Source organism: Vigna angularis, chromosome 6 (genome assembly GCF_016808095.1).
Source record: "Vigna angularis cultivar LongXiaoDou No.4 chromosome 6, ASM1680809v1, whole genome shotgun sequence".
Classification (NCBI taxonomy): domain Eukaryota; kingdom Viridiplantae; phylum Streptophyta; class Magnoliopsida; order Fabales; family Fabaceae; genus Vigna; species Vigna angularis.
This window is the reverse complement of record NC_068975.1, coordinates 29,570,914-29,624,195: the sequence shown is the minus strand read 5'-3', so window position 1 is coordinate 29,624,195 and position 53,282 is coordinate 29,570,914. Positions and strand designations below refer to the sequence as shown.

The following is a 53,282-nucleotide window of genomic DNA, read 5'->3' as shown; positions in this document are numbered from 1 at the left end:
GGGATAATTTTGTTTTATACCAATGATTGTGATTTTCTGAAAAAATATTAAATTTATTTGATATCAATGTTGGGGCTATTATTATATTACATTTTTTTTTGTCAAAGTAAAAAAATTAAAAATGAACTCTTTCTGAATAAGAAAAACTCATCCTGTAAAAATCCGTTTTAAAAAAAAAACATAGATGGAATGAACATACAAAAAGAGAATGAACAATGGACTTAAGTTTAAAGTTTATTTATTATGATGTTTTTTTAATATTTTATTTTCAAAATAAATTATAAAAATTATATTTTGATAATTCTATTACGAAAATAATGTTTCGAAATTTCTAAAATTCTGAAATATCACTTTAAAAATTATGGAGATGAAATTAAAAATTATAGGGGTACAGAAATAAAAAGTCTCTGAAGGTATAATTGAAGAGTAATTTAGGCCCAATTTGGAAGCCCAAATATAAAAGATGTCACAAGTGAAAAACGCTGGCCCAATAACCCCAACGGCTAGTAATTATAAAACGGCTACTTTCTTTTACAAATTTTTCTTTCACCTTTCTTTTCTCGTTTCATTTTCCTTTCACTTTCTATCGTTGAAGCACTCATTGCTGGTGTGCTTTTCCCACTCTGTTAAATTGGTTCTCTTTCTCTCTTTCGCCTTCACACCCTTCAACTAGAAGGAAGAAGAAGAAGAAGTGGGGTTCTCTTCTGTTGAAGAATTCAGTTTTAGTCATCTGGTTAAGAAAGTTCTTGTCGCCATGCTGTTTGAAAGAGGCTCGCCGGCGAGGTGCTTCATGACACCGCCGCCGCAGCCGCCGTCTCCATGGAAGACCATACGTTCACGCTCTCCCAGTGTGCCATTTTCAGAGAGAAAGAAATCACCAAGCTCTTTGAATAAAAATGATCTTTTTCATATAATTCACAAGGTCCCTTCCGGGGACTCACCTTATGTTAAAGCCAAGCAAGTTCAGGTAACTTTTTTTTTCTTCTTTTTGTTGTTGTTGAATTTGGATGGTTTTCCTTATTGGGGCACGTGCTGTTCTTGCTTGTTCCTTCACTTCTTGGTCTTGAGGTTATTTTCGCGGGAAAGAAAGTTTTTGTGACATTTATTTTCTTTTGTTCTTTGGTGTTTCTTTTTTTGTTAAAGAATGTGATAGCATCTGATGGTCTAAGTAATTAAGACCCTCAGTGTTTTGCCATTAGAGAATTCAGGGGGTGGGCGTGAATGACAACTTGAATTGTTAAGGGATTCATTGGTTTGTTTTGTTTCCTTCATTAGTCTTGTTAAGGGATCTGAGAACTTGACTGTTAATATGATTTTTCTTTTACAGTTAGTAGATAAGGATCCGGGAAGAGCAATTTCCTTGTTTTGGGCTGCCATCAATGCTGGAGATCGTGTTGAAAGTGCCTTGAAGGACATGGCCTTGGTAATGAAGCAATTGAATAGGTCCGATGAGGCAATTGAAGCCATCAAATCTTTCCGTCATCTTTGTCCTTCGGAATCTCAGGATTCTCTTGACAACATTTTGGTTGAACTGTTTAAGGTAAAAGCTGGTGGATCCTGTTTTGTTTGTTGCTGTTTTTTGTGTCGTTAACTGAATTAAGCTTTAAACCGCCTGTGTCTGATGTTACAATCTTGCATAGTGGGGTAAGACCGTTGTTGTTGCATGTATGTTGCTATACATAACATAGTGGGATAAGAAGCTTACTGTTGTTGACTTAGGGATTGGATGTATGTTGGTACACCTTTATTACTGGAATAAGGCAATTGTTGTCGTATGTATATTGAAACACCTCAACTAGTGGAGTATGACTGTTGTAAGTTTTTATATATGTTGGTACACCTCAACACATAGTGAGACAAGACTAAAATTGTTCTATGGTATGTTGTTGAAACAGAGGTCAGGCAGGGTTGATGAGGAGATCGCCATGCTTCATCACAAGTTGAAGCTAATTGAAGATGGCATAACCTTTGTGGGAAGGACTACAAAACAAGCAAGGTCTCAAGGGAAGAAGATTCAAATAACTGCTGAGCAAGAGATATCAAGGTTTTTCTTTTACATGCGTGCTGTTTTTTCATTTTGCATTAAGTTTATGGACCTTGCACCTTTACTTGACTTTGAATTTCTCTGTATTCATGCAGAATACTGGGCAACTTGGCCTGGGCTTACTTGCAAAAAGAAGACTATAAAACTGCTGAAGAACATTACCGGTGAGCCTTTAAGATGCAATAAAAAATGGAATTTATGTTTTATCTCTTTTACTTTGAAGAGAAAAGTAACAGTTCCTTGTTTGTCTTCACAGGAAAGCATTGTCTTTTGAGGTTGATAGGAACAAACAGTGCAATTTGGCAATATGTTTGATGCATATGAACAAGATCAAAGAAGCAAAGTTTCTACTCCAGGCAGTACGCACCGCTACAAAAAATAGAAAGATGGACGAGTCCTTTGCTAAATCATTTGAACGCGCTTCTCAGATGCTAATTGAGATAGAGACGACATCATCATCATCTGATAATGCACCATTTTCAATGACGAGTTTGCCTCAGTGCTCTTCACAAGGCTTTGAGAACTCAACTAGGAAGAGCTCTGATAGAGTTAAGAGTAGGACAGAAAACCAGTCTGACACATCTGAGGGGGATGTATCTCATGCCAGGAGGAGATTGTACCAATCCCCTGATCCTGGTAGAAGAGACCTGAATCTGTATGTTCCTTGCACAAAGCCAAAAAGATGTTCATGGGGCTTCAACAATGGATATCGAAGGGAAGCTTGGGGAGATGTCCATTCAGATTCTAAATCTTCATTTGGGACTCCTCCCAAAGATAAGCATGTCACGAGGATGCTGAACGCAAGAGAAAATGGTTTGTCTTCACCTGCCAGTGAAAAATGGAGGGCAAGTACACTGGAAGGTCCTGCTCTACTAAAGCATGAAGATACAACAGTAACAAGTTCTGATTTGTTACACACTTTGAATACAGAAGCAGCAGTGGAGTTTACTGACCAGGAGAAATCTTCTGCAGGAGACAGTGGCCATAGATATATCATGTCAGAATCACATGCCATGGTTGAGAATGATATCGATGACTTTGCTTCCGGAAATGGAAAACCATATGAGAAGAAGAGTTGGGCAGACATAGTAGAAGAAGAACAAAACGAAGAGAATGACTTCTTCAGTGGATACATCAATTTTGATGGTGAGGACGGTGCAGAAGTGTTTAATGATGAAAATGAAGACTCCAACATAATCTATCAAAGTCCTTGGCCACATAATCAGCCTGAATGGTCAAGCAAAAAGCTTGAATCTTTGGAACAGAAAGATGAATACTATGCATCTGGGAGTGCCATTTTGTCAAGGAATCCAACAGCAAGGCGTTCTCTGTGTTTCAACCCGGAACTGAGTTCAGAATCAGCATCAAAATCACCAAAAAAAGTTTCAGACTTGGAAATTCGGGACTCATTGGGTGGGGAGAAGAAGCTAACTAGGAGAAGCAGGTTACAGGTGTTTCAGGATATTACTCTTCTCCCTGAAACCCCACGATTAGTCTAAGATTTATTTGTCTCTACACAAGTATCCTCATGGATGGGGAAGGATCACATTGTTGGCTTAAATAAGGATCGTATGGATGGAGAATGATCACACTGGTAAGAGTTATTGGTTTAATTACAGGATCATGGATCACAATTATTGAAAGAAGTTATCCATTAAGGTAGCTTATTCTTTCATTCAAACTCATTTTTTATTTGTAATAAGTTCTGTAGATCCATGTTCATCTACCAGAATTCGGTAAAATAGTTGCCTCCGGTTGTATTGAAACTGGAAGAGTGCCAATATTTCTGGTACACTCACAGATTGTTCTTCAATTTACTAGTTTCATTACTGACATTATGCACTGCTCCTTCTACAATGAATAGAAAAAAAAAATGTGCTTCTCTTTGTTCCTATATTAGGATTTGCAACTTATTTTCATGTTTACAAAAAGTGTACAAGTTTCTCTAGTGGTGTTGAGACTGAAAGAATGGCTACTTCTGGTACCAATTTTCTCACAATCAATGAAAGAAAACTAGTATGCATTGATCTTTCTACGGGCAATCTCTGAAAAATCACTTTTTTTGCCTTTTATAATTTTGGTAGAGGTGTCAAACGAATTAAATTAACTCTAGAAATTTTCTAATCTGAGTGACACACCATAAATTGATAGATTAAGTGAATTAACTTGTTTACGCAAGTTTTATTCTCTGAACTTTGTTCATGTATTGATCAAAATCCTATTGACTTAACCTATCTATTTATACCAATACAATAAAGATGTTCACCAATTTAAGAATTTAAGAGATTAGAAGGTGATAATATAAGATTAGTAAGTGAGTTAAATTAACAATGTCACTTAAAAGTCATGTCAGTAAATTTAAAAAAAAAAAAAACTTAACGACAAATACTCAATTTAAAAATATAAATTTATTAAATACTTAATACATCACAAAATTTTATTTTCCAACTTTATGCCATAGTTAAAACATAATTATTGCAATCAATCAAAATATTTGTGTGTGGAGATCATGTCCAATTTTTACATTTGGGTAACAAATTAGAGTTCTTATTCTTTTAAGTGAAAGTTTAATTTTGATATGTTTTTTCCTGTAAAATACTTACGGTGTAAAAAACATTACAAATCATTCCACCATCATATTGAAAATTATATTTAAAGTGTTTTTTCATTAATTAATAGTATAATTTTTCACATTAGCAATATATTAAAATTAAACCCTTATTAGAATGGCTATTATAACATTAAATGTTTTGATTATACATCAATCTACAGGTGAATAACAGAATAACTGTTTATACTATCAGTATATTGTAATTAAATTAAAAAAAACTTTAACACATTCTTTGACTCTCATATAAAATAAAATTAACACAATCTTTTTTTATTTTTCTAAACTTTCCAAGTGATGACAAATACTTAAGTTTCTGTAATCAATACTTGAAAAATCAACAATAAACTCGTAGCCTTATATCGAAGCGAAGCGGCAAGCGAACTTAGCAGAGTGGTACTCTCAGTCAGTCCAACTCCGACCGACCACAGAAGCATTTCAACAACGTTGTCTACACCACCATGGAATCTGCGCTTACAGCTTCTAACTGGAACCGCTCTTTGATTCGAATCCAAAACACTAGACAACGCTTCCGTGCCACGCGCCCCACTGTAATACGGTGTTCTATCAACTCGTATCGTTTGTCCAAACTCACTCCCTCCGAGCTTCAGAGCCTCAAGAGCCGACCCCGCATCGATTTCTCTTCAATTTTCAGTGTGGTGAGTAATGGGCTTTTCTCTTTCCCTTTCCTTTCAGATGGGTCACGCTCAAAATTTTTCCTTTTCTTGCCCCTTTTCAGGTTAACCCCATTGTCGATGATGTTCACAAAAGGGGGGACGTTGCAGTTAAAGAGTTCGACTCTTCTTCTTTGAATGCCATCTATGATCATGATATTCTTTGTGTGTAGTTTCTTACCTTCTTTGCTTATGTAACTTCACCTTTGTGTTTTGTAGGTATACTTCAAAGTTTGACAAAGTTGAACTTGAAAAGATTGTTGAGATTGTCTCGGATCTCCCTGACCCCGTGGTATGTTTGTTTCAATATCCATACCTTGTCAAGGCATGTTTGAATTGAAAAAGAAGTTTTTGTTTTCATTATTTTGCTTTTCCTTTCAATTATAAAAATGTCGCCTTATTGTATTTCTTGTATTCAACTGTTTGTATATGAAATGGTGGAAACACTGTCAACCAATTAGAAATTCTCATGCATGATAAGTTTATTGCGTTTTTGTAAAAACAACTTTAGAACTCTACCTAGATTGGTTGACATTATAAAAATCTCTCTGTGCATAGGAATTGATCTTTAACTATTTTAAATACAAATTTTTGAAAAGAAATGAACTAAGTAAAAATAAAAACCCTCTAAATGCATATAAATTGGTCTTAACTATTTCTTAGTGTTTTGGTTGAAGATGTGCCTCTTATTACTATCCACTTTCTGTTTCGGTGATGTTGGTTTGGGTTCAACTATTATAATGGTTGTTTTGTGCCTTTTCTTTTTCAGCTCGATCCTCCTATTAAGGAAGCTTTTGACGTTGCCTACAACAATATTTATGCATTTCATTCTGCTCAGAAGTCACCTGAGAAAAGTGTTGAAAACATGAAAGTATGTCTATGCTCTTGCTTATAGGCTGGCTAGGTTGGGTGGACGACCAGGGGCTTAATGATTTAAGGCTGCATTGACACTTAGCATAATTAAACTTATTCTTGTGTGTTATTGAGTCAAAATAAGAAATATTTGGTGGTAGGATCTAGTTAATGTAGCTAAGTCTTGCAGCATTATCTAGGAATGGTTAAATAATACTAGTACTGGAAAGATAGAATGGATATAGGATATTTTTCAGTTGTGATTATGTACTTTTTCTGTCCTTTGTAAGTCTCTATCTTTTTATTTTTTTTAAATTGTTTTTATGTCACGTCATGTCATTTGATTATTATGCCTACATGTTTATTTGTTCTCGAGTTCTTCTTATTACCCAATTTATGTGAATCTTGAGTTTTCTGAAAATCCCAGGGGGTCCAATGCAAAAGAGTTGCAAGAAGTATTAACTCCGTGGGTCTTTATGTTCCAGGGGGAACTGCTGTATTACCTTCAACAGCTTTGATGCTTGCAGTTGTACGTTTAATAATATTTCAGTACCTCTTATGTCTTTCAATATTATATAATTTTTTTTATTGTGTACTTGATTTATCTTGCCCGATTTAGCTGATGGTTAATTATTTTGTATACCAGCCTGCACAAATTGCAGGATGTAAAACTATTGTTCTTGCAAATCCTCCAACTCGGGATGGCACTACATGCAAGGTGTTTATCTATTTTGTATGGAAGTTGTAGTTATGATGTTCTTCTTGTTCTGACCAGTGTTTTTCTGCAGGAGGTATTGTATTGTGCAAAGAAGGCCGGGGTAACTCACATTCTCAAAGCTGGAGGAGCACAGGTTCGAAGCATGATAGTATATAAGATAGCATTTATCTGGTTTTGTAATCTGAATCTACTATCGTTATATTTATCTTTATTCTATATGTTTGTATCATTCTTCATAAATTAAACATGATTCATATGCCATTTCTCTTCATTGTAGGCCATATCTGCTATGGCTTGGGGAACAGAAACTTGTCCAAAGGTGGCTAGCCTCTCCTTTAACCCATCTTTGTCGTTTGCTTCTCCATGATAGTTAATGGATTCAACTTTATTTCCTACTATTTGTTTTCTCTGTAATATCAAACTTATCATATCACCCCTTCGTATTTGTTTGATAATTTTAATTTTAATTATGAATGTGGTGAAATTTGCAGGTTGAAAAGATTTTTGGCCCTGGAAACCAATATGTCACTGCTGCAAAAATGATACTTCAAGTAACCATAGTTTTATTATATTACAATATATGATCTATTTTCTCTATTAGATTTCGTTTGTTGAATCTTAAATCTTCTTCATCTCTTTACCTTTTGAAAGTCTTCTGCAGAACAGTGAAGCCATGATTTCCATTGACATGCCGGCTGGTCCATCTGAAGTTTTGGTCATTGCAGACGAGCATGCTGTTCCATCTCATGTAGCAGCTGATTTGCTTTCGCAGGTTCAATAAGTTTTAATAATACCTCCTATTTGTTTTACTTGCAAAACATTATTCACCAATTCACATTCATTATGAAAATTTGTAATCTTTCTTTGTCATCAGCTTAGAAACAAAAGTCATGTTCTAAAGTAATTTTTACGTTATTCTAAAAGGTTTTATTTCTAGTTTCTACATAATGATAGTTTTCCAAAATTCAATATAGAGTGAATTCATAATACGTGTAACATAGGAAATAATAATTAATTGAAGATTAATCACCATATCTGGAAAACAACCAAATTTATAAACTATGGAGATGGGGTATAGAAGCATTTGTTTGTTTGTTTGTTTGTTAAAAATCTGATTATGATTTAGGGCAGTCTTAGTCGCCATTGAAGGTGCAATGAATACATCACACTGGAGTAAACATATTGAACACTTTTCTTCAGTTAAGGTTCATTCTGCAAAAACTTAAAATCGTACATAAACCTTAAACAAGACCCCAAACCTGCTAAAAATCCAGCTCTGATCATAAACAGTATATAAAAAATCAATACGATGTTCAAAGTCTCAAACATGCATGCTTCTCCATCATCCTGCCAAGCTATGACTTGAGGTTGATAAATCATCCCTTGTCGTCTGCATGCATTCTTTTTAGATGATTCGTAACATTTTTAGCTTCTTGTATACTGCCGATGTATATGGTTCTAATTAGAATTTTCAGGCTGAGCATGGTCCAGACAGTCAAGTGGTTCTTGTGATTACTGGAGATGGTGTGGATCTGAATGCAATACAGGAGGAACTCAGCAAGCAGTGCCAGAGTCTTCCTAGAGGCGAGTTTGCCTCTAAAGCTCTGAGCCACAGTTTTATTGTGCATGCACGTGATATGCTTGAGGTCAGTCCTGTTATCTTTTTTTTTTTTTACCTATTAAAAGCAGAGTGACTTGATCAGGATTAGTAAGTATCAAGGTAGAGAGGGAGGAGAACAATTTCTTTTGAATAACTAGGCCAGGCTGTTAGCTTTATGTGCCTTTATTTACAAATTGCACAGCCAGTGTGATTATGCATAATATTGGTTATACTTTTGTCGAGGAGCAATATAAGCCAGTCAAATTATCTTATAAACCCTACAGTGGTTTCCAAACATTTTTAAGAGAAAATCAAAAAGAGAAGAACAAGTAAGATAGGTCCACCCTAAAAATACAAAATAGCTTATGATGCACCTCTTTAAATGTTACGACGATCTCTTGATAGGTCATAACTTTCTCTGAATATATCTTTATTTATTTTTCAATCAACTAATAATTTATATTTATGTTCCGAATCTCCTCTCGGGTTATGTCTCAATTCACCTAACATTATTGTTAAGTTCCAAAAGTAAAAGTTATTTTAGCATCTTTCAGGCTATCAATTTCTCAAACTTATATGCACCCGAGCATCTAATTATCAACGTGAAGGATGCAGAGAAGTGGGAGAGTTTTATTGAGAATGCAGGTACTGCTACCTTTTGTTGCTTCTTTTTTTTATTATTGAGGGATGATGAGCTTTTATTCCTTGTCAAAGATACTTGTGTCTGTAATCTCTTAGAGGATCAAATTCCTTTTTGTTTTTTGCCACCTCTGTAGGTTCTGTGTTTTTAGGGCCTTGGACTCCTGAGAGTGTTGGTGATTATGCAAGCGGCACAAACCATGTCCTTCCTACTTATGGGTATGCGAGGATGTATGGTGGTGTGTCATTGGACTCCTTCATGAAGTACATAACTGTGCAGTCTCTCACAGAGGAGGGTCTAAGAAATCTTGGGCCATATGTAGCTACCATGGCTGAAGTTGAAGGCCTTGAAGCCCACAAGCGAGCAGTTACCTTGAGACTTCAGGACATAGAAGCCAAGAAGGTTTCAAGATGAGATAATGCTTCAATCCATTGTTCTCTTTATCTCTTGTAAGCTACCAACTTAGTTTTTGCAAAGTCTAGGGCAATTTGCATGATGAGATTACCTAGATTTAGGTGGTATTAATAGCTAGAGGTTATCATTTCAAGTTTATGTAACTAATGTTGGATTTATATTACAAATACGACTGCCTAATTAGGTGATCTTAGCTTTTTATCAATCAATAAATGAATCCTATGCATTTGCTGGACCATTATTTTCCTTGATAAGCTTGCTCAACTGTAACTGTTCTCCATGGAGTCCATGGCCAATAAAGTATTAGTTTCATGACTAAAGGGGCTTGAGAAAACTTGTAGAGAGAGAAACCTCGATGTCAAGAGTGAAGTGAAATCTTGTAAGACTAAGGAAAATATTTTCTTAATGAGTGTCTTTAACACATGTTAAAACATCTGTTACCATTTATTAGATTTTTCTATTACATAGAACTTAAAATTTGTACGATTTTAATCTGACTAATCTAATTAGTGTGTTACTAATGATTAGCAGAATAGGAACTATAAATTATTTGTTAGAAACGAAATTATATTATATTAAGATAGAAGTGTAATTTTATATATGGTTTTTAAGCAATTAAAAACATTTAATATGGTGGATAAAAGGTTATTGGTACAATCATTGTTAATATCCTTTTAATTAAATCATTTTTTATTTTGACATCCTTCAAGTAACATGTTAAAATACTTGCTCGATAAGTATTTCTTTGTGAAAAAAGGGGCTTTCTACTTATGAGAGTTCATTTTCAATTGTATGAATATTTTGTGGGACTTCAGTGATAGATTGTGTTCATTGGGCATGCAATCCTTATGCAGCAGATGTGAACCCTAAAAAGCAGCAAGGTCTTTGAGCAAATTTATGAATTTCTGTTTAAAAACATTTGTACAATGCAATCCTCTATTGATGGGTATTGGATGGGATGTTCCTAGTTGAGTTCGGCCGAAAATGGGTGTTTTAATTTCTTTTGAATGATTAGTGCGAGGGTGATAGGTTTCTTCTCAAGAAACCTTCACAAACAGTCACAAAATACACCAAACACACTATCAACTGATTAATAACCTCCTCTTTTTATTAACAATAATCCAGAATGTAGTATAATAGAGACAAAGAGAGTCTAACCTCCCCCACAGGATAATAATTCCTGTTAGAATTCACAATTAATAAAAAACTCCCCAAAACGTTTATTCTAAAACTATTTATATGAAGGTATTTCCCGCCCTTCCTAACTGCCAATGCAGTTAGGCTATTCAGGTTTCTTACGTCTTTCGTATACTTTCAACCTCCTAACATTGCCTTCCTCTTTTTCAGCAACCTTGTCCTCAAGGTTGAAGTCAGGATATTGATCTTGGATGGTGATCCTGTCTTCCCAGGTTGCACCCTCTTTTCCTCCTTCGTGCCACTCCACCAAAACTTGCTTTAACAGCTCATCTCCTTGCTGCACTTGCCTGCTGTCCAGAATCCTCACAGGCCAGTATGTTGGGCCTTCTCCCTGCACTTTAGAAGGTAAGTCCTTCTCCACCGTCTTGTCGCCTATTGCCTTTTTCAGTTGGGATACATGAAATACTGAGTGGATCCTAGCAGATTCTGGCAATCTGAGTCTAAAAGCCACTGCTCCCACTTGTTGCACCACTTGAAACGGCCCAAAATACCGGGCTGACAGCTTTGGATGCAGTCTCACTGGCATGGAAGACTGCCTATGAGGCCTGATCTTAAGACAAACCCAATCATCCACCTTAATATCCGTTGACCTCCTCTTTTTATTCGCCTGCTGTGTCATCAACTCTTGGGCTCGAGTTAAATGAAACTTTAACTGCTTAAGTGCTTCATCCCTTGTTCTTAGCTCCTGAGCCACCGCCTCCACGGGTGTTTCTCCTGGTATAAATCTACTCAAAGATGGGGGAGCCCTGCCATAAACGGTTTCAAAACGGGTGCATCTGGTTGCTCCTTGCTAACTGGTGTTATACTAGTACTCGGCCCAAGGCAGCATTGCATTCCAGCTTCTTGGTTGTTCAGAGCAGAAACAACGTAAATAACCCTCCACAATTCGATTTAAAACTTCTGTTTGACTATCTGTTTCAGGGTGATAAGTTGTACTCATCCTGAGTTGGGTGCCCTGCATCTTAAACAACTCCTTCCAGAACAAGCTGAGGAATAAGGGGTCCCTATCACTGACAATCAAAACTGGAATCCCATGCAACCTCACTATCTCTTTAACGAACACCTCTGCCACTGTCCGCACTGAATAAGGGTGTTTGAGTGACAAAAAAGGAGCATACTTACTCAAGCGATCAACCACCACCAATATTGTATCATAACCTTGTGATTTTGGCAGCTTCACAATAAAATCCATACTCACCTCTTGCCAAATCGCGTGAGGTATAGGTAAGGGCTGTAACAACCCTTGAGGAGAAGCTGCCAAGTACTTGTGTTGTTGGCACACCAAACATCCAGCAACAAAGTCAGTAACGAACTTCTTCATTCCCACCCAATACAAAGATTGGGCCACCTTCCTGTAAGTTCTATAGACCCCTGAATGGCCTCCTGTGCTGGTCACATGAAACTCAGCCAACAATTTGGGAATCCACACAGATTGGGCGGATATTAGCATTCTTCCTTTGTAATGCAACCTGTCATGCTCCAACGTATAAGCCGTGTGCAAATTTGGGTCCTTTTAGACTTCAGATATCACTTTTCTCAACCCTTCATCCTGCTCCACCTCCTTGAGGACTTCTTGAAAGTCCTGCCAATACGGTCTAGCATTCATGTGCAGCCAATACGGTCTAGCAATCATCTGCAATTCCTTTTCTTCCACACCTCTTTCTCCTCTTTTGGACAGGGCATCAGCCACCCTGTTAGTGCTTCCCACCTTATACACAATGTCAAAATCATAGCCCATCAGTTTTGTCATCCAATTTTGTTGATTTTGAGTTGTTATTCTTTGCTCCAGCAAATATTTTAGGCTCCGCTGGTCAGTATGTACAATGAACTTCTATCCTAACAGGTATGGCCTCCAATGTTGAATAGCCATTACCAAAGCCATTAACTCTTTTTCATAGATCGATTTGCTTAGAGACCTGTCCGATAGAGCCTTGCTGAAGAAGGCTATTGGTTTTTTTTCTCTGAGTCAACACTGCTCCCACTCCTCCCCCAGAAGCATCACATTCTATATGAAAGGGTTGGCTAAAATCTGGCAATGTCAGCACAGGTGCAGATGTAACAGCTTCCTTCAATCTTGCCATTGCAGCCGTAGCTTGATTAGACCATACAAAGTTACCCTTCTTCAACAACTCTGTTAATGGTTTCACAATTTTCCCATACCCCTATACAAAACGTCTGTAGTAGCCGGTTAAGCCAAGAAATCCCCTCAAAGCTTTTAGGTTCTTCGGTTCTTCCCACTCCAAGACAGCCTTAATTTTCTCTGGGTCCATCTCGACCCCTTCTTCTGAACTTTGATGCCCCAAGTATCTAATCTATCTTCTCCCGAATTCACAGTTCTTTTTATTGTCCACCCGTTCATTCTGTTGTAACATGTGCAGCATCAAACTCACTTGCTCCAGGTGGTCTTCCCAAGTAGAGATGTACACCAGAATATCGTCAAAGAAAACCAAAACAAACCTCCTTAGATATGGCTGTAGTAAACTATTCATGACACTTTGAAACGTTGAGGGTGCGTTGGTGAGGCCAAAGGGCATCACTAAAAATGCGTAGTGGCCCTGATGTGTTCGAAACGCTGTTTTACACACATCCTCCTCTCCCATCCTAATTTGATGGTATCCCGCTTTTAAATCTATTTTTGAGAAATAGGTAGCCCCTCTCAACTCATCCAGGAGCTCTTCTATCACTGGAATGGGAAACTTGTCTAGTATCGTTGCTCTGTTCAAGGCCCGGTAGTCCACACAAAAGCGCCAGTTGCCATCTTTCTTCTTTACTAAAATAACGGGACTTGAATATGGGCTAATGCTTGGTCAAATTATACCTGCTTTCAACATATCAGCAACCTGTTTCTCGATTTCCTCCTTCAAGAAGTGCGGATATCGATAAGGTCGAACGTTTACAGGAGCTTCTCCTTCTTTAAGGGTGATGCAGTGCACCATATTTCTTTTTGGCGGTAGGCCACCCTTTTCTTGAAAAACACGGAAATTTGAGTCCAAAATTTTCTCCATCTCTGCCTGTTGTTTCTCAAACATCCCCAGACATACTACTGTATCCTCTTTCTTTTCCACGTGACCCAAGTCCCACACCAGGGTCTAGGATTCCACCTCTGTAATTTTTAATAAAGACTTGGGCCCCACCACACGTCTAGCCAAAGTCGGATCTCCTTTAATAATCACCTTCTCACTGCCCTGTTTATACACCATAGTCATCTCCCCCCAGTTAAGCATACTTCTCCTAACTTTGCCAACCATTCCACCCTTAATATGACATCCACACCTCCCAACTCAAACAAATGGAACCTCTCTTCCACGTCGGTCCCAGCTAACGTAATCATCACCTTCTCGCAGTACCCCCATGTTCTCTTTCGGTGCCATCACCCAGACTTACTTGATAGGGGGGTGTATCCTTTATCGGCAGCTTCAACTCCTCCGCTAGTGCTCGACTAATAAAGTTGTGGCTGACGCCACTATCGATGAGTACTAGTACGCTTCTTTCTCCAATCCTCCCTACTAATTTCATCATTTTGGGTTGCGTATCCCCTCCGTCGAGCACGCTGACAATTCCATGGGTTTCTGGTCAGCATCGGCTACTTCTACATTATCATCTTCTTCCTCATCCTCCGCCAGGAGCACCACCCGTAAACTCTTATCTGGACAATGGTGTCCAGGGGCAAACGGACCCCCACAACGAAAACACCGTCCCTCCTCTTTTCTCTTCAAGAACTCCGGATAGGGAAGGTTTCTCACCAATCTCCCCCTGTTATCACTTCCCCCGACATTGCTAGATCTCGCGTTGCCATTCGTCGTGACACCCTCTCTTCTCACTGAACCGACACTCTCCATTCCTCTTGGGCGATTCATGCTGGGTCTCGGAATTTCGTTACGCGATACCACCCCCATTGCTCGTGGCCCCGATTGACTACTGTTGAACGCATTCCAACTTCCTCCTCTGGCTCTGCGTGCAGCGTCCTCGACATCCCTCGCGATTCTCATCGCCACCATTAATTCTTGAGGATCGTGGATACGGACCTGTCCCTTAATGTCCTCACGCAGAACGACGAGGAAATACCCCAACATCTGCTCCTCCGAAACACCTCGTACTTGCCCCACCAGAATCTCAAATTCTCGGACATAATCCTCCACAGTCTCCTCCTGTCGCAGCGTTGCCAGTCGTTCAAACACAGTTCCCCTATATCCGCCTCCAAAACGGCCGATCATGGCTGTTTTCAGGCCCTCCCACGAATGATTGATGGCCTTCTCTCTCCAGAACTTGAACTAATAACTCGCGCTACCCTCCATGCTTATGTAAGCGAGATCCACCTTCTCTTCTTCCGCCACTTTCTGAATATCAAAGAACCGTTTTGCCCGATTGATCCAACTGAGAGGTTATACGCCTTTGTACATGGGTAAGTCCACCTTCCTCCAATTACTTTGTACCTCCGGTTGATCGCCGTTCCTTCTACCTCCATTTTCCTCCTCGCGCCTCCGCTGATTCCCATTTACAAATGCTTGACTTCCATCCGACTGGCCGTCGTTGTTATTCGTCTGAGCCTCCATCATCCTCATTAGTTGTTGCAAATCCCTTCGTACGGCGGCGGACTCCGCCTTCATCCCTCCATCGTAATCTCTAGTGCCTCCAGTCTTCCTTCAGTGCATACCTCCATTTCTGGATTTCGCGCTCAATTTGGGATCCGGCAGGTCGAACCAAATTGATAGGTTTCTTCCCAAGAAACCTTCACAAACAGTCACAGAATACACCAAACACATACTATCAACTGATTAATAACCTCCTCCTTTTATTAACAATAACCCAGAATGTAGTATAACAGAGACAAAGAGAGCCTAACCTCCCCACAGGATAACAAATTAATAAAAAACTTCCCAAACGTTTATTCTAAAACTATTTATATGAAGATATTTCCCGTCCTTCCTAACTGTCTTGGCAGTTAGGATATTGAGGTTTCTTACGTCTCTCGTATACTTTCAACCTCCTAACATTTGTACAATGCAATCCTCTATTGATGGGTATTGGATGGGATGTTCCTAGTTGAGTTCGGCCGAAAATGGGAGTTTTAATTTCTTTTGAATGATTAGTGCGAGGGTCATTTCTTCTCATATCTTAAAAATTTAATCAGCGGTTGACTCTCATTCTCAAATGGATAATATTAATGTAAATGATATTCCTTTTTTAAATGAAAAAAGGTATTGGATGATTTCTTTTTAAATACAGGAAGGTTCAACTTCGTATGCGTTTATTTACACGGTGAAAATCGAAAATCGCCTTAAAAAAATGCAATGCAGAGATATTTTACTTATAAAGGGAAGCATTAATCATTCTTTACTGATTACTTAACATGCTCTCGTCCAAACAGGCTTTAGCATCCTTACTTGAATTGCCGTATGTTTAAAGGTTTGGGTAAGTTTTGACACATAATAATAAGCATAGAAGAAACGAACTTTTCATGTTTAAGAAAACATACTTTTATAAAGGACTAGCAGAAAATAGTTAGAGAAGGTGTAAAATGGTAGAATATTTCATTTCAATTCCTGTAATTTACACTATACAATATCATCCTCACTCAAAAAAAAAAAAAGGTATGCTAGAAGAAAGCAAGTTATTGTCTTTTGATGTAAATAAATAATCGGTTAGTAAATGGCTAGAAGTACAAGAATCACCAATATAAAACCTAGGAAAAATAAGTGATGTTTCACCCATAAAGTTTTCTCTCACTATTTATGTATGAATGGATAAAACTATGTAAGTCTTTTCCCCCCAATTTTTCCTGCCTAAGATGGTGTCTCTGTTATTATATGAAGTTGAAACAGACCCTATGACAAAGAATGATACCCTTCTTCATTGAACACCCAAGGGCAAAGTCCAAAATCCCCAAGGAAGGAATGTTTTAGTGTGTTACCCAACAAACATCCTAGTCCACCGAATCTCGACCATACTGCAATCACAGGTCTTCAAGCAGTGGCGACTGGTTGCAACCAAGTTCATCGATGGCCATAATCATAAAATGCTTGGAAATCACACCGCTATCGTAGATTAAATAGCATTAGAAGAAACCTGTGTAAGCACAATGAACAACAATTACTTTGTTCCTCTATCATCTTAAAGGGCTAACAACCCAGCCTGTAATAGGATTCTGTCGCCGAAATCTCAACTTCCCATGTCCACCACTTTGCAATCGCTCGAGCACTGTATACGTAATTGAATCTGGTGTCAACCCTTGCTGCTTAAGTTTTGAATAAAGGTCCACTGCCTCAGCAGTTCTTCCACACCTTTCAAGACAGTCAAGCAAAATATTATACGTGATCAAGTTAGGAGTGCATTCTTCAGCAAGCATTTCATCAAACAACCTACATGCCATCTCAACTTTATCCGTCTTGCCAAAGCACTCAATAAGTGTGCTATAGGTCACAACATCAGGATTTAATCCTTTCTCTTGCATCTCTTTAAATCTCATGTGAGCTTCATCAATATCCCCATTCTTTCCAAGGCAATTGATCAAAGAGTTATAGGAAATGACATCAGGCTTACAATCACTATTCTCTAGTTCTTCAAAAAATTTAACAGCAATGTCTACTCTTCCAGCCCTGCCAAAGCTGGAGATCAAAATATTGTATGTAAATATATCTGGTGGGGGACCATCCTGTTTCATCTTTTCATAAAGATCATGAATATGTGATATTTGTTTCAACCTGCCAAGAGCTGTGAATGCCGTATTATACATAATAGTATCAGTGGTTATACCCTTTTCATGAATTTTATTCAGAAGGTCTATGGCTTCTGTCATTTTGCCAGCACTGCATAAACTCTCCAACATGGACATACAAGCATCTTTGTCACCCTTGTCATGAAAGTTCCACATGTTACAAAATAACCTATGTGCTTCCGAAGCATGACCCAATTTGCTTAAAGTCCTAACGAAGTATGAATATATCTGCTTGTTAATATATTTCTTTGATATATCAACAATATTGTCTAGCTCATTAAGCTTCCCCTCAGCAACCAGAAGATTCAAAATCACACTGTACGTGAACTCATTAGGCTGACAATCGTTCTCCACCATCTTAGAGAAAAGCAGAATGGCCTTGTCAACCATTCGCCCTTTGGCAAGCGCCTCAATCATAGTATTATAACCAATCAAATTAGGAGTACAGCCTTTTGCTAGCATTGCTTGGAAAAACGCCAGCGACTCCTCAGTTTTGCCTGCTTTCCCAGTCATTCTGATCATAATAGTATAAGTGAACACATCTGGCTCACAATATCTCCGCTTCATATCCTCGAAAACTTTATATGCTTTATCCACCTGCCAAAACAATGCATACACATGATAACTGACGAACAGGAGCAACAGATGTAAATGTACTTCCAAAAACAGTTTACAAAACTTGTGGCAGTCAATTAGATGTTCATCATCTATTATACAAACTTATCTTAGAGCCTGCTGAACAACATACCAATGCAAACTTCTGAAGTGTACTTCTAAAAACAGTACAACACTAGTGGAACTCTATTAGATGTTCATCAATCTATTTATACAAACCTAACTTAGAGCCGCAGAGCAACATACCAATGCAAACTTCAGACAGAAAAGAGCACATATGGCAAGTTCAGAAGCAATTATTAACAACTTATTTGAGTTAGTATTATGATATAAACAGTTGAGTAACACTCAATTTGAATAAAGTTTACATAACATAAGCACTTGTAGAAGAACAAAATAAGGTAGAATGAATTGAGTTTATCCCTAAGCTAACATTCATCTGTACACTTAACTTTTTATAAAAAGCCTCTCATTTAACTTCTCCAAAAGCTGAGTAAGTTAATTTTAGCATATAAGAAAAGATCAATTCATTTACCTTCTTATTTTTCTTGTCCTAAGTATTTATAAAGATGTATCCAAACAGAATCCAATTCTTAGAGAGAGCTTATGACATTTTATTAGTTATTTGCAACTTATTTCCACGAACTTCTTGCTAAAGCAACTTACAACTAATATGAAAACAATTCAATCATATCTTTCCTTTGATTTCAGAACAATTTATACAAAGTGGTAACATGATGAATACGTTTGCTAAGATGTCTGAAATCCTGAGCAATAATCTAGAGTGCTAACCTATAATAAAAACGTCAGAAATAAAAAAGATAAGTTTCTCCAAAAGTTAAAAGTAGTCTATCTAGAAATTAAAAATGAAAATTTAGAAAAGACAACTTCTAAATATTCTACAGATTAACTTATATATAAACTAATTTTATATTATGGAAAAGACTAACTTATCTTTTTTAGAAGTTTTACGGTGTCTTGGGGAGTGTTAGTGTAGTTAATCCAATCAACAAGAAAAACCAGAAAGGGAGAACAGAAAGCAACTGCAAACCTTCTCATCCTTGGCCAAAGCATCCAAAAGCATGTTGTAGCCAAAAATGTCCAACTTATACCCACGCCTAATCATATCCCGATAAACCTGAAAAGCAGTAGAAGAATCCCGGGACCTCAAGTAGGCTTGGAGCAAGCACTTGTAGGTGTAAGCGTTGAGTCTGAGGTCCCACTTCTTGACGAGTGCAACGCAGCGTTCCAAGTCCTCGCCAGAGCCGAAGAAGCCGACGAGGATGTTGACAGTGGAAATGGAGCCGCGGACGGCATGGCGGTGCATGTGGCTGAGGAGGTCGCGGGCCTGGTCGAAGCGAGCTGGGTTGGTGGACTTGGAGAGAATGAGGAAGAGGCGGTTGTAGGTGAAGGACTCATGACGGAAATCGGGGGAGAGGGAGGGGCAGAAGTGGAAGAATTTGAGGGCGAGCGAAGGGCTCTTCAGGTTTTTCAGTATTTCGGAGGCTTCGAGGGGGGAGAGAGAGAAGGAGAGAGACTGGAGGTAATCGGAGAGGTCGGAGAAGGGGTCGGAGAAGGAGGACGGCGGAGGGGAGAGGAGGATTTGGGTGGCTTTGCAGATGAGGTCACGGCGGGGGAGGAGGTAGCCTCGCGGGTCGGAGGGGAGGGGCGGTGGCGGAGTCACCTCCGCCGCGAGGGAGCGGCCAGTGGGGGCGGTGGAGGTGATCCTGGCGGTGTACTTTGTGGCGAAGCAGCGGCGGAGATGGAAGATGTGTGGGGTTTTCATTTGCGGTTGGGTTTGGTGGGGTTATTGGGACAGTGTTGGGTTCTACTTCCTCACCATGCTTGCTTGCTTCCTCTACCAAAATGCAAGCTTTTGTAATTTGCATAAGAGGAATATTTTAATATTAAGGAAAACAAGAAAAATCAGATAAAATTATAATTATTAATGTTATTATAGTATTTTATTTTAAAAGTTTGAAAATATTTTAATTGTGAAATAAATCATATTATAATAGATAATTTAAGTATTGACATCCATACAGAAAAGTTACATGTTATTTCTGAAATACAGTGAGATGACTTTGATGTGGAACGTATTCGGCATGTTATCAAAAAATTTGGAAAATAAAAGAAGATATTAAATATATAAAATATATTAAAATAAGAAAATCTTTTTATTTATATATTAGTTTATATAGAAAGAGAACTAAAACCACATTAGGAGAAGGTAAAGCTCGTCACTGGCCATGGTATACTTTTAAATGACTGATATAAGAAAAGGCAATATATGAAGAATTTATTTAAAAGCCTATTTTTTTCTTTGAAGTTCAGCTGTATTTGTTACTGATGAAAACTAATGTAGATCACAATGGGGAACATTCAAATGGCTGACTTACACCATATTAAACGAAAAATGTTAAAACAATCAATTTCTTTATTATAATTCATTCCATTCAATTTATTAATTACAACAAAAAAAAGATTATTTCATTTATTGAAGATTATTTCATTTATTGGAGATTATTTATCACTTACTACTTTTTAAAATCTTCTCATTAATAAACAAAAATTAATCTAACTATTATTTTATTTTTATTTTTTAAATTTCTAAAATGTATTTTTAGAATTCTCTCTACAAAATATAAATTCAAACATTGCTTTAAAATATTTAAAAAAAATTCTTTTGGAAATAAATGTAATTCATTTTAAACCCTACTATATAATAAGAGAAAAAAATTAATATGAGAAACATGTAATAATTTCAAATGCAATCATTTTTTAATTTCTTTTTGCACCATTGTTACAAGTAGTTAACAATATAAGTTATCCTTACAAATTAAAAAAAAAAGAATTTGTTTTCTACATGAGCAGTATCACTCAAACATAAACACGGTTTAAATTATTTCATTTTACGAATATTTTCAAAATAAATTTTAAATGTATAACATTACTAATCCAAACTAAGTTAATTAATTTTATCAGACATTAGTAAATGTTTGTTTCTTATATATAAAACGTGTGGAAGTATAGTTTTTTAGATAAATTGGATATCCATCCATAAAATATTTATTGGCTCAATGAATTCTTATAATAATGAAATAGATAATTTTAAATAACTTTTACTAGATAATAGTGAATTAATGCGTTACTTCTATGAATCTATTATAGTCGAAATTAAAAGTTATCAGATCAGTTTTATCTATCCATAAAATCAATTGGCAACCGTATAGTGGAACATAATGCCAGTACATGGTGGGCTCGTGTTATATGAAAATAATGATGTGCTTGTTATTTAGAAACTAGAAGATAAACAAGTCTCTTTGAAAATTCATTATTTTACAATAAAATTGAAATTATTTGGACCAAAATGTCAATCACAGGTTACACCCATTATTGTAATGGTTGGAATAATCGCACATCTATGACTATCTACGCCCTGACTAAACACGGGGTACAGTGCTTCACATTCAAACAATAATACAATAATCCCCTATTCTCTAAGACCCAAATCCTGACTGATTGGACGAGTTTCCAATGATTCATGAATATAATTTGCTACACCGGTGGTCCATTAAACACAAGTAACTAATGGTTTAACATTAATATAATCTCGCACACAGATTAGAGGCATCAAGAAAAAGACCCCCAATTACAAGGTTCAACGGCAGCCGGGTTCTCCTTTCGTTGGTTGAAAAGATTGATCTTGGTTCGCGCACCCATGCCTAATCAAGCTTGACATTAGAATATAGAAGCGTGTCCCTTGTGAGCGGCATATTCAAGAGGTAGCATATCTGCCAGCAAACAAATAAATTAGTAAAATATTATACACCAATTTTAACATTACTTATCCACCATTGTATCGTTTGACAGATTCCTCTATGCATCAATCTCAAATCCACCATTGTATCTTAAATGACGGATCCTAAAGGACCTATTTGCGTAATTTATTATCCCACTCATGAGTCATACTTTCCAAAGAGAGACCCATGGTTAATTGAAAGAAACTGACTTCTGATAACAGTGTCCACTGAATTTCCCTGAATAATTACCCTGCCCCAGCTGAAATCAAAATAAAAAATCTTCCAATATTCAGCTAGACTGTAATGACATTTTAAACCAAACACAAAAGATGTTTCTTTCACTTTTTCATGTTTTTATCTAATAATATGATTATAGTATTACTATTTATTTTTATCTAATACTTACCCCCATAAGGGTTGAAACGAGCAATAGAATTCCTGTTACCCAAGCAAGGGTTCTCCTAACCAACACCACTTCTGGCAACGTTGCATTGAGTGCACTTGTTTCGGCCAACCATCGAGCAGTGTGGTGAGGAGTAAAGATTACATCAAACTTCTTTTCCAACTCCTCTGTAGTAGCCACATGACAGTAGATTATTCCAACAATTTGACCTGCTCAGTAATTGATCATTAAGAGGTTAAAATAAAGCAAATAAACTTTTTAAATCAATATTGCTGACATCTGATGATCAGAAGAATATGAATGATTAGCTAAGAGGCTGCTAGTTATTTGACTAGGTTTTCTACATTAAAGCAAATCATTGCCAATATTGCAAGGCTATAATGTAAAATAAAAAATCATACAACAATTATTTAAGCCTGGCAAAATTCACCTTTATATGCTTCCTGCAATGAACTAACTATCTTTGACAAAGTTGCATATAGCACTTCAATTCCATGCTCAGCAATACTTTCAGTCTCATATTGCTCTTGCAAAACCTGGCCCATGTTAGTCAACAAAAAAAAAAATCTCAATAACAATAACAGTCAACACATCGCAGATAGATATGAACAAAGCATTATGCCATAGACTGAAGAATAAAGTGGAAAAGTAAGTGTATATTTTATTGATTATCAGTTATGTTCACAAACTTAATAGCAAAAAAAGGAATGCTCACTGTCTCAAGTATGCAATATTACTTTTGTTTTATTTTTACATATAGAGATAGATAAAGAAATAAAAGTAATAATGTAATCAAGGCTCCTTTTGTCATGGTAATGAAATTAGGAATTAAAAATTTACTATGCGGGGAGACCCTAAGCATTGGAGAAATATGTCTCGAAGACATGTGATACATGTAAATTGAGAAAAAGTACTAGGAAGAAAATTGACTCTAATACTGTGTATTGAAAGAACTGTTTCTCTTTCAGAGTTGCATTCAACTGCTACTAATGAGTTTAATGAGATTAGCTACACATTTTTCCCAATACTTAATTAAATACTAAAATAGCAGTTAAATGAGTTTAATGCACTGCTGAACCGAAACAAACAAACATAAAAGTGTTATTGTGTTGTTGTACATTATCAAATAACAAAACAAGATAAACAAATTCTTTTAATTTGGAAAAGTTCAAGTCATTGACTGTGTGTAGAAATGCAATTCAACTTCAAGATGAATTATATTAGCTATTTCTTCTTTTTAAAACCTGTTGCTATATACAGAAGTGCAGTGACCGCATGAAGAGTTTTTGAGAAAAAATGCCAGATCTGGAAATCTTAAAAGCCTGCAGTCTTTAGATTTAGAAGTAACAAACTAGTAGCTTTGCAATATCTTTTTATTTTTTTATCTAAATCATAGTGTAATGAACTGGTTTGGGCATAGTTCAATTCAATTCAATTAGTATGAAGTTTAAGAATAAGAAAAGTGTTGATTTGAATCTGAAAAATAGTATTTTACAATGCACTTCAATTAGAGCAAAAGAACAAGTTAAGTTGGGTTAAAGAAAGTCCAGTTTAAATATTTCAAATAAAGTTCACAGTTTAGAAACAGTACAGATCAAATTTACTCACTTTGCTTTTCAATTCAGTCGATTCCTGAAAACTATATTTCAGTTTAATTCCACTATCACACAATTCAATGCAGTTTAACCTTTTTGAACACCCCCTCTAGCCAAGAATGCAGCCATGTAAACACTCTTGCTGAGTGTTCCATTTCATTGCTATTGTGCATATTGTGGAAAATGATGGAAAGCCAATAAACCACTATATATATATTAGATAATGCTGCACATAAATATGATGGAAACTATAAAATTATGACAGTATTGTAACTTTACTCCTAATACATAATTGCCAGCATTTGTTGGTTACACATAACTGCCATCCTACAGTTATACAGAACTAATTACTACCAGTTATCTTCTACACATAATTCTAGAGTTTCTAATACAGATCTGTTTTCTGTTGCGGTTAATTTCTACACAACTGTCTTAAGTGGCCCTAACTCAGTTTCTGGGAAAATAGTGCAAGTTACATGTCAGTTATTCCAGAAATTCAAAGGAAAAAATGGTTAAAAACAAGAAAGTGAGTGAAGAAGAACATGGCATACCTTAATGCCATTGAAGCATCCCATTAACAGCTCGGCTGGACTCTTTGTAGTCTGTGATAAATCATCATGCAGTTGAATTGCTCTTTTTACGTCATGCATAAGAGACATAAGACCAAAAACAAACATCCTTTCAGCTTTCTGCAAACGCACATGTGGAAACCCCTCAGTCAGTCTTAACAACTTCACATTTAAGCAGAAAAATATACCTTAAAATCTTCATCATACCTCTGACATACGGAAATTCACTGAGGCACCATTTGCCAATGGAATGGAAAGCACTCCATTTAATGGCACAAAGGCATCGGGAACATATGATCCATCTATCAAAGATGACTAAGAAAACAAGACAAAGTCATTTTCACGTATGACGTGATAATCAAATAATATGGAAATAGCTCATAGACATGGATAATATAAATCAAAACTAACAAAATCTCTGATTTCTTTGTCAGTCCAGAGTTCCAGTTGATCATCCAAAGAAACAACAGAAACATCGCTTTCATCTGCATAAATTTAAACAAAATGAAAATGAAATGCTTCTTACAAAAAATTAGTAAATGCCTACCACCATTTTCATCATATTCTATTTCTTTTCAAAAATGTACTTTTTAAAGCCTCACCTGGGAGTTCAATGTCAACTTTATCTGAATTTATACTCCAAAATGAATTGCTGAACATTGGACTATCCTGAGCAATTTTCCCAAGACCTGCATGCATAATTCACTACAATTATATTTTTATGAAATAGAGGACATAATATAGAAATTGATTATTATAGTTAATCGATGGCCAGAGACCATTGATTCCATTCACTTCCAGCAAAAATACAGCACGAGGCCTCTTGAATGGGTTAGGACTCAGAACCTTGTTCAACTGCAGAAAGAAAAAATATTATCATCAATCAAACCTAATATAAGTACGATGTAACATGACTAATGTGGTGAAAACAGAACACCACTAATGATTTCAAATGACCTTGGATGAGCTGGCAGCTGAAAGGGTGGAAGGAGGAGCAAAACCAAGCAAAACTGACACAAGAGCGCTAACATCCCGAAGCAAGAATGAAGGTTGCTGCAAAGTGGAATTGTACCACTCAGTGAGATCATCATTATTGATTTAAGCGTTGAACAGAATGCAGTAATATCAATCGTGAAACTAAGGGGAACATGGAAAAGATGAAAGTGAAGAGAATATTCACCTTTAAATTCAACAGAAATCAATGTCCCCAAAATGAACAAATGTGTAGGTAAAATTATAATATAAGTTGCAGTAATACAGTTAAAACCGTGTCATTATAAATATCATTTGGAAAAATTTAGATAGGACTCCAACTCATACAATATAAACAAGAGAAGATGTTGCAATTCAGTTCTCACATCTAACGAGAGTTCGTATTCATTTGTCAAGTGTCACTTCCCCCCACGTTTCCAACAGTAACAACTAGGCCGAAGGCTCATATTGCATGATTTATTCATAAGACTCCAAAATGGATTTTAATTTATTTATTTTTAAATTTGTACGCACCTGATTTTCAAAATCAACTCAAATCGAAGCTCGGTAGAACCGTATTCAATTAAACAACTGATGTTCGCATCGGTCAGCGAGATGAATTGGAATGTAACATAAAATGCAGAAACGAGAAAAAGAAGAATCGGAACCTCATCATTTGATGATCTGGCGCGAAGGAATTGATGACTGGAACTATCAACGAAGGTGAGTGAACCAGAAGCCTCACCCTGCGATAACACAAACAACCGAATAAAAGAAAGAGGAAATCGTTAGATCAAAACCGCCATCGAGTGCGTACGGGCTTGCCAGATTAAAGAGATTACAGAGAAAGAGAAACTAACCCTGATTTGAGGACAGAATAAGGAGACAACGAGGACGACGCTCCAAATAACGGAAACGCGAAACTCCATCGCAGAGAGAAAGATAGAGAGATCCAGAGGTTCTACTTCAGCAACGTGCTTGTTGTTTCTTGCAATAATGAAACAGCCAATAGCACAGGCTCGTTTGGGCTTTCTTACATTGGGTTGGAGTTTCTTTTAGCACCCATCTTTTCTTTTCTAATCTCCACATCACAAAACTTCCAATATTTTCTTGGGTCAAAATGATTTAAAATTCATAACTTGAAAAAATATTATGAAAGGTGTAATTTGAAATTTATAAAATTTTAATTTTTTTATAAATTTGGGAATTTTAATTGATTTTATTTTACTGTTTTAGTCTATTGAATATTTAAATTTTTTTATTTAAGTGACATTTACTTGTCATCTTTTACTTGTCTTTCCCTCTTGATATATGTAAAATTTTGAAATCAATATAAAATGATATTATTTTAATACAAAACGACAAATTACTTTTATTAGTTTTATTAAAAACATATTGAATAACAAGAAAATATTATCGTGGTTTACATTAATACTCCTAATAACAAATCCTTGATTATTAAATGATGACATAAAAATCATGTAAGAATATAACAATCTTGTCCAAATATTTTCAATAAAAATAATAGAAATTATTTTTCATTTTATACTAACTATAATATCATTTTACATTAATAAAAAACTATCACACCTCTTAGCCATAACAAGTAAACAAAAAAATAGTCGATCAAATCACTTAGTTATAAAAAATTAAACACTTAATTAAAAAGTCTAATTCTTTTTAGTATTAAATAAATAACAAAAAATAATTAAGATTGCATTGAAAATAAATTAAGTCATTAAAAAATATATTAACAGTCTATAAATATATTTTAAATTATACAATCTAAATTATTTTATTTTCATTTAAAATATATTTTCAAATGTAAACATATATTTTAAATTACATAATAAAAAAATATAATAAACTTTACAATTTAGTATATCTTTTTAAATTGTATAATTTAGAAATATATTTTTAAAATTTTTTAATTTAAAATATATTTTCAAATTGTGAAATATATTATAATTTTTGAACCTAATGAATTAAACTTCAATACTTTTGCATAAGAAATAACCTTTTAGATTATATCATAGTTAAGTTAGAGGTTCGGTAAAACCATTAGTCTATTGGATAGGAATCAAAGCAAGATAAATTAACAAGATCAAATCTACTTGCAAATGCTATTTATTAACTTTTTTAAATATTATTGATTTTAAAAATATAACAATTTGTAACTATTAGAAGTCTTACATGGATGAGTTAAGATCCATTTACAATATGTAAGTGAGTTCAAACATTATCTTATAAATTGTCTTGTAAGATTAAATTAAATTTAAAATTCACTCTTTAACATGATATTTCTTTATACTATATTTCAAATTATATTAACATTTTATACTTTAATTTATATATTTAATTTAAAATTATGGAGACAATAAGCACTAGGCACAATTCATAAAATGAAGTCAACTATCACTATATGTAATGAGGGTCTATCAGGCATGTTGTCACACCTTATTAAAACTAAACATATTGTCTACATGTCCTAGTTAGCTCACTTTAGTCCACTTTAATGTGGCCTACATTTTCTATGTATCTATTTTTTTCCCATGTTAGCACCATTTTTTACTAGTTTTTTATTTGTTGCTTTGAGATAGATAATCTAGAGTCACTAGTGCAAAAAATATTTATAATGTTATGCATTGAACGTCTAACTACTCAATAGTTAACTCTAAAAATAAATATAATTATTAAACGTTGTTTATAATTATTATTCGATCTAAAAAGATATAAAACGTCGAATACCTTAGCGAAGTCAAAAGGTTAGTGAATTCAATAAAAATTTGAGTTGGAGATTGAAAATTAATTCACTTTATCTTAGCGTGCGAGACCCTCTCCTCTGCTCAAACTTTTCTCAAACGAAATTTGACGACCATCACATGTTAATTAACTACTTTATGTATGATTTTCGTTTTGTTTTCATCGGTTATTTTTGTGTTCTTGTCCTTCATAGGCGCATTCTTTTTTTTCTCTCACGGATGGCAACACTTTATTATGATGAACCCACCTTTTGAAGGTTAGTTTTCGTTTTCGTTTCGAAGAACTTATTTGTTGAACTTGTTTGTTGTTTGATTGAACTTGTTTGTTATTTGTTGTTTGTTATTTGTTATTTTTATTTGTTGTTGATTTTATATTACCGTTCATAGTTCTGCTTTTTTAGGCCTCGTAGAGTTGTAAAAAAAAATTACAATTAATTAAAAAAATATAAAAAAATTGATTAACGTCGTATATTTACAAAATTTGACGTTAAATTAAAGTCGAATTTTTTAAATTCGACGTCAATTTAGCGTTTCCCAATATGACGTCGTTCTTGAATTCGACGTGAAAGGCAAAAAATATACAACGTTGTACGTTGTTTTTGTACTAGTGAATTGATCTTCATTATTTTCTTGTTATTTCAAAGCATTCTTGATATTTAAAAGTCTTAATCTCTTGCTCCCATTACTCATAATTGATATTTACATGTCATAATTCTTTACTCTCAATATTTGTATATTCTATACGAGTTTCATCTATCAAAACTCCATCCCTTGATTACATATTTTTTTTAGTTTCTAACTTATTATGAAATGCATTTTATGCATGTAAATGAGCTAAGACACCAATAAGACTAAGTAAAGTTTACTTTTGAGTATTTATTTATTAATCAGATCCATAATTTTATTTATGAGATAGCAAAATTCTCTTTTGCATCTTTATCATTTATTTTGCAATATATATATATATATATATATATTGATTCCATATACTTTACACAATTGTAACCTACACACACCTTCAAACACTAAACTTATTTTCATTCAAGTGTCTGATTCTACTGGTTTTGGTGCCAGTTGTCTACTTCCCTTAAAGTTGCTTCCTTGAAGGAAAAGTTTAAATACAATTTGAAAATTTTATTTATCAATTGTGTATCTCTCAACCATTTGTTTTCCAAAATTTATTTTTACTACTTTTTTCTATTTCCTAGATTATGTTCTCTTCTAATCATATTTTCATTGTCCTTCTTTAGATATCTTCCTTATATATTTCCACCACCATGAATCATATTGATAACGTCTATTTTTACATGTTTTGTGTGTTTGTTTTTATTAATAAAATCAAAATTTTTATATATTTTATCTTGTTTTATTCTTAAGTTTAGTGTGTTTTTGTATTTTTTTTTTGTGTTTTAGTTAGTTTATACTTGTTTTACCTTTAATATCTCTTTTAAGTGTGTTAAATAAATGAATAAGAAACATTTATGGTGGAAAGGAAACATAGATAAGAAAAGATGGAATTTTAAAGCAAATATCCATGTTGGGCAGCGCCAATCGCATTCAATGCTACAAAGTCAAATAACAATTAATGCTATAAAGAAGCCTTACGTTGAGCGACACAAAAGAGGTGTTAAGTGCCACCTAGTCCAGTAGAGTTGACACTGAGCGGTGGTTTGACAAGGATTTTTCACATTTTATTAAATGAAAAGCAATAATGATATGCCACTCAGCAATGACATTATTGACATGTCAAAATAAGTTATTTATCTATGTCTTTTGTAAGGATTTGAGTAATTCTCTTCCTCCCACACTTTCTCTCCACCTTGAGCAATCATGAGGAGTTCTTAAAGGCTATTTGGGTTGCTAGAAAGCTCTCTCATTTCTTTTTTGGGGTTTCAATCTCCATTTATGGTGTTTTTCTCCTTTTAGGGTTGATGAGAGAGAATCTATGAATTGAAGATGTTGATGCAAAGGGGAGACACGATTAATGCATAAAGTAGTTGCTAAGAACCTTGAAAAAGGGTGTGCATCTCTTTTTGGTTTCAATTTCATCCTTATCTCTTTAATTTGTAAATCATAAGTTTTTATCAAGTTAACCCTATTTATTGAGATTAAATTTAGTGAACAATTCTTGTGTAGTTTTTTGCTGTTAATGTGTGTGTGTGTATATATATATATATATATATATATATATATTATATGCTTCTCCAATTTAAGTTAGTATTGATCCCATGACTTGTTTGTGGTCCTTGAAGTGTTGGAAAACGTCTTTTAAACCTATAACTAAAATTGAATACCTAATGGAGCTTTATTTAGAGATAGAAGTTGACTAATTAATAATTCTAAGACTCTTGACTTAAGACATAGTTATTTGTTGATAATCTAATGGATTAGACTTTGATGAATTATTATACGTTCAAAGTTACTAGGAATAAGATTTGAGTATTTTTATGAGTGATTTTAACATGAAAATGAAATTGAGATGTTTATAAATGCATGAGAATGAAACCTAATATTGATAATTGTAAATACTTTATATTAAATTCATGTTGCATACCAATTGTTTGACAAATATACAAAAAAAGTTTTTTTGTATTTTTGTAGACTTTGTTGTCTAATTGAATTGTGAATTGTGAAATTTGTCATGTATTATTCAAGTTCATGTGAAGAAAAATATAGTTATTGTGAACAAATTGAAACACATTCATGGGTGATAGTAGATGTTTCTGTTGACTGCACCAATGGGAACAACAATCCTAAGTATTGGAGGTTTCCCTCTGGATGCATAATTCATGAAATTTCAAATGAGTTGTGTTGGGTAAGTATTATATATAGATAAAATGAATTGGTGAACTAAGTTACCACTACTATATGTATTGCTATTATAATTAGGTCATTATTTTCATCATGTATATGTATGTACGTGGATGAAATGTGAATGATGATTTAAACAAAATTGTGTTATAAAATCTTATATTCCTTCTAGATTTCTTGGGTTGAACATGTGGAAGTGGATGAGAGGATTGAAACGCATCAATTATACAAAGATGTAGTTAATAACAACATTGCATATGGAGCAAAACGATGGTTGTTGGAACTTCAAAGAACGTGTGCAAGATTTACAAGTATTTGAGATGAAATACCTGATTATGACATCAATGGAGGTTCTTATTTCTAGCTTTATTCCAAACCTGTTAATATTTGTGCATACCTAATTAAGACTATATCTGACATGAATTTTCAGTTATCGGAGGAAGAAAAAATATGATGAAGTTTTCTCATCAAGTGGTGAAAAACTTCTATGGAATTTTAAACATTTCAAGTAAGACAGAGTACATTGAACATTTAGCTTAGGAGAATACTAATATTAGGATTCTTGCTCGGAAATACACAAACTCAAGTCAATCAAATGCCATGATTATATTCATTGCTACTCCCTTCGGAATATGTTTTTGACTTCTTTAGAGATCCAACAAAACGTGCTAAGGTTCAGAAATTCAACCTATTCTTTTTGTTATCAATGTATAATTTTTCTTTACTAGTCTATTTATTTGTTACTTTTTTTATTTAACAATGGGATGTTATGTGTTGAGAGTCCAGTGCACGAAATTGCACGTGTCTCGATTGGAATTAACCCTAGCAACTACATATCGATTATACATGTACTCAATTAACATATTATTAGTGAATGTTTGATCGTTATATATTGAAATAATTAGAATAATATCTTTAGCTGAGCTTTTAATCAAATTAGTGTTGTTACTTTTTTTTTATAGACTTTGTTAAACTAACTTATATATTTCATTTTAATTACTAACTTATTTCTAGATGTTTTCTATGCATGTAAATGAGCTAAGACACCAATAAGAGTAGTAAAGTTTGTGTAACATCCCAAAAATACAGTGTAAAACCATATAATAGAATGATCACATATAATAATATTACAGTTCAGTTATTACAAAAGATAGGACGTACAGTTATGGCCGAACGACCTTACAAAAATAGCAGGGAGTTAAAATTGCACAAATGACTACAAATATAGGACGAACGACTTATAACCCTTCCTATGTTGAACGATCAAATCAAAAGATAAAGTAAACGCATGACCGAACGCTCCTACAAAAGAGTAGGCCAACAACTGACCGAGCGTCCTAAGGTTCGACCTTCACGTCCGTCTCTTCCAATGCTTCTTCCAGCAACTCTTCTCCTTCTGCTCTCACCCACAGGGTGATCATCGCAATGACAAGGACGAACGAACGAGAATGCATGACAAGACAGGAAATAGGGTAAGCTTATGTAATTTAATTCAAGTATCAACATATATTTCACACAATCAACTAAACAAGATAAATCATTAACTCTTTCATGCAAAGCCTAATACTAGACTCTGGCTGTCCGGACTGTATGAATTCTGTGTAGCTACGACGTTCGTGCACCGGGGTGATGTAGTAACTGAGATACCCTCAACAACTGCCACCCGAGGTTAGTCCTATCTATCCAAATTAACCATAAGGACTAGGACCTCCTGCCATTCCCACACATGACTTACCCTTCTCTACGTGAGAACGAGTAATCACGGAATATCAGGATGAACCGCCAGCTTAGCTTTATCCACATTCATACTTTACCAATTCCAATATCCATTCATGAGATATTCCTCCCCAGAATACTCTTTTATAACCAAAGTCATTTCATCCATATCATATACCATCATCTTTCATTATTAAAACCTCAACTTAACCAATTTGAATGAAGATCCCATAGGATACCAAATACCGAACATTAGTTTTTAACCCAGAACGAGACTGAAAACTTGGAGTGAGACCGAGATGTCTCCAACTCAAAACTAATCAAATCGAGAGAGTTACTCACTTGTTGTGAAAGGAACCGAATACAATAATACTTCTCAGAGACCAATAGAATCGAACGTTATTTTCCAAGTGAGCCAATTTAATGAACTAACTCTTCAGATTTCAAACCGAACACCGTAAAGCCTAGGCCAAGTACTAAGACTCTAGGCCGAAACCAATTAAGACAGATACTGTAGAACATCAAATAATAGCACTTGACGGAATCATATGAAGAAACCGAATGCCAATAAATACTTAGCTTCTTAATGAGTTAAACATCAAGGAAACCGAATGTCAGTCGAAGACCGGGCATTGTAGAGAGCGAACGCTATTGAGTTTGGACGAACACTCTTATTATAAAGATAGATTACGAAAATGAGAACTAGTGTTTGGTGTAAGACCGAGCACTTACTTAGTAGGAGCGCTTGGTGTAAGACCGAGCACTACTTAGTACGAGCGATATAATAAAGGCTCGATAAATATAAGATATCATTTAACTAATGTTCAAGAACGAACGAAATATACAAATACATATAGATATACTGAAGTTTATAATCAAATACCAAGGAACGAATATCCTTGGTTGAATGCTTAAGTACAACTATTACAAAACGAAATGAAGACGCTAGTCTTCAACTAGAATTCTCTTCAAATGAAAGAATCCAGTTCCAACCAAGTCCACAAGAAAACCAAACACTATATCGAACGAGCGCTGGTCTAATATCAAACACTTATTAAGAACGAATGCTACTGAGAACGAACGCTTGTATAATTGAATGGTCAATATTGACTCTCGACAACATGGTCTAATACCAAACACTTATTAAGAACGAACGCTTGTATAATTGAATGGTCAATACTGACTCTCGAAAACAGGGTCTAATACCAAACACTTATTAAGAACGAACGCTACTGAGAACGAACGCTTGTATAATCGAATGGTCAATATTGACTCTCGACAACATGGTCTAATACCAAACACTTATTAAGAACGAACGCTACTGAGAACGAACGCTTGTATAATTGAATGGTCAATACTGACTCTCGACAACATCCCTACCATTTCATGGCTTTCATTAATCATCAATACTTTTAAACAACATACCATATTTCATCATCAACCAAATCATCAAACACAATATCATTCCAGTTTCTCATCTCTTAGATTCATATACTCATACAACCAACAATGCAATAACAACCATATTTCATATTCATTCAGCAATCAACGAACATGCATCCATTCAAAGCAACAAAATAAATCAAATTATATAAGCTTCCCTTACCTCTTAACGTGACCGAACGCTCACAGATATGGTTATTGATTCACCTCTACGAATCCTTCTACCCTCAACGCTCGACAACTTCCGAAACTAAATCAAGTAAAGATCAAAACACTATCAGAATCACTCTTTTTAGAAGAGTGATCAACACATGAAACCAGAACTTGGGTTGCATGTCCAGGAAACCACACGGCTGAGGGAGAGATGAACTTACCAGCTCGGAATCGAAAACTGATCGGTTCAAACGAACGCCCTCGACGCCGGGAATGCTCAGGTGTGATCTGTTTGATGATCGGAGGAAGAAAAGAGTAAGATTCGTAGAGAGAAGATGAAGAAATCTTAGAGAGAAGGAGGAGAAGAATGGAGTTTCAGAAGGTTGAAGAAGATGGTTGCATGCAGAGAGTGGCGTGAATTTTTGAAAACTTAGAGTTTTACTCCTACCGTCAAAACCGAACGGCCACTCCACTGCTCACATCTGTCTTCCACTTTCTGTTTTCCAGCTCTCCTTCGTCGACACTTGTCTTCCACTCAGCTGAAGTTTTGGGTGGATTTTTAATGGGTCTGACAATTTGCTTTTGAGTATTTATTTATTAATCAGATCCATAGTTTTATTTGTGAGATAGCAACATCTTTATCATTTATTTTGCAAAAAAATATATATATATTCTTTTGATTCCATATATTTTATATAATTGCAACCTACACACCTCCCAACACTAATCTCTTTTTCATTCAACTCCCATAGTCTAAATTGGTGAAAATGACATTTTGTTGTAAAGAAAAAATTACTCATACAAAAGTTTCTTCCCCTGTTTATCCTCCTCTTTTGTAAATTACAAATTATTTTGTTATTACTTTATTTTGTAACATCTTCCCTGCAAAGTAACATATAAATGATGGTAAAGTCTTAGTTTTACAAAACAAATCATGTCATTCAATGTTTTTCCTTCTGTTATCATTTTGTATTTTCTTGTATCTATATTTTACGGTATAATTTTTGTGTGTCCTCATCTCTTCATTGTCATTCATCTCATGTTCTCTTGCTAAGTTTGATTTCTTCCAACTCTTGCCTCATTGTATGCAAATGACTATTCTCCCATTAAAACCAATCACATCTCCAAACAAGTGTATGATTCTTTTGGTGCCAGTTGTCTATTTCCTTTAAAGTTGCTTCTTTAAAGGAAAAATTTAAATACAATTTGGAAAATTTATTTATCAATTGGATATCTCCTTAACCATTTGTTTGCCAAAATTTATTTTTACTACTTGTTTCTATTTCCTATATTATGTTCTCTTCTAATCAGTATTCCCATTGTCCTTCTTTAGATATCTTTCTTATATATTTCCACTACCATGAATCATGTTGATAACGTTTATTTTTACCTGTGTTTGTTTTTATTAATAAAATCAATTTTTTCATATATTTTATCTTGTTTTATCCTTAAGTTTAGTGTGTTTTTGTATGTTTTGTGTGTTTTAGTTAGTTTATACTTGTTTTACCTCTAATATGTCTTTTAAGTGTGTTAAATAAATGAGTAAAAAACATTTATGGTGGAAAGGAAACATAGTTAAATAAGAAAAGATGAAACTTTAAAACAAATATCCATGTTGGGTCGCGCCAATCGCATTCAATGCTGGAAAGTCAAATAACAATTAATGCTACAAAGGAGCCTTGCGTTGAGCGACACAAAAGAGGTGTTGAGTGCCACTTTGTCCAGCAGAGTTGACAATGAGCGGTGGTTTGACAAAGATTTTTCACATTTTATTAAATGAAAAGCAATAATGATATGCCACCGAGCGATGACATTATTGACATGTCAAAATAAGTTTTTTATTTATGTCTTTTGCAAGGATTTGGGTAATTCTCTTCCTCCCACACCTTGAGTAACCATGAGGAGTTCTTAAAGGCTATTTGGGTTGCTAGAAAGCTCTCTGATTTCTTTTTTGGGGTTTCAATATTCATTTATGGTATTTTTCTCCTTTTAGGGTTGATGAGAGAGAATCTATGAATTGAAGATGTTGATGCAAAGGGGAGACACGATTAATGCATAAAGTAGTTGCTAAGAACCTTGAAAAAGTGTGTGCATATCTTTTTGGTTTCAATTTCTTTCTTATCTCTTCAATTTGTAAACCATAAGTTTTTATCATGCTAACCCTATTTATTAAGATTAAATTTAATGAACAATTCTTGTGTATTTTTTGTTGTTAATGTGTGTGTATATATATATATATATATATATATGCTTTTCCAATTTAAGTTAGTATTTGATTTCTGTGTTTAATGCTGATTGTGTATTGATCCCATAACTTGTTTGTGGTCCTTGAAGTGTTGGAAAACGTCTTTTAAACCTATAATTAAAATTGAATACTTAATGGAACTTTATTTAGAAATAGAAGTTGATTAATTAGTAATTCTAAGACTCTTGAACTTAAGACAGTTATTTGTTGATAATCTAATGGATTAGACTTTGATGAATTATTATAGGTTTAAAGTTAGACTTTGATGAATTATTATAGGTTTAAAGTTATTAGGAATAAGATTTGAGTATTTTTATGAGTGATTTTAACATGAAAATGAAATTGAGATATTTATAAATGCATTGAGAATGAAATCTAATATTGATAATTGTAAATACTTTATATTAAATTCATGTTGCATACCAATTGTTTGATAAATATACAAAAAGAGTTTCTTTGTATTTTTGTAGACTTTGTTATTTAATTGAATTGTGAATTGTGAAAATTGTTAAGTATTATTCAAGTCCATGTGAAGAAAAATATATTTATTACTTATAACCTAAGATGCACTTGTCGTTTTTCATTAACTTATTTTGTCACTTTTATTGTTTAGACTTCTCCTTATTTCATATTTTGGTTCCAAAACATCCCTCGTTAAACCTCACTTTTCAATTCCTGATCTTCACATTTATTCTCCTAATAAAATTATATTAAAAGCTTCCTCATTCTTTCTTTCATTGATTTGCATATGTTTTTTCAGTTAATTCATGCTATTTTCTTACCGTAACTTCTCCATCTCTATGAAGAAAAAATACTCTGAATTTTTATAATTTCATTCCTAACTTCTAAGGATATTTTAATTTTAAATAATGATAAAAAAATAAAGGTAAGAAAATTATGATTGATTTTATTATGCACACCGTCCTGACAAATGATAAATGCTTTCCATTCCATTTTACAACTCTTTTCTTTATTTTCTCTATCATTCCTTTCCAAAACATAGTCCTTTTAAGGTTTTCCCCCACTGACATTTCCATATATATATATATATATACTAGTACAAAAATTGTGTACAACGTTAAATATTTTGGGCTTTTAACGGTGAATTCACTAACAACGTCATATTAGGAGACGTTAAATTGATGTCGACTTTAAAAAATTCGACGTTAAATTAACGTCAATGTTTGTCAATATACGACGTTAACTTGACGTCTAATTTTGTCAATATATACGACGTTAATAAATTTTTTTTGTTTTTTTAATTAATTGTGATCATTTTTTACAACTCTACGAGATCTGAAAAGCAAAAAAACAACAAATTTCAGTTTTTGGTATTTTATAAAACAAAAACTATGAACGTGTAGTATTAAGAACAAACAACAATAACCAACAACAAACAAGTTCAATCAAGCAACAACAACAAGTTCAACCAAACAACAACACACAAGTTTAACCAAACAACAACAAACAAGTTCAAACAAGTTCAACAAAAAAAACAACAAATAAGTTCTTCAAAACGAAAACGAAAACTAACCTTCAAAAGGTGGGTTCGTCGGAATAAAGTGTTGTCACTAGTGACAGAGAAAGCAGAATGCGCCTATGAAGGAAGAGAACACGGTCAAAACAAACGAAAATCATACATAAAGTAATTAATTAACATGCATTTGTATCAAATGAAAGAAAGATTACATGTGATGGACGTCAAACTTTGTTCGAGAAAAGTTTGAGAAGAGAAAAGGGTCTCGCGCCCTAAGATGAAGTGAATGAATTTTCAATCTTCCGCTCAAATTTTTATTGAATTCAGTAACCTTTTAATGTCTAACGCTCGGGCACTCGACGTTTTATATCTTTTTACGTCGAATTACAATTCTAAATGATGTTTAATATTTGCATTTATTTACAAAAATACCAGCGGTCATTTTTAACGTTGGCTATTTAGTGGTTGAACGTCAAGGCCTTGTTCACTTGAATGGATTTGGGGGAGAGTGATTGACGGGATTTGAGAGGATTTGAAGGTAAATTTTTTTGTTGTTTATTTGAGTGGATTTGGAGGTAAGTGAGAGTGGATTTAGAAGTAAAGTTTGTGAGGATTAATGTAGGATTTGATTGACATGACAGATTAAAAAAATTTACTTCCAAATTCACTTTTATTCATCTCCAAATTCACTCAAATAAACAAAAAAAAAATTTATCATCAAATCCTCTCAAATCCCCTAATCACTCTCCTCCAAATCCATTCAAGTGAACAATTTCAAATCCCCCAATCACTCTCCTCCAAATTCATTTAAGTGAATAAAGCCTAAACGCGTATACACAGTTTTTGTACTAGTAATACAAACACATCATTGATCATTTATGCTCCAATTTAAGTTTTCTTAAATCCTAAATCTTAGTATTTAATTGCATTAATCTATTTACATTAGACGGATGACCACATATTTAATTATCCATTGCATTAACATAATTTGTTATCTAAATATAAGTTTATTAAGTTAAAAGGATACTAAGATATTATAAATAAGATAAATCCAATATATTTATTGTTAATTAATTGTATACTTTTATACTTAATTAAGTAATTAACTAATTTTAGTCTTAAATGTTTTTATAATTACAAATAGTCGACAAACGAAGATTGAAAAAAATACATCCAAAATAAAAGAGAACGAAATTAAAAACAAAGATACACAATTGAGAAAGATAATATTATTGTTCTAAGTTATTTACCTCTAATAATAACACTTTTAACGAAGAAAAATATTTTTTTAACAATTTTTTTTTTTGATAATTTTTTTACAATAATCTATATGGTAACTTGTGATTAGTCTGTTTTAAATATACAGATCAATAAAATAGTGACACATAGTCTATCGTAAAAAAGTTGTTAAAATAAATTATGTCAGTTTTATAGGAGTATGAATAGACACACCACAAAAATTGCATACATAAATTTAACATTACTTACATGATTTTTACAATTGATATATTAATTGGTTTAAAGATGAATTTAACCAAAACATTGCATTAACCAAAGTGTTGTGATTTTGAAAAAAAAGAAAAAAAAACTTTTAAGATGCCATGTGTCTCCATCATGTCCATCCACTCTTTTTGAGTTGCATCAGAACCGATTATTCTCACTTAAAAAAATTGAATTATTTAAATAATTATATCAACTTGTTTAACCAATCAGATTTAGTCCACGTACGCAAATATGTTAATAATTAATTATTTATGTTCTTAAAAGGTTGGTGGAAATTTCGTGGAAATTTCACAAAACCTTTTAATTACTATGTAGTGTTCGGAAATGTTATAACAATTGATATTTTAATTCATACATAAATTTAATTATCAGTTATACATATTTAACTAAAACGTTACCCAAGTTTAAAATAAGTACTGTTCAACAAATAAATAAATAACAGGTGAAAGTGTAAAATGAGTGTGCATTACAAGGAGGTGTACGTTTATCATTTTTCTTTCTATAATAGATTATTGGAGGCTTAAAATTGTTGTTATTTTACAAACCTTATTTTTTATATTAAATATAAATAAAAATAACAGAATAACATTGATTTTAAATGAAATAATCTTAAAACTTTAATTTTTGTACTTTCTTTCTTCTTTTAATTATTTTTTTGTTTTATTTACTCTCTCAATATTTACTTTTCTACAACAAACACAATCCTCAAAAACATTAATTAGCATTTAACTTGTAATAAATATATTAAAAGTCATACACAACCAATCATTAAATAAATGTGTAAACTGTTTTACACTCTTAACCTTTAATATATGCATAACTGTCGGTAGTTGATTAATTGATTTTATCATCCACATTTATTACTTTATTTTCGGTTTAACTTTTTTAATATTATAATAAAAAGAACATAAATTTAATTCAATTAATGTCTGTGAAGACAATTACTGGGAGCATATAAATATGATATAATAAAGCAATATAAATAAAGGGTTCATTTAATGAGTTTTTGTAATAGATGAAGAAAACAAATTCTGAAAAGCATTACAAATTGATTGCTTACAACATCTTGAATTTGACTGGCTCTCACCAATGACTTCCTTCAACCCAATAACATTAAATTGAAAGATTCCTCTTCATTACAAATGCAAGCAGAAACTCAACCCCACCACTTTCATATTTCACAAAACCACAAAACCAAAACCAAACCAAACCCGCGTTTCAATCCACCAAATACAAAATTCGGTTTCAGTGACTTTGTTTTTTAGTTTCACATTTTCCCAGTTCTCTCCCCTTTTGCATGCAGATGAGTTGTCATGTGCTTGGCCAAAAGGCAAGGCTAGCAAAACCATCGGTTACATATTCTGAGTTTTTCATTCAATAACATTACATTTTCTTTTCCTAATTTCTGTAATTTTTGTTTTTTTCTACAGCTATAGCTGTTACTAGGTTGGAGTGATGATATCTTAGTATGTGGGGTTATACAAGTTAAGACCTTTCATTTCCGTTCACCATTAATCTAAGGAAAAAGGTGGTGAAAATCTCATCAGTATTTTCTTTATCAGCTTTTATTGCCTTTGTCATACTGAAATGCAAAGGGTTGGCATCTATAAAGTCCCTTCTTCAGAATTCACATAACTCACCCCAGAAAAAGTTCAAAAACCAAACTCAGAAGTTTAGTCTCTTTTGCAGGTGAATTGAAAAAACAAAATGGATTTTGCCATGGGAGCTGCAGGTGGATCTGGAGATGATAAACACAATCACAATCACAATAAGAACTCAAACAAAGGGAAAAAGGCCTACCATGGTCACAACTCTGATAGAACTTCTAAGCTTGAAGAGTAAGATCACTTTTACTTCTCAACAACTTCTTTCTTTTATTTATTTCAAGTTTTCAATTATGAAGGATGTGTAAAAAAGGGCTAATTAACCTTCTCTCAATCTAGATCTACCATTGATATATCTCTTCCTATATCATAAAATTTGTGCATTTTTTATCTATTTCAGTTATTTATGATGAAAATCACTGTTTTTTGTGGTTTGTTCTTGATTTTCCCTTTGCTTTGTTTAAAGTTTTAAAGATGAAAATCACAGATTTTTTTTTTTGTAATTTATATTTTTATTAATTTTAATTTGTGACCAATCTTATGTCTCTTCATTTAATGAGGAGAAGTTGATTTCGTTTTGACTTCTTTTTGTTTTTGATCTCGTGAAAGATGAGAGTGGGCATGACTTGAGTTTAGAAATTTGAAATATAATTCATTTCCTTTATATTTAGTAAGGTTTAAAAGAAATAGGAGTGATAAAATAGTTGAATGCAATGTATTAAGCGAATATCATTGAGAAAGATTGGTTCATTGACCCATATTTAAAAAAAATGAGATTAATTTTAATGTTATTAATGTTGTTGGGGAAAATCTTAATGATTATGAGTGTTTGGTAATGAGTTTTCTTAATTTTAATTAAATTACCATATTAACAACTTTAAATTTAATTACCAGTTAAACAGTTTATCTTTTCCATCTATATCTGAATTAGACATTTTTTTTGAACATGCTATGGCCTCAACATTTACAATGTTCCTATCCTTTGAATATTTTTAATCTTTTTTCTTTCTTGAATACGCTATGTTGTAAAAGCCTTTCAAAATTGAAAGGTACCCACTTAAATACTTTTCATTTTTTGAATATGCAATGGTGTCAACAAAATGTTCCTAGCAAACCTTTAATATTGAGTGATAAAAAGGAATTTTCTATAAATTATTTTTTTATAGACAATAAAAAATATATTAGTGAAATAAATAGGTGTTCCAACCCAGAATGTTTATATACAAAAAAAAAAGCAAATATTCATAAACACAAAATATGTGTACTCTCCTTCGAACAAGACTTTTCCATACACAATCAAATTTATTATAAATCAAAATGACCTTGCATTTTATGTTTCTGTTGGCATTCATCTATAGAGTCAAATTATATTTCCCCTTATAGATTATCTCTCACATGTTAGTAAGAAATAACATATATTTTTCTCATGAGTCTAAGTCTCTGATTTAGTAAAAAATAAAAAAATTAAATAACATATAAAAAATTATCATTTCAAAATTTTAGATTAAAATGATATTAACTCATTATTTATATTTTATTGGTGTTTCCATGATCATGAGTCATCAATCACAATACCCATGAGTAGTTTCAAGCCCATTGTTTTAAATCTTTCCAATCCAGTATTATATATTAATTTTATGCATAAAGGTTATGTTTCAATAACTTTAACTTCCAAATATGTTGAATTTAAATTATATTTTAATCTCCACCAATAAAACTAATATAGAAGAAAAACTTTCAAAAAAGGATAAATTTTTCCATTAAGTTGATTATTAGTGTTAAATTAGAAAGAATGAATTACATTTTTTATATTGCTGATGTCTTTTTCCCTTTGTTTTACATAACATATTCACATTCTCTCTCTCTATTCCTTGTTACCTGTGTCACTTTTGTACGGGTATTTGTCGTTTATATAACTGTATTAACGGTGATATTTATTATCGGGTTAAAGAATGTTCCGGAAGTGTCCACATCCAACAAAAAGCACAAGATCTCAAATAGCAGAAGAACTGGGACTTGAGCCAAAACAAGTAAAATTTTGGTTTCAGAATAAGAGAACTCAAATAAAGGTAATCTACATTTATTTTCTTTTCATATTTATTAAAAAATTGTTTTAGTGATAATAACCATTTTACATGTGTTTGTTTGATTGAAGACTCAAACTGAGCGAACAAATAACAGTCTCTTCCGTATTGAGAATGAAAGGATAAGTAAAGATAACCTTTTGTTAAGAGAGGCATTCAAAAATATAATTTGTCCATCTTGTGGAGGTCCACCAGAGGTTGATGAAAAACGTATACGCTCTCTAGAACAACTTCGTCTTGAAAATGCTCGTCTTAGAGAAGAGGTTTCTTCACTGATTTCATCATTTTTTACATTTCAATAACTTTTTACCATGGCAATATATGATTCATGTTTATTTATGTTTTTTTTTTCAGCATGAGAGAGTGTCTAGTGCTCTTGCAAAGTACATGGATAAACCAGTGTTAGACCTAAACATGGGCTATAGTCTTATGAGGGGATCTTCATCATCGTGTGTTCCATTAACACCAGGAAGTTATCTGAAACTAATTGGTTCATTTCAACGTCAAGATACCATGTTCAACCTTGGAAACAAAATTACACAAATGGAGAAAACAATGATGTCACAAATTGCAGTGGCTGCTAAGGAAGAATTAATTAAGCTTCTGTGTACCAATGAACCCATATGGGTCAAATCTTCAAATCATCAAAGATTTGTTCTTCATCAAGAAAGCTACCAAACATTCTTTCCAAGGATTAATCACTTCAAGAATTCTCAAGCTCGTGTAGAATCATCAAAAGATTCAAGGGTTGTGAGAGTTAAGGCACTGGAATTAGTTAACATGTTTCTGAATTCGGTCAGTACTCTCAAAAGATCCACTTTAATATTTTACCAAATAGTTTATTCAAATCTCTCTGCCTCTCTTCCTTTATATAATCATATCCATTTTTATCAGGAATACTGGGCAGATCTTTTCTCAACAATTGTTACAAAAGCACGCTTAATCAAAGTACTTGAAAATGGTTCAAACCGAAGGGGAGTTTTGTTGTTGGTATACCTCGTGCAAACCTCGCTCTGTGTAATCAGTTTCTTTGTTACATTTATATAACAACTGAATACCTCTTTTTTGTTTTGCTTACGTAGATGAGTGAAGAGCTGCATGTTCTTTCACCTTTAGTTCCATCTCGGGAAATGTTCTTCCTTCGTTATTGTGAACAGATTGAAACACATTCATGGGTGATAGTAGATGTTTCTGTTGACTGCACCAATGGGAACAACAATCCTAAGTATTGGAGGTTTCCCTCTGGATGCATAATTCATGAAATTTCAAATGAGTTGTGCTGGGTGAGTATTATACATAGATAAAATGCATTGGTGAACTAAGTTATCACTACTATATGTATTGCTATTATAATTAGGTCATTATTTTCATCATGGATGTATACGTATGTACGTGAACGAAATGTGAATGATGATTTAAACAAATTTGTATTATAAAATCTTATATTCCTTCTAGATTTCTTGGGTTGAACATGTGGAAGTGGATGAGAGGATTGAAACGCATCAACTATACAAAGATATAGTTAATAACAGCATTGCATATGGAGCAGAACGATGGCTGTTGGAACTTCAAAGAATGTGTGCAAGATTTACAAGTATTGGAAATGAAATACCTGATTATGACATCAATGGAGGTTCTTATTTCTAGCTTTATTCCAAACCTATTAATATTTGTGCATACCTAATTAAGACTATATCTGACATGAATTTATAGTGATACCTGTCATCGGAGGAAGAAAAAATATGATGAAGTTTTCTCATCAAATGGTGAAAAACTTCTATGAAATTTTAAACATTTCAAGTAAGACAGAGTACATTGAACATTTAGCTGAGGAGAATACTAATATTATGATTCATGCTCGGAAATACACAAACTCAAGTCAATCAAATGCCATGATTATATTCATTGCTACTACTTCTTTCCGGCTACCTGTCTCCTCGGAATATGTTTTTGACTTCTTTAGAGATCCAACAAAACGTGCTAAGGTTCAAAAATTTAACCCATTTTTTTTAGCAATGTATAAATTTTTTTACTAGTCCATTTATTTGTTACTTTTTTTATTTCACAGTGGGATGTTATGTGTTATGAGAGTCCAGTGCACGAAGTTGCACGTGTGTCGGTTGGAACTAACCCTAGCAACTGCATATCGATTATACAGGTACTCAATTACCATATTATAAGGGAATGTTTGATCATTATCTATTGAGATAATTAGAATAATAGCTTTAGCTGAGCTTTTAATCAAATTTTTAAATTTGGTGTTGTTACTTTTTTTTTGTATGAACTTGATTAAACTAATTTTAATTATTCATGTGGAACAGCCTCTTCACCGAACGGCTAATAACATGGCCATTATTCAGGAAAGTTTTATTGATGCTTTGGGATCATACGTTGTGTATTCCCCTGTGAATATATCTGACATAAAGATGGCTGTAAATGGTAAAGATTCAGCAAAAATGTCAATCTTTCCATCAGGCATTGTTATATCAAAAGATGTTCAATCTATCACACATGCTTCTGCATGGAGTAGTGGAAGTGATGACACGAGAAGGCACGGTACTCTACTGACTGTGACTTTTCAAATACTGATGAATGGTCCAACAACTATGGTAGCAGAATCCAAGACTGTTGTTAACTCTCTCATGACCTCAACAATACAAAAAATAAACCATGCTTTGGTAAATGGTTCTAATTTAGAGTTTTAGTATTTTTTTTCCTTTTTATATGAAAGATGATATGAATGGAAGTTTTGCTTCCAGAATTCGTTGGGAGTGGTTGAATCTTGTTTATGTGCTATTTTTCATAATAATAAGTCAAATTTGCATACATATACTTTAACTTAGACTATTTAACCATATTTTTATTTTATAGGCATTTTCTTATGAGTAAAAATAAATATATTGAAGAGACAATCTATATATAATAAATAAAAAAGTTGCAAGAATTGCATAAAATTCTCCAACTATTATCTTTCTTTTCTATCCCTTAAAAAACTCTATTAAAAAGGTATTATGAGGGTGTAGTTAGTAATTCTAGTGCATAGCCTACATTTTATCACTCTAAAACTCATTGGGCCTAGTTTTATAAACTCTATATTTTCTTTCTTTCTTTAATTCCTCTCCTCTCTCATCTACAAGTTTTCCAATTGAAGTCTTATATCATTTTTCTTTTAATTTTTCATTTTATTTATATACTCATAGGATCAAATAACCAATAAAATACAAATTTTCCTTGCAACACTAGTTGGTAAACATACATAAGATTCAAGTACAAAAACATCAACCCTGGGGCTTGGTGTACCACTTACACCCAAATACATTTTAACTATACGTGTCTATATATACCCAATTCTTTATGGAATGATGGCAACATCAGAAAACTTGATCAAATACATCTTAGACACCCGTACCTATCTTCATGGTATGACTCGTCTCATGATAGTTTGGCCGAATATATATCAGTTAACTAAAACTAACAACTAAAAAATATTTACTGAATAGATTGGCTTAAGATTGTGATTAAGTTATAATTAAAAAAATAACTAATCAAAGACTGGTCAAAATAATTAGTTACCTGGACCAAACCCATTTAGGTAGAAAGTTCATAAACATAATTATATATTCTATAAGATACATTAATTACATCATTAGTTATCTTCTGATCAACTCAATTGATGTTTTCTGAAAGACATAATCCTAATTTGGTTTGGAGAACACAAGAGAGGAAACAAGTAGCTTGAGTATAAATACATAAATTGTTTGGAATTAAAAAATTAATATATAATAAATAAAAAAAATTGCAACAAATGCATAAAGTTCTCCAACTCTTAGTTTTCTTTTCTATCCCTTAAAATACTCTATGATATTAAAAAAATTATTATGAGGGTGTAGTTAGTAATTCTATTGCAGAAAGCAATACCCTACACTTCTAAAACCCATTGGGCCTAATTTTATAAATTATTTATTTTTCAGCGTTGCTTCCTCCACTACCACACTATACTCTCTGCACTCAAATTCTTTTATTTTCAAAATTATTCTTAGGTTAAAGGTTAAAACTTTTTTACTTTTATCACGAATTTTTAATTTATTTTTCAAACTTTAATTTTACCTTATTCATATTCTTTGAACACAGCAGTTCATATTCTTTGAACACAGCAGGTGCACTCCTACCCCCATATCAACTCAATCTTCTTCTACTTACTTGTATACACGTCAGATATAAATTTTTAATTATCTTTTGTTGATGAAGTACATAAAACTATCATGTATTCAATTATACCTAATAATTACTATTGAAGTTTAGTTAATTAATCTTTTAAATTTAAATAATGAAAATTCATATCTGACATAGATATAAATAGGTAGAAGAAGATTGAGTTGACATGGAGGTGGGAGTGCAACTATTGCGTTCAGGGAATATGAATTACGTAAAATTAGGGTTTGAAAAATAAATTAAAAATTCTTGGTAAATATAAAAAAGTTTTAACCTTTAGCCTAAGAATAGTTTTGAAAATAAAAGAAATTGAGGAGGTGTAGGGAGCATGTCGTGGTGGTGGAGGGAACAACACTCATTTATTTTTCCTTTTTAACTCCTTTCCTCTCTCATGTACAATTTCAATTCAAGTCTTATTTTTTAAAAAACCAAATTCTATCTCAAGTTGCTAGTATATCAAAGATACTTTATTTTGAAATAGCTTTCATTTTATTTGTATACCCATAGATTCAAATAACCAATAACATGCAATTTTTTTTACATTACACAACACGTCAACACGTGAGGCTGGCATCATAGACATAAGGTTTGAATACAGGCACATCAACTCTCGGACTGGTTTACCCTATATGTCAATGTATATCTTAATTATCTATGTCTAGATATACTTAACTCTTATGACATGACCGCAACAGAAGAAAACTTGACCAAATACATGTGGGTCAATCAAGACAATGCTTCTCAAATGTCCGAATATAGCCACTTGTACCTAGACCCTCATGGTGTGATCCTATATTATGTCAAACAACTAGAATTGACAACTAAAAACTGTTGACTAAGTTGACTTAAGATCGTAATTAAGATATGGTTAAGCAGATGAATTAACTAAAGATTAATCAAGATAATTAGCTACCTAGACCAAACTCATTCGGGTAAAAGTTCATAAGCATAGTATAAAAAAACATATCTTATGAGATTTATTAATTATGTTCCATAATTACATCATTAATTATCTTCTAACAAACTTGGTTGAACGTCATAGTGTCTTTTACAGGTACAACCTCTGTTCAACTTGGAGAGAACCAATATCTTGGTTTGAAGCTATAAGTGCTTGGAGTTAGAGGTTTTGTAATTAAATTTGTGTATTTGAATACACTGTTAATTTGATAAGTTGAGGATTGAATTTTAGTTTCATTGGTGTTTTTTTAAGTGTTTAAAATTTTAATGTTTTGCAACCTTCTCTAGTTATTCTTTTATTCTTTTAAATGTGAATAATAATGAATGTTTGAAATTACTTCATAATCCTTTTGTGTATAATTTACGAATATTGAATAATGGTAAGTTAACTGAAATTAGGTACATGTGGTATAAGAATTTACTTTTAATTAGTTTTGAAATGGGTAAAAAGAACTAAATTATAGTTATATTGAATTGTGTTATATATTGAACATTGAATTATTGATTTAATATAAATAATGTATTTAACTTTACATTATCAAATTGATTTGAAATATTATGTTTATAATTGTGCATTTTAAATTTGATGAAATATATGGAATGATAATTTTTTTTAATATTATGCATAATTATATATCTGCATTTTATATAAAAATTATTAAATATTATTTAAGTTTGTTTATTATAGTTCTGAATAATAAGATGGTGAAATATGCATATATAATTAATAAAAATAAATAATTTTATATGACTGAGTAAATATATTTGTCAAATAAACATATATAACAATTTAATAGATAAATAATTAATAAATACAATATATATATATATATATATTATCTAATAATTTAAGCCAAATGATTAATGATTTTGGTTGTTGTGAAAAAGAATGGTTAAAAGTTTAAATTTGACCTCTAATACTTTTGTTATTTCTAAATATTTAATTTTATTTTGAGGTAAAATGTGAGAAGATTTTAAAAGTATGAAATGAGATTTTGGATAAATGTTTTATTGGATTATCAGACAAAGTATTTTTTTATGTGCACTGTGAGTAAAATTTATAATATATTCAATTTCGAGTATACTTACTCAAAATATCCAATAACATATCCGCCACAGAAATGTTTTCCGTCTAAATATACTTAGTCAAAATAAATTTGATAAAATTAAAACAATGATTAAAACATATTAATAAAATACTAGACAAAATTAATCAAGATGATTAAATATATAAATCAAAAACTAAAGTTTATAAATATAATTTAAATAATACACTTTAAATTAATTATATTCTTATTATTATAATATTTATTACTACAACACCTTGGTCGGAAGGCAAATGATTGAAGATTGAAACTTCTAAGAAAAAGTTACCAGTGGTCTTTACAGCTATATTCTGTCCTACAATAATAATTAGGCAAACTTTAGTAAGTTAGTTACTTTTTAACTGAAAAAGTAAAATTTAATTGATTCATATAATTTATATCTTATTTTACATGTTATTTCGAAAGTTTTACAAATATAAACTATAAATAAATTTAAAACATATTATGCACTATTTTGTATATTGTTTTTAAATATTTTAAAAAAATTACATCACAAAACCAAAATGAATAAATTGTTAAAACTCTATTAAAAAATTGTGGGTGATTTGATTGAAGGTGTCACAGTAATTTAATATTTTTCGTTAAAATATATTTTAAAAGTAAATTTAAGTATAACTTAACTTCTAAAATAATATATATTATAAATTAATTATTTTTAACCAACGTGAAATATACGAGACGCAATATATGCAATTATTAAAAGAAATATATGTCCATTTTTTTTCAATGAAACAAGAAGAAATTAACGTGCAAATTTTAGTTGTTTTTTCAAATAATACATGTCCAATTTTAACTAATTTGTGTCCATTTCCGATAATAGATTTAGAAGGGACCGTTGGTTAGTTTTTAAATCCATTTCTCCCTATATTTTGTCAAATACAAACTATTTTTCTGCTATTTATTTTAAAATGCACACTTTATATGACACATTTTTTACTAGATTAAATATTGAACAATAATGAAATTGCTTTTTTTTTCAAAAGTCTTTTTTGTTTCTTATTTGAAATTACAAAATTATTAACTGCCATTTTTTAATTATATAAACTTTACATGTTAAAAATAAAAAAATAGTACGAAACATTAATTAGATATATTAAAAAAGATACAATATATATTAATTATATAAATAATCTTGAATCTATTTTAATTGGCTAAAGAAAATATTAAATATTTTAATTTTATTGACTGCCTTTTTTATTTATTGATATTTAGGTAAAGGCACATATATAATATTAGTCAAAAGCACATATATAATTTAGCAAATGATATTTTTTAACAAGTATATAAGAATTAGTTATCATTTAATATTTAATACTTTCAACAGTAAAAAAGACATCTATGATTAATTAAATTTTCTATATTTTGGAAAACTTTGTAACATTTCTCCATATACACTTTCTATAACTTTTGTTTTAAAATATTATTAGTATTGTTTACTTTCTCATTATAGGAAAATCTTATGTAATAATTTAGTAATTAATATTTAAATTCATTTGATTTTATTACAATGAAATTCGTTAATAAATGTGGACGAATGCAAGGTCTGATTCTCATCAACTAGATGCCTAGATAGCTCTCTAACATTACTTTGTATGAACACTTGTGATTCAATTACAGTAGCACCTTCCCAATAAATAAATATGATCACTTTTCCTTTATTGCTATCTGCATGATAAGATCTTCTTTTAGATTTTTTTATATATGAAGCACAGGTCATAGATTTCTATATTCTTTGTTACATTCTTCTAATAATGAAACAGTTGAGAATGTTCTTATCAGGGAAGTGATTTCTAACCTTTCTTGGTGAGGATAATGAATGCTTACTGATATATTTTGGTTTTGTACTGTCATATCCTTCTGTGAATGCTGACACGGTTGTATGAGGTTTTGGTCTGTAAAAGAGCATAAATTCTTGTGTTGGGCAAGGAGTAGGAGTCTGCAGAATCTGCTGCAGTTGTTCAAAGAATATATATATATATATATATATATATGGACAAGTTTGTGGAGGGGAATTAATGTGTTAGCCATCTATTTTTTATATGAAAAGTAGCACCTACAGTGTGGGATTTGTGCGACAAATGGATAGAAGTAGGAACTCTCTATATCACAACCAAAGCATAACACACTTTCTAAAATGGAATTCAATAGCAATGGAGATAAAATATAAAAATGTACGTGAATAGCTATTATATAGTGTATATGAAATCAAACAAACAAAATTTTGTTTAGGAATGAGATCACAAATGCAGAGAAAATGTTCAACAAAGTATAAAAATATGTATTAAATCCTTGAGGCAGAAATTAATGTATAACAATAGAGATAAGAGACCAAGGTTTGACGAGGGCAATTATAGGACAAGTCGATCATACTTGGATGATACACGAGCAAGAAAGGGTACATATGTGAGAAAAAGGTATGATGAAAAATAGGGAAATGAATTACTAGGGCTACTAACTGAAGCCTAGAGAAATTTTTTAAAGTTATTTTTAGATGATTAGATTATTGATGGGATAAACTTTAGTTGAAAGTTTTAGTTCATTGAGCTTAAGTTTTAAAAGCTCTAACATTAATATAATCAAAGTTTTAAAAAAGTTATCCAATTTGCATTAAATCGGTTACTGAATAATTGAATGGAGATTATCATATTCAGGTGGATTTAGCAACTATATTGGTAGTTTTTTTTTAAATTAATATGACCTATATTATATAGATTGAACGAAGTGGATGTTATGATTGAATTTCATCTCATTCTATTCTACTTTACCACTACAAATCTTGTCTATTTAATATCCAAATCAGTCAATGTCCTGTGAATACTCTAAGATAGATCTAAACTCATTCTTGCATCTTAGAACCTAAGAACTTCAGACTTAGTGTGATACCTCCACTCTTGGTTGAATGGATCATTGTCTTAAGTATATGACTCTTTTATCTCACCCACACTCTAGATCATGTGAAAATCTCTAGCAAGAGTGAAAAGATTTATAGGACCACAATTTGAGATCAATTTTCCAACTCAATCCAAACCACTTAAATAAATGGGTTATCAATTCATTATTAAGCATAAATCAAATCACAAACTATTGAATGAGAAGGTTAAGCTACCCACGAAATATTGCAATATAATTCCAACAACATCTATAAATAGGATTTATAATAAGAACATTTTTCTCTAGCCTTAGAGACCTGTTTCTACTTTGTTACTACATTTCTAACTCTCCACTCAATGGCTAAAAGGAGGACATGAGACCTTATATAGAAACTTTTAGGTGGTGTGGAGGGTGGTTTTCATTAGAAAAGTTTTAAAAAGAGATTTGTTACATAAAATGTGAAAAATAGTGAGGGAATAATTCTCTCACTATGAATTATTTTGTCACACTTACATTACTTTTTATAGTGTTTGTATGATAGGCTCACAACCAATGATTTCCTATTGTTACATTGCTATTCATTTTGTGGTACACTTTAATATTGTCTAAAAAAAATCTTACCATAAGTGTTCAATCTCATGCTAAAATTGAAACATCTTGATTTTTGAGTGTGGTGTGCTACCTCTTACATATTTCAAGGTATTTAAACATTATAATTTAGTAGACCTATTGTAGATTTGAATAGTTCAAACCTTTCACTTTAAAAGGTTAAGCTTCTTTCAAGTGGATGTATAATTGGTCAACTATGTTATCTTTTGTACAATATTGAATAATTTACAAATTAAAAAAATGACAAACATACACCTTTATGTGGTGTACACCTATTTTACACTTTCATATATTGGTTAAATTAGTGCAA

The 53,282-nt window shown here is 32.7% G+C and overlaps 5 protein-coding genes across 8 annotated transcripts; 3 read left to right on the top strand and 2 right to left on the bottom strand.

The window, feature by feature from the left end:
* The first annotated feature begins 573 nt into the window (after positions 1-573).
* On the top strand, positions 574-3,964 carry LOC108342176 (protein POLLENLESS 3-LIKE 1). Its single transcript, XM_017579897.2, has 5 exons — positions 574-967; positions 1,328-1,540; positions 1,896-2,044; positions 2,140-2,208; positions 2,301-3,964. The coding sequence occupies exons 1-5, from the start codon at positions 755-757 to the stop codon at positions 3,541-3,543; spliced, it is 1,887 nt and encodes a 628-aa protein (XP_017435386.1). The 5' UTR covers positions 574-754; the 3' UTR covers positions 3,544-3,964.
* Positions 3,965-4,976: 1,012 nt separating this feature from the next.
* Positions 4,977-9,788, top strand: LOC108341592 (histidinol dehydrogenase, chloroplastic). Of its 3 annotated transcripts, none has more exons than XM_052879424.1 (13): positions 4,977-5,311; positions 5,392-5,444; positions 5,546-5,618; positions 6,096-6,197; positions 6,606-6,707; positions 6,825-6,896; positions 6,967-7,029; positions 7,174-7,215; positions 7,388-7,447; positions 7,558-7,668; positions 8,372-8,542; positions 9,041-9,141; positions 9,273-9,411. In XM_052879424.1, the coding sequence occupies exons 1-12, from the start codon at positions 5,114-5,116 to the stop codon at positions 9,131-9,133; spliced, it is 1,140 nt and encodes a 379-aa protein (XP_052735384.1). In that variant the 5' UTR covers positions 4,977-5,113; the 3' UTR covers positions 9,134-9,141; positions 9,273-9,411. The 3 variants fall into 3 exon arrangements, with proteins under 3 accessions (XP_052735384.1, XP_017434747.2, XP_052735383.1); XM_017579258.2 differs by having other exon boundaries at positions 4,978-5,311; positions 9,051-9,141; positions 9,273-9,788; XM_052879423.1 differs by having other exon boundaries at positions 5,173-5,311; positions 5,392-5,436; positions 9,051-9,141; positions 9,273-9,788.
* A 6,461-nt stretch (positions 9,789-16,249) lies between these two features.
* On the bottom strand, positions 16,250-19,945 carry LOC108340934 (pentatricopeptide repeat-containing protein At1g51965, mitochondrial). Its single transcript, XM_017578507.2, has 2 exons — positions 19,129-19,945; positions 16,250-18,059 (listed from the first exon to the last, which is right to left on the bottom strand). Exons 1-2 carry the CDS (start codon positions 19,861-19,863, stop codon positions 16,854-16,856), a joined length of 1,941 nt encoding a protein of 646 aa, XP_017433996.1. The 5' UTR covers positions 19,864-19,945; the 3' UTR covers positions 16,250-16,853.
* Positions 19,946-21,387: 1,442 nt separating this feature from the next.
* LOC108343472 (uncharacterized) lies at positions 21,388-26,436 on the bottom strand. Its single transcript, XM_017581788.2, has 11 exons — positions 26,280-26,436; positions 26,088-26,165; positions 25,405-25,500; positions 25,227-25,302; positions 25,050-25,136; positions 24,859-24,932; positions 24,655-24,762; positions 24,430-24,567; positions 22,714-22,819; positions 22,287-22,492; positions 21,388-21,871 (listed from the first exon to the last, which is right to left on the bottom strand). The coding sequence occupies exons 1-11, from the start codon at positions 26,346-26,348 to the stop codon at positions 21,803-21,805; spliced, it is 1,107 nt and encodes a 368-aa protein (XP_017437277.1). The 5' UTR covers positions 26,349-26,436; the 3' UTR covers positions 21,388-21,802.
* Positions 26,437-40,912: 14,476 nt separating this feature from the next.
* Positions 40,913-46,002, top strand: LOC108342197 (homeobox-leucine zipper protein HDG11). 2 transcript variants are annotated; one of them, XM_017579919.1, is made up of 11 exons: positions 40,913-41,057; positions 41,219-41,367; positions 43,085-43,202; positions 43,289-43,480; positions 43,572-44,012; positions 44,112-44,207; positions 44,300-44,500; positions 44,673-44,850; positions 44,931-45,202; positions 45,286-45,375; positions 45,539-46,002. In XM_017579919.1, exons 2-11 carry the CDS (start codon positions 41,237-41,239, stop codon positions 45,920-45,922), a joined length of 2,103 nt encoding a protein of 700 aa, XP_017435408.1. In that variant the 5' UTR covers positions 40,913-41,057; positions 41,219-41,236; the 3' UTR covers positions 45,923-46,002. The 2 variants fall into 2 exon arrangements, with proteins under 2 accessions (XP_017435408.1, XP_017435409.1); XM_017579920.2 differs by lacking the exon at positions 40,913-41,057 and adding an exon at positions 41,068-41,125.
* Positions 46,003-53,282: the final 7,280 nt, after the last annotated feature.

What these genes read in the sequence shown, in the direction of transcription:
- LOC108342176 (XM_017579897.2), top strand. Translation starts at nt 755, where the DNA reads ATGCTGTTTGAAAGAGGCTCGCCGGCGAGGTGCTTCATGACACCGCCG. An exon ending in GCTGAGCAAGAGATATCAAG is followed by an intron (nt 2,045 to 2,139) that starts GTTTTTCTTTTA and finishes GTATTCATGCAG; the next exon opens with AATACTGGGCAACTTGGCCT. An exon ending in ACTGCTGAAGAACATTACCG is followed by an intron (nt 2,209 to 2,300) that starts GTGAGCCTTTAA and finishes TTGTCTTCACAG; the next exon opens with GAAAGCATTGTCTTTTGAGG.
- LOC108342197 (XM_017579919.1), top strand. Translation starts at nt 41,237, where the DNA reads ATGGATTTTGCCATGGGAGCTGCAGGTGGATCTGGAGATGATAAACAC. An exon ending in ATGCTCGTCTTAGAGAAGAG is followed by an intron (nt 43,481 to 43,571) that starts GTTTCTTCACTG and finishes TTTTTTTTTCAG; the next exon opens with CATGAGAGAGTGTCTAGTGC. An exon ending in TGATTATGACATCAATGGAG is followed by an intron (nt 44,851 to 44,930) that starts GTTCTTATTTCT and finishes ATGAATTTATAG; the next exon opens with TGATACCTGTCATCGGAGGA.
- LOC108341592 (XM_017579258.2), top strand. Translation starts at nt 5,114, where the DNA reads ATGGAATCTGCGCTTACAGCTTCTAACTGGAACCGCTCTTTGATTCGA. An exon ending in TCTCTTCAATTTTCAGTGTG is followed by an intron (nt 5,312 to 5,391) that starts GTGAGTAATGGG and finishes GCCCCTTTTCAG; the next exon opens with GTTAACCCCATTGTCGATGA. An exon ending in ATGCACGTGATATGCTTGAG is followed by an intron (nt 8,543 to 9,050) that starts GTCAGTCCTGTT and finishes AGCATCTTTCAG; the next exon opens with GCTATCAATTTCTCAAACTT.
- LOC108343472 (XM_017581788.2), bottom strand. Translation starts at nt 26,348, where the DNA reads ATGGAGTTTCGCGTTTCCGTTATTTGGAGCGTCGTCCTCGTTGTCTCC. An exon ending in CAGCTGCCAGCTCATCCAAG is followed by an intron (nt 25,303 to 25,404) that starts GTCATTTGAAAT and finishes TTCTTTCTGCAG; the next exon opens with TTGAACAAGGTTCTGAGTCC. An exon ending in ACAAAGAAATCAGAGATTTT is followed by an intron (nt 24,763 to 24,858) that starts GTTAGTTTTGAT and finishes TTGTTTTCTTAG; the next exon opens with TCATCTTTGATAGATGGATC.
- LOC108340934 (XM_017578507.2), bottom strand. Translation starts at nt 19,863, where the DNA reads ATGAAAACCCCACACATCTTCCATCTCCGCCGCTGCTTCGCCACAAAG. An exon ending in CTTTGGCCAAGGATGAGAAG is followed by an intron (nt 18,060 to 19,128) that starts GTTTGCAGTTGC and finishes TTGTTTTGGCAG; the next exon opens with GTGGATAAAGCATATAAAGT.